General features: G+C 43.6%; 1 protein-coding gene across 3 annotated transcripts; it reads right to left on the bottom strand.

The window, feature by feature from the left end:
- Positions 1-16,715: 16,715 nt before the first annotated feature.
- On the bottom strand, positions 16,716-66,932 carry LOC147617843 (uncharacterized). Of its 3 annotated transcripts, XM_086776101.1 has the most exons (6): positions 66,777-66,932; positions 56,324-56,474; positions 56,135-56,228; positions 29,537-29,626; positions 17,319-17,379; positions 16,716-16,966 (listed from the first exon to the last, which is right to left on the bottom strand). In XM_086776101.1, exons 1-5 carry the CDS (start codon positions 66,832-66,834, stop codon positions 17,359-17,361), a joined length of 414 nt encoding a protein of 137 aa, XP_086632227.1. In that variant the 5' UTR covers positions 66,835-66,932; the 3' UTR covers positions 16,716-16,966; positions 17,319-17,358. The 3 variants fall into 3 exon arrangements, with proteins under 3 accessions (XP_086632227.1, XP_086632226.1, XP_086632225.1); XM_086776100.1 differs by lacking the exons at positions 16,716-16,966; positions 17,319-17,379 and adding an exon at positions 17,381-17,798 and having other exon boundaries at positions 56,135-56,222; positions 66,777-66,931; XM_086776099.1 differs by lacking the exons at positions 16,716-16,966; positions 17,319-17,379 and adding an exon at positions 17,381-17,798 and having other exon boundaries at positions 66,777-66,926.
- Positions 66,933-72,089: the final 5,157 nt, after the last annotated feature.

The following is a 72,089-nucleotide window of genomic DNA, read 5'->3' as shown; positions in this document are numbered from 1 at the left end:
GTGATGACCAAGCAGACATCCCTTCTGGGGTGGCAAAGGATACTAACTAGGGGGTGGACCTTGAGCAACCTGACCAATGGTGCGCCACTAAGAAGATCTAGGCCAATTCATACTAGTGCCTTGTTGATGATTCCTTGGTGGGAGACCTTGTAGACTAAGTGCTGGAGCATTACCTCCTCTCGACCGCCAATTTGGAGAATTGATGCCACCTTGGTTATTTTGGTGCTTTGAGTTGTTGGTGTTAGGGTCTTTACCTCTTCTTTTCCTAGCTTTAATGCCACACTCATCATCAACATGTCTAGACATCTAGTAATGAGTGAAGTATCTATTCTTTTTGGGAATATTCTACTAGTAGGGAGTGGGTGTTGAGGCAGGGTTTTTGGGATCATTCTTGTTGCTTTGGGGTTTGCCTTTGATTACCTAGGTTGTTGTTCCCCTTCCTTTGCTTCCCTTTATGGGGGTAGAGGTGGTATTGGAAACAAGGGTCCCTTCTTGGGTAGAGGAGGAAGAAGATGGCTTCTTGGGGTGAAATTGGTCATGCAATCGAGCAAAGCGCAAGAGTCGACAATCACTGTTAACCAAATCAGCATGCTACCTTGCACAAGAGAGGAAGAGAAGATGAGAAGGAAGACCATGCAAGGGTCAGTTTAGGAACTAGAAAATAGCCAACCCTAATGAGGGTTAACTCCCCTATATGATGCCGCTAGGGGCTCACTCCACCTCCACTTGTGTCACTCAAATGGAGCTTCTACAAGCTAGGTAGGGAGCAAAGAGGAAGGGAGCTATGGAGAGCTTAACCTCTACTCTATGCCTTGGTGTGTGTGCAAGAGAGATCTCAAGAAGAAGACAAGGAGAGGGAGAAGAGGAAGAAAGACAAGAACCATCACCTACATCCACACAACCACACAATCAAGCAAGCAAGCATCAAAAAACACATGCTTACCACCATAGCCACCACAAGAGAGAGAGAGAGAGAGAGAGAGAGAGAGAGAGAGAGAGAGAGAGAGAGAGAGGGCAAAACTCAATTGTGATAATAGGATTGTCCCTTTTCATATTTCATAAATCAGTTATACACATGATCTCACTTTTTACAATGGTTGGCCGTCCATTTTACAATTAGGGGCCCAAAACTGATTTCCTAGCTCTATGTATACCTCGACTTATTCCTAGACCAACATTACACAAGTCGTAAGCTTGGTCATTCCATATATCTTTTACATGAAGCGCTTAGCGTGGTTACATAATAATGAGTTACAAGAAGCGTAACCATGCTTAAAAATGATGTTAGCCAATGTGGTTAACAAACTCCCATCCCTAATTCAGATCAGTCCTCGGAGCTGACAAGAAGACTCAATGGTAAGTAGATGGAGTAGGTGCGGATGGAATCGTACTGCGACTTGGGATATAGGGGGATTAATGGAAGACCTTGTAGCTAGTCCAAAATATAGTCTCCATCATATCTTTAAAAGTTTGTAGGCGCCAAGTGGGCATCCATTGGATGTGCTCGTAGTAGCCGAACAACTGCTTCAAGGTCCGCCTTTGTTGAGATAGAAGCCTTTGTTGTCCTCCTCGTAGTAGTGGTTCCAATCCGGGAAGGCCTCCAAAAGTGTGATAATCAAGTTGAAGAAGCAGATTGTGGCCACAATTGCTGGGTCGGGGACCTAATCATATCTGTCTTTATGAAGGCATGCATCTTGGTCAACATGGCAGCCTATGTGCATCGGCTCTAGGACGTTGGTGGGGCAAACCATGGAAAGTTGTACTAAAATTTGGGGCTCACTGTCTGCTCCTTGTGGATTAGGTCCCAAGCCCATCGTCTGATAGGAAAGTATGCAGGGTTTATCCCCCCCATAGGTGGCAAGGTGCCTTGCAGTACTGCTCCCAGATGTATGGCTTTAGGAGAAATGGCGAGCACCAAACAAGCTACTCGCCCATGAGCTCGAAGGTTATGGGGCGAACAACAGAGGGGAGCTTGGTGTGGGTGTGGGTGTTGGTGCTTCCAAGCCTTGTGTTTGGCGTCCAGATAAGGCCAAAGGACATGGATGTGTAGTTGGTCTATAATCCTATGATTTGGGTGTGTTGGAGTTGTCGATCGAGTAGTATGCTGATTGCCTGCTCTCAAACTCTGTGCAATCCAAGGGTTGTGCCAATTGAGGGGATTAAAGGGTGGGTCAACTCTTCATGCTCTTGCGGTGGCGATGGGGGAATCTCTTCTTTCTCCTCCAGAGGTGTGGGTGGGGGAAGGGAGGTCGGGCAAGGATTGCGGTTGGGAGGGAGGAGCAGTCAATGGAGAGGTTACATTGGCGAGGGTGGCATCAAGGAAGGGGGGGCTGTGCTGATGTCGAGGGTATATCTTTAAGGTTTATGGGGAGGCCCAGATGAAGATGGAGGGTAGGTGGTGAAGGAGGTATTGGTGATGGAGGAGGAGTGGGTATGTGAGGGGATGTAGAGGATTGTGAGGGAAATAGGGAAAGAGTTTTGGTTCCTAGTGTTGGTGGGGGTGGTGGAGGTTGAGAACTGGGGCCTGGTTGGGATGGAAGAGGGGGTGGAGGTTCGTGAGGAGGGGATGATGGTGCGGGTGGATCGTTGGGGGGATGCCCCAAATCAGTGCCCCTATCCATCATTGTTGTCGTCATCTTGTCATCTGAGTTGTTGTCAGGGCACTTCGAGTAGAAGAATGTGTGTTGTCATCGGCTTCCTAGGGGGAGAAGTTGAGGGGGAAGGCCACGTGGGAATCATCAAACTACATGATCCCAGTGGCATGGATAACTTGGAGTTGGCATTGCTGGTGGTAAAGGATGAGAAGGCCCTAGGGGGTGTAGGGTGGGAGCTCATATCAGCATAGAGACTATTAAGTTCAGTAAACGGTCTCCCACCCCTAGTGGTAAAGGATGAGAAGGCCCTAGGGGGTGTAGGGTGGGAGCTCATATCAGCATAGAGACTATTAAGTTCAGTAAACGGTCTCCCACCCCTGGTGTTGGAGGAAATGGAGGGCTTGGGAGGTTTTGGAGGAAGGGTACGGGTACAAGCATAGACCATCGGGACCAGTGAGGCGACCAAGGATGTTGGCGGTGGTGGGATGCCCGTACTTGATGAGGTTAGCCCAATTGATGAGGTTAGCTGAAAGAAGGTAACCAGAAAGGGCAAAGAGGGTGGTGGGTTTGGAGAAGGAGATCTAGGCTTGGAAGAAGAGGGTGATGAGGAAAGCAATGGAGTCAGATGGGAGTTTGATAAGGATGTAGGAAAGGGTGGAGGGGGAGATGAGGTCGTCTCGATGTAAATGTCATGCTGAAGGAGGTTTAGGTGGATGGCGCGGTGGTGGAGGTCAAGGAATTGGGTGGGGTTTTATTGTGGAGGGGGGTGGCAAGGAAGAGGAGCTCTTGTTGAATCCATCAAAGCGTCGACTTTGCATTTGACCATGCTTGGCTCGGAAGGTGTGGGTTGAGGGAGAAGGGAGCGGGCCTTGATGACGGTTTGCAACTCTGCACGTCCTTCTAGCGCAGGCTATTCTCGGCCACTTCCCTGTATTGGCTGAAGGAGAGGCAGATGCGGTTGCCTTCATCCTCCGTGTGAGCATCTCTCTACTAGAGTTTGTTGGTGGTGGCCTTCTGTTTGGGTGAGCGCGCAAGAGCTTGATGGGTGCGCTACCTAGCCTCTTGGACGGGTGTTGGAGCTCACTGAGGGTGGCAAGGGTGGTGTGGCGAGGATTGCCTTGCGGTCTTCCAAAGCCTTCTGGAGGTGTTGGTTGGCGAGCGTAACCTCATGGAGCGTATCCTGGGGCTGCTATGCTAGTTGACCTCCTTGTGGCAATAAGCATATGTTGTTGTGCGGCCATGACCTACTCCTGATGTCTACATGTAGTCTATCATGGATGTCATCAACTCTTGGGCAAGGCTAGAAAATCCCTGCACGAAATCTGGGACCACATTGTGGGTGGAGTGAATGCCCTCGGAGTAGGCTGCTTGGGAACCGAAGTGGCTTGAGTGCACCCAATGAAGTGTGTCCACTGTATTCCATTGGGAGAAGGTGGGGGAGGATGGACCGGATTTGGAAAAGGGAGGGGGCGGAGAGGAAACATGAGGAGGAGGGGTTTTATATAGGTTTTGGGAAAGCCTCTAAACTGCTCCAAAAATCCTAAAACTGCTTTTTGGATATTTTTATCCCTCAAAAACCATTAAAACACGTTTTATATCAGCTTTCTTGCCAGAAAGAGCTTTTCCATGGTTTTCTTCATCGATAAGTCTATAGGAGTTGTGGTTTACTCATGGGATGTGCGAGTGATTCTTGGACTTGGATTTAGATATGGACTTAGATCTCGACTTGAATTTGGATTTGGATCTGGACTTAGATCTCGACTTGGATTTGGATTTGGACTTGGACTTGGATTTGGATATCTGGATTTGGACTTGGACTTAGACTTGGACTTGGACTTGGATTGGAATTTGGAACTAGAACTTGGACTTAGACTATAATTTAGAATTAGAATTTGGACTTGGAACTCGGACTTGGAACTTGAACTTGAACTTAGACTTGGATATGAACTTGGACTTGGATTCATTGGATTTGGTACTAGCCCGGTGAGAGATACTTGTGGGTCATCCTCCTCATGTACTCGACGGCCTAAGAGATCTCATGCCTAGACATCGACATCGACTTAGATATCCCACATCGGCATATCATTTTGTTTTGTATTCATTAATTGTATTCATGGCCAACATGCCCGTGGATTATTGCTAAATAAATTCCTGAAAGGGGTAGGGCCTATTCCCCGCTCAGTGTGGTGTATTGTGCAAGATCTTATTCCCTTCTCTCTCTCTCTCCCCTCTCTCTATATCTCTCCCTTCTCTCTCTCCCCCCTCTCTCTGTCTCTATATCTTTATCTCACGACATGCCTCGTTGGGCTTATAGTGGTATCAGAGTAGGATTTCTCTTGAAGAAACTTCCTTGGGTTGACAAAGCCATGTGGAGAGAAGAGGGAAACCAAGGGCCCAATGAAGGGAACAACTATCAGGCCGATCGAGGACTTTGGGATGGGAATCAGGCCGATCGAGGACTTTGGGATGGGAATCAGGGTCGTGGATCTATTACTCATGAGACTAGTGGCCATGTCAAAAGAGTATCATGACTTTGAGCATCTTAGGTGATTTCTCAAAGACGAAGAATTCCTTTCTTGGAAAACCAAGAGGAAACAGGACCGAAGAAGGGCTCGAACGTTTTGGAGTTCATCAAAGATTGAGCCACCGAAGCCGAAGGAGTTGAAGCTACTAAAGCCTATCTTCGGGCCAAAGGAGGGTTGCGACCAAATGGCCTAGATGACTGTATTGGATTTCGTAGTCGGCGACCAGATGTGGCACAGATAGTCAAGCGGGCAATGCGACCAGATGGCCCAAATAACTATTGATGAATTCTCTAGTGGTCCTAGCCGAGAGTCTAAGCGATTTCATTTGAGAGCCAAATGGCTTAGCACAGTTTTGATGAAACCAGGCACAGGACAATCCATGAACAGGAGGATCATTACTTGTGCATTGCATACTGATGTATGTTTGAATTTCTTTGACTTTGCATGATGTTGTTTTTTATGAGTGGACAATGCTTCGATTTATGGCATGTGATAGTCCAATGGGATCCAGACTACCTGGCCAGTGTCAAGAATACCCAGTAACAAACGCGAATGATGCATACTTGTTTGTTGACTAGCTTCTGTCTAGTTTTTAGAGGAGGTAAGTATGCATTTATTTTATCTAACACATGTGACAGGCCATGAAGATGTACCATCAAGAATAAAGCTATTGGGGTCAAAGAAAAGGCATTGAGATATTGCCAAATAAGCAGATGACACCACAAGTATGGGGAAAGACCAGATGCACAAGCTCACCGGCAGATGGGGCTAATACCTTCTTAAAACATATGGAGGTACATGATGTACTTGGAACACATGGATATACATGGAACATATGGATATGCTTGGAACACTTGCAGTCTGCAGTTGAGGACAGCTGCTACTGCGATATAAGAGGGAGGGAATGTAACTATTTGGCCCTCCTAGCTCTATTTCACATGATGAAACCCATGCTAGGACACCAGATAGGTGAAAGAAGACATGGGGATAGGGTCCATAAGGTTTGATTAAGAAAAAGCACCAATTTTTGTTAAAAAGTAGAAAAAAGCAAAAAAGTCAAACTAGGTTGACCGCGAGCTAAGGACATCATTGGAAAGAGGAGACTGAGCCGGACCAAAAAACTCAAAGCCACTTTTTCAAAAAGCAGCTCTAAGGCCAAAAAGCAAGGCCCTGAAGCTAGAAAAGCAAAACAAGAACTTTTGACTAAAGCTGGGTATATTTTAGTATTAAAAAAACCAAAAGCAAAGTTAAAGGTAAAAGCAAAGCAAAAGCATCACTTTTTGGCAAAAAGCAAGGCTTCCCCAAGTATAAAAGAAGCATGAGTCTCTCTTGAGCATCAAGTTGAAGAAGAACCTCTTCATTGCATTGCCATCTTCAATGAAGCGTGGAGATCATCTTCTCCATCTACTTGATCATGAACCAAATCATGGAATTTTTCATTGTTGCCCGCAACCCATCAACTGCATTGCCACATCATCATATGTCCGTACAATTGTACGGATCTGTACATCCATACACACGGAACTGTACAGACATGTACATGCCTGTACGGATCTGTACATCCGTACGGAACTGTACAGACATGTACATGCCTGTATGGATTGAAAATTTAGAAACCCTAAAACTACTGCAAAAACCCTAAAATTTCTTTTTGGAGTATTAAAATAGGTTTTATATCAGTTTTCTTGCCAGAAGAGCTTTTCCATGGTTTTCTTCCCATCTCGACAAGTTTGTAGTGGTTCTTGGACTTGGATTTGGATCTAGACTTAGATGTCGACTTGGATTTGGATTTAGACTTGGATTTGGATGTCAACTTAGCTATCGACTTGGATTTGGATTTGGACTTGGACTTGGACTTGGACTTGGACTTGGACTTGGATTTGGATCTGGATTTGGACTTAGACTTAGACTGGATTTGGATCTGGACTTGGACTTGGACTTGGATTTGGATCTGGATTTGGACTTGGACTTAGACTTGGATTTGGACTTAGACTTAGATTGGAACTAGAACTTAGACTTGGACTAGAATTTAGAATTTGAATTTGGACTTGGAACTTGAACTTAGACTTGGATATGAACTTGGACTTGGACTTGGATTTGGATTTGGATTTGGTACTAGCCTGGTGAGCGATACTTGTGAGTATTTCCTTTCTCCTTCCTCTTTTTTAAGTTTTTCTTTCCTTCTTTTTCCCTTCTTATTGAAGCTTAACCATTACGAGTATTTTTTCTTCTTCGTTTCTCCGAATTAAGAGCTCTCCATTAAAGCTTCATATAGTGAGAGATTTTGATTTTTCTTAATACTTTTTTTTTCTTAACTTGGTTTAATTTTGTAGATTTTTAACACATACAAGCCTCACAAGAGATCTCTTTTTTGTATGTTTCTTCTTTCATGCTTTTACATGTTTATAGGGATTTATAAGTTTTAGGGATTTTAAGATTAGGGTTTGTTATTAATACTTTTTTTTCTTAATTTGGTTTGATTTTGTAGGGTTTCAACACATACAAGCCTCACAAGGTAAGAGATCTCTTTCTTGTATGTTTCTTCTCTTATGCTTTTACATGTTATAGGGTTTGTAAGTTTAGGGTTTGTTATTTTTTCCATGCTCTATGGATAGCCTTTAGAGAGCTATGCTTCTCTCAAGAGATGATCATATGCCTTAGCCACATGTATGAGACTTGTGTATTAACCATATGCATCAGCTTTATGCATAAGCCTCATGCATGCCGATAGCTTCCAATGCATGCCGATAGCTACCTAGGCATGTTAGTAGCTTCCAATGCATGTCGGTAGCTACCTAGGCATGCCGATAGCTTCCAATGCATGTCGGTAGCTACCTAGGCATGCCGATAGCTTCCAATGTATGCCGGTAGTCACCTAGTCATGCCCGTAGCTTCTAATGCATGCCGGTAGCTACATAGGCATGTTAGTAGCTTCCAAGGCAGGCCGGTAGCTTTGAACGCATGCCAATAGCAACCTAGGCATGTCTATAACTTCCAATGCATAACGATAGCTACCTAAGCATGCTGGTAGCTTCCAATGCATGCCGATATCTATAGCCATAGACCATATGCATTAGAGTATGCATAAATGTTTTAAGTATTTATGTTTTTTCTTGGATAAATGGCAAATAACTTACGGCACGATGTTACACATGAAAGAAGAGTCGATATCCCAACAATATTTGTAAGTATATGTTAGCCTCAAATTGTATCTTATCTTTTAGAAGGTTATCTTAAATAACAACGCAATTATAATGTTCATTTGTTTATATGTCTATAGCTTGAAGCAGTGGACCGCCTCCCTACGCAAGATGAATATGATTTTGCATTACAGCGGGGTTTGGAAGCTCTATTTGAAAGGATGCAAGACTGAGGATATATTGTTATTACTGGAGGACATGCTTGGCAAGTATAGCAAGTAAGTAAATTCCTAAATCCTAAACCTCTTTGTTTTTACAAAACTGATTTTCACTTGTGTTAGTTTTATTGTGTTTTAGGATCATGTTACTAGAAACGGTGGTGCAAATGTCCAAGCAAGAAGCAATGGAAATGTGAAAAGCGAAGGAGGTGGAGTTGCAAGGAATAATAATAATCCTAGTGCATGAGATATAGATCCCCTCAATGTAGCCCCTAGGTCCATATATTTTCATTATACTTTATTTTGTATATGAGCTTTTTGGAATCATACACTTACCTAATTCCGCCAAGTATTGTAATTAAATTTCGACATTCCTAAAACCATGAATTGCATCTGTCCTTTTTTTTGTATTTTTCAAGTTTTACATTACACTTGTCCATGACGATGAGTAGGACATGAAGTTGTGCTAGTTTTATTATGTATATATTAGAAAATAAAGAGCTTAGATAGACTGGGGAGTCATGTGTACACTCCCCAGTCTACTCCAGCTTTTTGTTACTATGCAGTACATTTATTGCTCATTAGTGAAAGTAGCAATGATATTTTGCTGTTGCACAACAAAATATCAATGCTGAGCAACGAACCTGTTGTTGCAGCAGAAATAATTGCTTTTTAAGTAGCAAAATGGATCCGACATCTTCGTACCCTTCTAGTTATAAGCACTGCTATTTTCAGCTAAACTCTCATTCTATTCTAGTGAAAGCCTCTTTCATAAAGCTCATGAAACCTTTATTAATGAAACCTTTAAGCATTATGGATCTATGTATGAAGCCTTTATGAGTAAGCCTTTATGTGAGTAAGCCTTATGGCTTTAAGCTTTGAGGCTTAAGCCTTATGTATAAGGGCTTAATGCATGAAGTCTTATGTAACAAGCATTATGCTTAAGCCTCTATGCATAAGGATTAATGCATAAGGGCTTAATGCATGAAGACATATGTAACATGCATTCTACTTAATCCTTATACATAACGGCTTTAAGCTTTGAGGCTTAAGCCTTATGCATAAGGACTTAATGCATGAAGCCTTATGCATAAGGTCTTAATGCATGAAGCCTTATGTAACATGCATTATGGCTTAATGCATGAAGTCTTTATGCATAAGGCCTTATTACATGATGCCTTATGCATAAGCCTATGCATAAAGGCTTCATACATAGTGCATGTTGCATAAGGCTTCACGGATTAAGTCCTTATGCATAAGGCTTAAGCCTTATACATAAAGCCCTTATGCATAAAGGCTTCATACATAGTGCATGTTGCATAAGGCTTCACGGATTAAGTCCTTATGCATAAGGCTTAAGCCTTATACATAAAGCCCTTATGCATAAAGGCTTTATGTATAAAGCCTCTATGCATAAATCTTTGAGACTTAAGCACTAAGCCTCTATGCATAAGGCATAAGCATCCAAGTTTAAGCCTTATGCAGAGAGGCTTTATGCATAATGATTAAACCTTATGAAAAAGGGCTTGATGTATGAAACCTTATGCAACATGCATTATGGCTTCATGCATAAGAACTTATGCAGAGAGGCTTTATGCATAATGATTAAACCTTATGAAAAAGGGCTTGATGTATGAAGCCTTATGCAACATGCATTATGGCTTCATGCATAAGAACTTATTGTATGAAGCCTTGTTCATAAAGAATTTATGCATAAAGCCTTTACGATCAAGACTTAAGCATAATGTTTAAGCCTTATGCATAAAGCATAATGTTTAAGCCTTATGCATAGAGGCTTAAGCATTAAGTCTCTATGCTCAAGGCTTAAGTATAATTTTTAAGTCTTATGCATAGAGGCTTCGCATAAAGCCTCTATGTATAAAGCTTTAAGGCTTAAGAATTAAGCCTCTATGCATAAGGCTTATCCACCATAATGTCTAAGCCTTATACATAGAGGCTTAAGCATAAGGGCTTTATGCATAAGGCTTATCCACCATAATGTTTAAGCCTTATATATAGAGGCTTAAGCATAAGGGCTTTATGCATAATACATAAGCCATTTGCTTAAAGCTTAATATATAAGCCATATGCATAATGTTTAAGCCTTATGCATAGAGACTTTTAAAGCATAAGGGATTTATGCATAAGGGAATTAAGCTTAATGCATAAGCCATATGCTTAAAACTTAATACATAAGCCATATGCATTTATGCATATGTATATGTATATGTATATGTATATGTATATGTATATGTATATGTATATATATGTATGTAGGTATGTATGTATATATGTGTATGTACACACACACGGGCACACATGTACATACACACACATAAAATAAGAAATTCTCATGGAGCTTGTAACTTAATCGACGGGTATTAGTGAAAAACTAGTAAAATTTTAAAACTTTTTATAAAAAGGCCCTCAATTACGACCATTTAAAAAATATACTTTTTAAGTTCTTTTTGCTCTTGCTATGTTTTTCAACTACTATCTTGTGTTAGTACATCCCCTAGACAGACACTCTTTGAAACTTTATAGTTTAGCATATATGATTTTTATTAAGTCTCTAAAAGCCATAAAAATGGCTCCTTTTCTAAAAAGACTACTATTAACACTAGTTTAGGAAAAAAGCAAACATGGCTTGTATTGGTTTAAGAAGCTTGGGTTTTTCTTGTGGGTTAAATGTGCAAAGAGTAAAGAAATATTGAAGTTCTTGAAAGATAGAGAATTTTGACTTTTCAATTTGTGATAAATGTTGTTATATAGGGGGGAAGTAAGGGTGGGACTCAAGTTAACATTTTAGGAGTAATATGTAAAATTATATTGAAACAAGAAATCATTCTATATCTACATTTATATTTTGGAAAGTAAATAATAAACTACACTGCACAACAAAATGATGGGTTACCAATGCCTATACCGGTTGCCCGTTCACGACATTGCAAATGCCGCGAGTGCTGGTATGCATGCCAGTACTAACATCAGTACATAAGTGTCGTATGAGTTCCGGTATGGTAATAATTTTGAATTGGCCTGTATACCAGCGTTAATACCGATGCCCATATCGGTGCTCCTATCGACTCTCTATGTAGAAATTTCTTAGTTCATGGGCAGGTATATACATGTGTGTGTGTGTGTGTGTGTGTGTGTGTGTGTGTGTGTGAGAGAAAGAGAGAGAGAGAGAGAGAGTATGCAAGTGCATGTGTGTTTATGTGCACGCATGTGCATGTGTATGCGAGACATGAGAGAGAGAGAGAGAGAGAGAGAGAGAGAGAGAGAGAGAATACATGTAAGATGCATTTATCTAAGAGTGATGACATTAAACTCTTGAGCTCCCCCTCTTCAATTTTGTGGCATTAATCAACTTTATTCTTGGCATATGAGTCCCGGTCATCTCATCATTACCATCATGTATCCAAGCTATAAATTTATTGTGAAAGATCTAAGAGTAGCCAACCAATCACATCCCAATACAATGTCAATGGGATCCATGTCTAATACAAGTAAATCACTCTTGTAAGCATAATCACTTGTGAGTATCAAACTCATATCTTTGCATACCAATGTATAATCCATCATTACAAGAGAATCATTGTTTTTCGACGCTTAGTTTCCATGCCTGGTCGCGTCATCGTCGATATGTGAGTCAAAATAGGTGTCGAAATATGCGTCGAAATAGGCGTCGAAATAACAATCGAAAATTTATTTTTAAAAAAATTAAATTTATATATAATATTTGCTAGTTCCCACCCTAGGGTGTGTTTTAGCATTCCCTTTCTACCTCTTTGCAAGCATATGTGTCTATGAGAGAGAGAGAGAGAGAGAGAGAGAGAGAGAGAGAGAGAGAGGGGGGGGACAAGGGAGAGAGGAGGGTAGAACTTCCATCACGCTCTTTGAAGGAGGAGACAAATGCTAGCTCCTCCTCCTCATCACTAAGGCGCAATTAGGAAAGTGCTTTGTTGTTTCACAAATGAAATTAAAGTTCATCATCAACTTGCTCGTCCTCAGCGAGATCCATGGCTCCAAATAAATCTATTTCTAGAAATACTCCATCATTGTTGTCAATTGGTGGAACCGGTTGTCTTGTAGTAGTAGCAGAAGGTAGTTCATCCATGTCATCATCCTCTTCTAGCTCTAGCATGAGAGCTGTCGATGCATCATGATCATACTCAGCTTGAATCTCTTCTTCTTCTCGATTATCTCTAGTGTCTGTATCTCGTTTAAGATGTATTTGCTCAATGAGTACACCTTCATCCGATCCTAATCCAATGTGAGCCTCACCTACTTCCTCAACTATTATGTCTTCTTCTTGTTGTTGTTCAATAGATGCTAGTGGTGTATGCTCAACCATCACATGATCTGGGGAGAGTTCCTTAGCATCTAGCAAACAGTAACCTGCTATTTTTACCTCTTCAAATATTTATTTTTCATGTGAATTTATTTGGATCACAAACAACCATTTATGATCTGTCGGGTCTTCCACAAAGATGACTTGCTCACAGTGCTCTGGTAGCACAAATGTGTCCCTTTGGTCAGTCCATATCTTTGTGCGGTCTACTTGAAGAAATCCACACTTGTCTTTGTGTATAGTTACTTGCGTCCCTTGAGTTACCAACTTGAACCATTGCACATCAAAAATGAACATTGTACTTGAATGACTTTCTTGCATGAAATTAACCTTCACACCACAATCAAATGTTCTTCTCTTTTTACCTATTCCTTCTACTCGAAAGTGACGTCCGCGTAACCAAATTGCCCCAAACTTACGATACTACAAGCACAATAAATAAGTACTTTTATTATATAAATTCACGAAAGCACAACATAAAAGACAATGCGTAGATATCTCAAACTCACATACATGAAAATCACAACCATATGCAAGATGTTATATTCATATCTCGATAAAGAATACAATCATTTGGACAAGCATGGTATCCACTGGCATCTCATTATCTTCTGGCAATATTTGATGTTTCAATAAGCTGTTACACAAAATAGACAGGCTAAGAAAATGCATATAAAGATACATAACTCACTAATTGCATATGATATCATCACTTATGCAAAAAGTTTTAATACGCTCGTATCAGTGAGCATTTACTCATTTTTGGGTATTTTTCTTTTATAAATTGGATTTTTTCCTCCCCACACTTAGATTGATTCCATACCACTTTACAACCACACTCATGGCATGAAAAGTTCAAGGCACATTCTCATTGGCCTCTTCTTCTTGTTGTCAATGTATCCTCACCACATATCTATCTTCAACACTTGTACAAGAAATAGATCAATGCTCTATAGAATGCGATGAGAGTTAAACCACTTTACAAGTTCAAGCATGAACTCATGCTTATAGAGTCTTGAAACGATCCCTAATCATCCAATCAATGAACATGAATTCACAATCATTAAAAGACCATAAGAAACCTATTTCTCAAGTCCCTAGCCAATTTAAATGTGCATTCTTATGTGGGATAAAAGATAGCAATTTCGTCTTCAAGCACAAATCTGAGCTTTCATAAACTAAGGCACACATCATGGACACTCTAATAAACTATTAGAATGCGCACAAATCTCATGCCCCAAGAAAAATATCACCTATTGTACATACACATGATGGTGTAGGACCAAGCACAACACAAGTTCATGCTCCTACCCATACAATGCTTGGTCAAGGAATTATCCATGGTGGAATGTCCATGTCCCATTAAACGAAATTCCATCTATTGTGCATACACAACTGCTTCCCCAATACATTGCTTGGTCAAGAAATTCTAATGAAATCTATAACCCAAACCAAATGGAGCGTCATATAGGATTGGTGGAGATTCAACTGGCACCCAACTAGCACTCCATTAGCACTAGAGCTCGAACTACATGTATTACCTCTCTCTCTCTCTCTCACACACACACACACACACTCTCACATGCGTGCACAATTTTAATGAGAATAACAATTTTGAAATAAAAATAAATCCTTTATGCATCTTTCTATGCATAAAAATCAAATTTAATAAAAATAACACTTTTGAAATAAAAATAATTCTTTTATGCATCTTTCTATGGATAAAAATCAATTTTAATAATTAATATCAGTGATATCCATGCATATTCATAAGTGAATATGTACATGGAGTAATTAGAATATTTCTTTTAGATGCAAAAATGATAAGAATTACACTTTTAGAATAACATAAAAACACTCTTTTTCACAAAATTCTGAAAAATTTTACTATAACCTCCTTTGTATGGCTGACCATTTCTCATTTTTATCATTCTTTATTTAACTTAAATTAACCCAATTTAGATTTATAGAACTCTAATCTATACAAAAAAAATTAATTCAAGAGAACAATAAAAATAGTTTAATTAATCTATGTATTTATGAATAAATTTTAATTTAGCTTTTTTTAAATCGTAGAGATGCATGATAAGATCTGCTCACTCTTAAATAAATGCATCTTATATATAATGTCTTTTATCTTTTCTCTTACAATGGGAGAGAAAGAGAGACCTACACATTGAAGTTTTCATCTCATGAAGCTCACCTTTTAAGAGGGAGACCCCTACTTTTTCTCTCAAGAAAATCATTAAGTAAGAAAGGATAGCTCTCCTTTCAAAAAATTGAAATACAAGAGATGAGAAAATTGAAATTTGAGAAAGATACACCGTGAATCTCTCCCCTTCCTCCTTTAGCCCTATCCCTCCTCTCCTTTGGTCATGTGGAAAGAGAGTAGCTTATATATGTATGTATGCGTGTATAATATATGCGAGTTTTTGAAAGGAAAGGAAACACGTGGTGATTGGATAAGAGCCAAGTGTTGGGATTGGAAAAAGAGAGGAGGTGGTGTAATGGGACACGCGAGAAGCCACGTATTGAGAGAGAGAGAGAGAGAGAGGAAAGTGGAGGTCACATATTGAGGAGAGGAGAAAGAGAGGAATAGGAGAAGAGAGAGAAGAGTGTAGGAGTATGTTAAAAGAAGAAAATGTAAATAAATAATATAATACAAAAATATATAATAAATAAATATAAAAAGTATATAATAACAAATTGTAAACATATAATAAACAAAGATATTAAATAAATATATATTAAATTTATACTAATATACCGTAGTATAATGTTATATATATACATACATATACATATACATATACATATACATATACATATACATATACATATATACATATAAATATATACATATATATATATATATATATTTACATATACATATATGTATATATATACATATACATATATGTATGTATATATACATATATGTATGTATATATAACAATACATAAGTATAAATAAAAAATTAAAGATAGATATAGTAATATAGTATAAATATAAAAATTTAATATAAATATATAAATATATAATTAATAAATAAAAAATATATATAGTAGATATAAAAAATAAAATATTATTTTATATTATAATATTATAATAATATAAAAAATTAAAAATATACATAATAAATATATAATAATATAGTATAGTAATGATATATAAATCAATACATATAGTAAATATTTAATAATATTATATTAACACTATTATATATAAACACATTCACATGTGCGTGTGGAGGGTGTGCACGTGTGTGCATGCAGAGAGGTGTGTATGTATGAGAGATGGGGAGAGTTTCTACGTATGCCAGACGGGTGACAGAGTGCATCTGCACATGTATGTGTGAGAGGGTTATGTCTGTGCACATGACAAAGACAGAGAGTATGCATGTAGAGAGAGACAGATATGTGTATGTGAGAGTCACACATAAACACATGTACACATGCACCAAATACACATGCATATACACTCACACACTCGACAAACATACACAAGCATAGATGCATGCACGCTTGACTTGCATACACATATATGTGTATCCACATATGCATACAAGCAAAAACTTCATGCAGCAGGGTCACCTACTTGCTAAGGTCATTGGCCTTAGTCTTGTAAAAGAAAGCATGGCAGCTTCACCATCAAAGGCGCCTATCTACAGAAATCCATACACTGTTCAACACTACCCTGGTCGCTAACGTCATCGCCTGCACCTGGACATATACAGCGGTGTGTGGACCTGAACCTGTGCGTACACGTGAGGCCTGTTCTATGTTACTGGCTGTACTTGTACAACCTGCGTACTTTGATACCTGCAGCTGCTGGCTTCCACGTCCAACATACGATTGCTTAAGCACTTTCTACATCACCTGGCGGCCATACTTACATCGTACTTGCTTTTGAGGCCTTTGGTGATACTTGGATCGTGGAGAACTTCTGAGAGCTTCCATCTCTTCTCGCTGCCACAGCTACCTGCTCCATGATAGAGATTGAAGACAGGATCCTATGTTCTGTGGATTCTCTGGGGTTCAGAGGAAATCCGTGGACTTGTGATGTCTTTTAGGACTTTGTATTTGGTATTATGGATAACTGGAACTGTTCCATGTGTGGGAACAATAGGGGCCCCCAAAGCTTGTATTATGGATAACTGGGACTGTTCCATGTTTTGGGGGGGGGGGGGGGGGGGGGGGGGGGGGGGGGGGGTGGGCGCTTTCTCAATGTGGTGTCCAGTATTTAAAATGTGCCTATGGTTTTAAGTGGATAAATTGTGCGCTTGAGCCCCCGGATTAGTTTCAAGTCCTCATAAAAATTCAATGTGTATAATTTTCAACACTTCTTGAAAATTATATATATATATATATATATATACCACCTCTCACCTTTGCAACCCTGCCAAAGAGAGAAAAACCAACCACACATGATAACAACTTGGAACTTCACACAGCAACCTCATATAGCGCTTCAATTGAAGACCATCTACACACATACGAAGATAAACTTGCACTTGGCTCCCGATCTTTAGCATTTCACCATCTTTGGCTGTGAGAAAATACACCATTTTATTTGTCTCATGGGAAGTTCTGAAAGAAGCACATATATGGAGCAAATAGACAAGAAACCTTATTGATACAAAGCTTAAGCATCTAAACTACAACACCCCTTGATGTTTATCCAGTTTAACTCTTCCGGATTTTGAGAAACCATTGCCATTCCCCAAAATATTCCAAGCCAGCTTTGGATTGAAAGGAACCCAAGAGCTTTGGATTCACAGTAATGCCCAAAAACCGAACAAAACTAGTATTTTCTTCTTGCCATGTCAGACATCATGCAGCAGATTCTAACTCAGCAGTGCTTCCAGCTTGGCCACCAATTCCATCATCTGCTCTCAGCTGAGCAGACACGTCATCAATTGCAGCATTCAATTGTGCAATTTTCTCATTCAAATTTCTTCGAGTTTTCTACCAAAAAAAACATGGATGGCAACCTTCAAAACGCTGTCAAAGTACACCACCTACCAGACTACATGAAATAAAAAACAATACAAAGCCCATAACATAAAAATGATACAGAACACAACAGTGTCACACTCACACTGAATATCCAAAATTGGTAGGGCAAAAGATCATGGGGGCCTACGATCAGGCTTATTCACTCACAGTAGTAAAACACACAATGAGTCCATTGACCAGTGCTCACACCCCAAAACTTAACAAGGAACATTAGCCTGGGACTAAATGAATCCACGGAACTACTAAATCCTCCTGGTTGACCATCTCATGGCCAAGATATTTGGATCAGCTGTAGAGGCATAGTTCTGTGATTGGCAAAGCAAAAAGGGGTTCCAGCCATGGGCCACACACTTTTGACAACAGCTTTCTACATGAGACCATACCTTCACACTCGGGCCAATCATTACACAGGACATAAGCTTCACTGTTTCACTTATTTTTGTTAAGGCCTTTGACAGTCTAGGCAGATAGGAGTGGAAGATGTGGTCATATGTGCCACAATCATACTCTATGAGTGTGTCATTGACTGACTACGCAAAGAGCAGGGGCTTGTAGAGCAATATACAGAACAACTAGGGAGAAAAAAAGGTCCCCCCTCTCCCACACCCTTCAGGCTCTTTACAGAGAGCTGGCAGATTTCTTTGACAAATTGGGCAGTGAGGAATCCACCCTAGCTGAGACGGTAGTCTCCATTCTCTTCTATATAGGCATGTAGCACAATTAGAAGATATTTGGATGCATGACACTAAGAATCTAAAGGGCACTACAATCTGGATTTCAGAAAAGCTCTCTCACCCCCTCTCATAGTTGCATTCCGTACCCGTACTCATCCGATGTGTACCTTCAGTACTTTCTGTTCCACTCCATACGTACCATACCTCATACGGATAAGGTCTTCATTTCAAATATGAGGTTCAATGTACAACACTTATTTGGCCCGTTTTTTAATTATTTTGGTTAGTGGTCATTGCTCAGTAGTTAATAGATTAGTTTTCATTTCAGTATTACCATTCTCTTTCATGCCACACACCCCCGTAGGCATATGCTCACTTATGGTAGTGCTATGTGTGAACAGGGCTTAACCAAGGGCACTTTTTCCCATGTGGTTTTTCCCCTTGGACATCAAGTGTGAAAGGACACTAACATATAATATTTTGTACTTCTATATTATATGGATGTGGCACACATGCAAGGGTTGACTTGCATTTTGTGGATACCACACTTTTGGCTCTCTCTCTCTCTCTCTCTCTCTCTCTCTCTCTCTCTCATTTCTGTTTGTGAGCTATTCTACCCTGCACCTAATCCTAATGTGCACGTTAGTGTGTGAGTGTGTGAGTCCAACACCCAACATTGGTATCAGAGCTGGGAGCTGGGAGCTGCCTGTGGATTTCTGCCCCAGGAAAAACTGCCGCTGACTGTGGAATTCTGTTGCTGAGATTCCGTCGAAAACTGCCATTCCGTTCGTCGCCTGCGTTTTTCCATCGCCGGACTGCCTGCTTCCGTCGGCGCTCCACCGTCCGGCCACCGGAAACGGGCGGCACTAGTGGGGAGCCCACCGCCGCCGCTTCCCTCTCCAACCGACGCCCAGCACCACCGCCGCCCAGCTCCGTCTCGCGGTTCCGTTCAGCGCTTTCGTCCGGCGTCGCCCCTTCCGTTCCGGCCTTCGTCATCGTCATCGTCGCCGTCGCCCAGCATCGACCCCCCATGCTGCTCCGGCCCGTTGCACCCGCTCCGTATACAGCCAGCCACGCCTCAAAGGGGAGGTGCTCAAAGAGCTCCTGATGTAGAACCTGCTCCCACACAAGAGCAGAAGAGATGGGACTCTAGAGATGCACAGGCCATGTCATTGATAGCCCTTTCAGTGAAAAGGACTATTATTCCGCACATTCGTTCCTGCAAGACATCGAAGCTTGCATGGGACACATTGGAAGCAATGTATCAGGTACGCAACGAGGCAAGAGTTGCCTACTTGAAGAGGCAATTGGATCTTCTTTCTATGGAGGAGGATGACTCCATGGCAGATCATCTCACCAAAGTGAAAGATTTGCAGGAACAATTGCTCAACATTGATGAGGTTATCCCAGACAGACAGATGGTCACCAACACTCTTCATTCTTTACCGCCTTCCTACTTGGGTTTTCACACCTCTCTCAACCTCTCAATGAGAGGAGGTGGTGATCCCGTCACTTTTGAAGAGCTCGTGGGTTTACTCTTGCAGGAAGAGCTCGTGGGTTTACTCTTGCAGGAAGAGCAAACAAGAGCAAACTTATCGAGCAACCGTTTGGTGGAGAAAAGGCATTTACAGCCAAGGATAAGGGTAAAGCAAAGAGCTTTAGGCATGGGGGACAACATTCTAGCAAGGCTGGTCATGGACAGCCCTCTTCTAGTGGTGAAAAGTCTGACAAAGGGGATGCAAACAAGCCCAAAAAGAAGGGCAAATGTCACTACTGCCATAAGCCTGGACACGACATCAGTGAATGTAGGAAGCCGATTGCAAAAGAGAAAAGGAAACAAGCAGGCAATGCAGTAGCAGACTCTTCTGATGACAAAGCACAACAATCAGCTAATGTAATCCAGGAAGAGTACACTTTTTTTGGTCACATGCACTAGTGACACACCAAGTGCTTCAGACACTGATATGTCTTGCATTGCATCTGACAGACAGAATGCATCATGGTATTTTGATGGTGGTGCTTCGAGCCACATCACTTCATGCAAAGATGTATTTCAGCACTTGGTTTATGCTTCAAATGGCCGCATTGTATCATGTGCAGATCATACCACATATCCAGTAAAGGGAATTCGTAATGTCATACTTATTGCAGCCAATGGTGCCAATATATGTATGAAAAATGTATTGTATGTTCCAGGGATAAAGAAAAAATCTGCTCTCCGTCTCAGCCATAAACAACCAAGGTTTAAAGGTTGAATTTGAAGACGGGAAGTGTTTGGTAAAAGACCCATCAAAGGGTTATGAAATAGTCACTTCTGGAACACGATACAAAGGCTTGTATAGGCTGGACAGCTATGACAAGCGCACTTATGATGCAAATACAGTGGCTGCCCACACTCCTGCTATGCATGATGTAGAGCTATGGCATGCTCGTTTTGGGCATGTAAATTTTCAGAGTTTGATGCTTTTGCAGAAGCATCATATGGTTAATAATATGCCGCCTCTTGAGTCTCCACCAAGACATGTATGTGAGGGGTGTATTTTGGGAAAGATGCAACGAAAACCATTCCCCAAAGATGGAGCTGTTAGAGCTGAAAGTAAATTACAGCTCATACATAGTGATGTATGTGGTCCAATGCGGACACCATCCATAGGGGGGCATCTTTACTTCGTCACATTCATTGATGACTACTCCAGGTTTGCTTGGGCTTACCCCTTGAAAGTAAAAGCAGATGTGTTTACATGCTTTCGACACTTTGTAGCAATGGCTGAAAATATGTGTGGATGTAAAATCCAAACACTCCGCTCAGATAGAGGTGGAGAATACATGTCAAATGCATTCAAGGATTATATGCTTCAAAAGGGCATCAAACACCAATATACTGTGCCTTATACACCGCAACAGAATGGTGTAGCAGAAAGGAAAAATAGATCTCTCATGGAGATGGCAAGATGCATGGTGAAAGCACAAAAGTTGCCTCACAAATTTTGGATGGAAGCTATAATATGTGCAGCTCATGTGTTGAACAGGTGTCCAACAAAAGCTTTGAAAACCATAACACCATTTGAGGCTTGGTATAGCCGAAAGCCAACAGTGGATTATATGCGTACATTTGGGTGTTTGGCATATGCACATGTGCCAAAACAACTCCGAACAAAGCTAGATGACAAAGCAATTAAATGCATTTTTGTGGGCTACAGCAATGAGAGCAAAGGATACCGTCTTTATAATCCAACTACACAAAGGATTTTTGTCAGTAGAGATGTGGTATTTGCTGAAAATTCAGAACAGCCCATGTACAACTTGTATAAAAGCAATGATACAGGCATACAGGACATGTTTGATGGACTTTTACCCATTGCAATTAGGGGGGATTCAGATCAGCCAGCCCCAACACAAGAAAATCCTCATGTAGAACATGTGGAACAGCCAGCCATTCAGCCCCCTTCTATGGAAGAAGTGGAAGATCACAGCCAAGTCAGTGCCAAGATGGTTGTTGAAAACTTTGCAAGAAAGCAAACTTGCAGCTCCACTCACAGGTAGAACAAGGGCTAGTTCTAGCCATGCTTTGAATATACATCGTGGGGAGTCTGCATTAGCAATGGGTGGTCTCTTTGATTCAGAAGAGCCTTCTTCTTATGAAGAAGCACATGAGAATGAGCATTGGTTGCAAGCTATGCAAGCTGAAATTTCTTCTATCATGAAGAACAATACATGGGATCTTGTGGAATTGCCTAAAGGCAAGCATGTCATTGGAACAAAGTGGGTGTACAAAGTCAAAAGAAAGTCTGATGGTACTATTGACAGGTACAAAGCAAGACTTGTGGCTAAAGGCTACTCCCAGAAAAAGGGAATAGATTATGAAGAGACTTTTGCTCCTACTTCGATAATGACCACAATAAGATCAGTGATTGCATTGGCTGCACATAAAGGATGGATAGTGCATCAATTGGACATCAAAACTGCATTCTTAAATGGGGATTTACAGGAGGAAGTATATGTAAATCAGCCCATTGGTTTTGTAGTTCCTGGTGAGGAACATAAAGTATGCAGGTTACACAAAGCATTGTATGGGTTAAAGCAAGCTCCAAGAGCTTGGTATGATAAGATACATGCTCATCTAACCAGCCAAGGTTATGAGAATAGTCCAGCTGAAAGCACATTGTATGTGAAGAAAACCGATGCCGATATTCTCATAGTCATCTTGTATGTAGATGACATGCTCATTACAGGTACTAGCAAAGCACAAATTTCAGATTTCAAAGCTGATTTGAAAGCTGAATTTGATATGTCAGATTTGGAGCCTTTACACTACTATCTCGGCATACAGTTTATGCATACAGATGATGGCATTGTTATGCAGCAAACTAAGTACATAAAAAGTTTGCAAAGGTTTCACATGGATGAATGTAAGCCCATTTCTACTCCGGTAGAACCAGGTGTACGGCTTACTATGCATGATATTGGAGAGCCTTTTGAGGCCGGCATTTACAGCCAGGCAGTGGGATGCCTCATTAACTTGTGTAACACGAGGCCAGACATATCTTTTGGGGTGTCTTTGTTGAGCAAATTCATGCACAGCCCAAGCACAAAGCATTGGCAAGCAGTCAAACGCATTTTTCGTTATCTTAAGGGTACCCTGGATCTTGGTTTGTTCTATCCCAGGGGGGGCAGCTTGCAGCTTTATGCATACTGTGATTCAGATTGGGCTGGAGATTATGATACCAGGCAATCCACCAGTGGGAATTGTTTTTTTCTTGGCAGTTCATGCAGATCTTGGTTGAGTAAAAAGCAACCCACTGTTGCTACATCTACTTGTGAGGCTGAGTACAGGGCAGTCTTTACAGCTACAGTAGATTGTGTATGGTTGAGGAGACTATTGGCTGATCTTCGTGAGTGTCAACAGACACCCACCACCATTCTCACTAATAGCCAGAGTGCTATGGCCGTGGCACGAAATCCAGTATTTCATGCACGTACCAAGCACATTGAGATTCATTATCACTATGTCAGAGAGAGGCTACATGCAGGGGAGATCAGTTTATCTTACTACCCTACACAGGATAATGTTGCAGATCTATTCACAAAGACTTTACCTCGAGAAAAGTTTGAAGCTTTCCGCAAAGCTTTGGGCTTACTCTCATACAGAGAGTGATCTGCTACCTTGTTCAGGTTCACACTTCCACTACAGGGGGGATTTGTAGGCATATGCTCACTTATGGTAGTGCTATGTGTGAACAGGGCTTAACCAAGGGCACTTTTTCCCATGTAGTTTTTCCCCTTGGACATCAAGTGTGAAAGGACACTCTACCATATAATAGTTTGTACTTCTATATTATATGGATGTGGCACACATGCAAGGGTTGACTTGCATTTTGTGGATACCACACTTTTGGCTCTCTCTCTCTCTCTCTCATTTCTGTGTGTGAGCTATTCTACCCTGCACCTAACCCTAATGTGCAGGTTAGTGTGTGTGAGTGTGAGTCCAACACCCAACACCACCCACACACACACACATATATATATAGTAACATCCCTGGCTCTCTGCAAATGAACTGGGTCTACCTCTGGGATTTCCTTGATTTTGGCAGATAGAACCGTGATTACTCTGGACGGAAGAGGTTGGAGGAGGCATACCTCCAGGGGACAGGATTTGTCAGATTTGTTGGATAGAGCCAGAGACGGATGAGCACTACATCTATCGCTGCACAGCATATTATGAGATTCGAGGGCGCTACCATTGCCTTTTCAGAGAGGGATTTGGACCACTCGCTAGAGTCATGGACTATTGTGATCCGAGATGCTTGGGTTTTTATCTCCTGGAGATCCACAAGCTCAGAGAGTCCATTATCAGGAGCAGACGCCCGACTGGCAGGGAGTCCACACAGAGATAGATTACTGACTTCTTTAGAGGGACTAACCGGGAGGACACACAGCCGACAGCCCAGCAGCAAGCACCCCGTGGGACTCTAGTTGAGAGAGCTATCCAATTGGGCAGATCCAGACGCCCGAGGGTTTGTGGATCCTCACATCGGAGACGGTGCCTACATCTGAGGATTCAGAGCATCATTGCTGAACGAGGAAGAGGAAGGGAGTGCTAAAGAGGAAGAGACAAGAAGTAAAAGTGAAGAAGAGTGATGAATCTAAGGTAGAAAATGGACAAGTGTCTTTCAGACTTGGAGAAGAAGATCCACAAGAAGTTCAACTCACGACCATGCATGAAGCAGAAGAGGAGGGAAGGTTTGAAACCATGGAGAATCTAATGCAGCCAAAGGCCTCTACACCTCAACTGCAAGAGCTAACAGAGAAGCTGCTGAGTACCAGTCTTACGTCAAAGGAGAGACAAGAGTATCTTGCTATGTTTGCCAAATTTCCTAATCTTTTTATCACTTCTTATGAAGAGATAAGAGGATTTACAGGTGAACCACTCAAGATTGAACTAAAGGAAGGTGTAAAACCAGTATTCCAAAAGTTGAGAAGGTTAGGACAAGAACAAATTCAAGTACTCAAGGAAGAGGTACATAAACTTCTTAAAGCTAGTTTTATTTATCGAATTGAAATTCAAATTGGGATAAGCCAGTTGTGATCAGACCAAAAAAAAGATGGAAGATGGCGGGTGTGTGTAGATTACAAACCATTGAACACAGCCACAAAAAGGAATATATATACCTAGATGAATCCAGGAGCATGCCCAAATTCACCTTATAAGAAAGTGCAATTTATAACTTCATGGTAGTCATCCACAAGACAATAAACCATCAACTCCATCATGCATAGTATGGACTAAATACTACGACATCCCCACTAACATCATCAATGCCCAATAGTGGGTATAGAACTTGGTATCAATATATGCTCCCACACACACACACCCGTGACCCTACACACACACACACACACACACACACACACACACACACATAAGAGCATACATTCATACAAAGGTCTATGTACTGTGTTTCTGTCAGAGCTCCGGAGATACAAGACAGACTTAGCCATAATGAAGCCTAGCATTAAGGATCATAACAAATAGAAAGAATTATTACAACAAAAAGGTAGTTGATAGGACATATGCACCACGAAAGATAGAAAGAATTAACACAATATCAACTGGCTGCAACTTAGACAAAAACTTCACAATGTGAAATTTGTATGTCCGCTAATACAGCATAAAGATATACCTAGATATACAGCTACAAAAAGGAATCATTATCCTTTTCCTTTCCTTGATATTTTGGATAAAGTTACAGGACGTGAGAGAGAGAGCATTTATGATGGATATTTTGGGTATTTCTAGATAGCCATTGCACCTGAAGATGAAGAGAAGACAACTTTCATCATACCCTGGGGTTGTTTTTGTTATAGGGTCATGCCATTTGGTTTTGACAAATGCCCACCCCTTGAATCCAACCTGTGAAATACTTGCTCCAGCTTGCTACAATGTTCATGCCTTGAACTAAAAATACAAATGTCATCCAAAAATACTTTAACACGGGTAACTTCTATAGCATTGTCTTTTTCCTCGTAGTTGTATGTTTATAGAACTTAAAACACCCTTTGTTTGAGTTAGTTGGAACCCAATTGATTGCAAGATACACCACATGTAGAACACTATGGTATTGAGGGGAAAAGAAGACATCACTCTCATTAAATAGATGTACTATGACTGGATGATTACAATGATAATTATTCAAAAGATAGCTTCCTCATCACAAATTTCTATATGGTATACATCCTCAGGTAAGTGGGATTCAACTTGGGTGATTTGTAGTGAGTCGGATACTTGCAACAGAATGAACCATTCGTAATCAGTTTGAAAGGATAGTATCACGGAGAATGGGAACGTAAGGCACACAACTTGAAATTCAGAAATCCTAAAACTGCTCCAAAAACCCTTAAAAACTGCTTTTTGAAGGTTTTTGTCACACGAAAATCAGTTTTCTTGCTAGAAAGAGCTGTTCCATGGTTTTCTTCATCGACAAGGTTGTAAGAGTTGTGGAGATTACTCATGGGATGAGCGAGTGATTCTTGGACTTGAACTTGGACTCGAATCTGGACTTTGATTTGGATTTGGACCTAGAACTTGAACTTGAACTTGGATCTGGACTTGGACTTGGATTTGGATTTGGATTTGAATTTGGATCTGGACTTGGACGGACTTGGAACTTGGACTCAGGATTTGGACTTGGACTTGGAACTTGGAGCTTCGAACTTGGACTTGGAACTTGGACTTGGGATTTGGGATTTGGACTTGGACTTGGACTTGGACTTGGACTTGGACTTGGACTTGGAGCCCGGGCTTGGAGCCCGGGCTTCGGGGCGGGGCTTCGGGCCGGGCTTCAGGCCGGGCTTCGGCTTCGGGCCGGGCTTCGGCTTCGGGCCGGGCTTCGGCTTCGGGCCGGGCTTCGGCTTCGGGATTTGGACTTGGACTTGGAACTTGGAGCTTCGAACTTGGACTTGGAACTTGGACTTGGGATTTGGGATTTGGGATTTGGACTTGGACTTGGACTTGGACTTGGACTTGGACTTGGAGCCCGGGCTTCGGGCCCGGGCTTCGGGCGGGCTTGGGCTTGGGCTTGGGATTTGGATTTGGATTCATTGGACTTGGATTCATTGGATTTGGATTTGGATATTAGATCTGGTACTAGCTTGGTGAGAGATACTTATGGGTCGTGTGCTCGGCATCAGAGATCTTGTGCCTCGACATCGACTTGGATATCCTACATCGGCATATCTGTTTGTTTTGGTGAGAGATACTTATGGGTCAACCTCATGGTGTGCTCGGCATCAGAGATCTTGTGCCTCGACATCGACTTGGATATCCTACATCGGCATATCCTGGCCAGCCTGCCCATGGATTGTTCCTGAATAAATTCCTAAAAGGGGACCGGGCCTGTTCGCCGCTCGGTGTGGTGTTCTATGCAAAGTTCCCTAACCCCTTTTCTGTCTCCCCCTCTCTCTCTCTCTCTATCCTTATCTCTTGGACACATTGTTGAATCTGTCACGGCACGACCCGCTGGGCTTACAGAAGCACCAGGCAACAAACACAGAAGCATAAACGCAGCCCTACAGCAGTGTTGAGGAAAACAGAAGGACCATAAGTGCTGTCCAGCGGTACAGCACAAGGCAGCCAGTACTGCTACCTTCACAGGTGCTGTACACACAAAGTCAAGGTCAGTCTTTAAGGACTGGAAAACAGCCCACAGGTCAATCCATTCCCATTCAACAATGAAGCAGATACACCTTCATGGTGGGGGCCCTTCAGAGGGTTAATTGGTACCCAATAGCTACTCAGGAGCCCCGCACGAAGGGGTGGCTATTTGACACATTAGTCACACCGGCACTGATGTATGGAGCAGCGGTATGGGCGCCAGGACTTGCTACCCATTGGTGGACACAGATAGAGAGACCACAAGCCCTCATGATGGCATGCATGATACGCAACAAACCGTCAGTACCTCATGACATTATCTGAGCAGAGTTTGATGCGCCTCCTATGATGGTAGAGGCCATATTCCAGACTATATGCCTGCTAGACAGATTCAGAGAGATGCCACAGGACAGATTGTCATACAGAGCTTTTGAGGCATCTAGACAGCTGGCTAAGGCAGGAAATGAAGGATCATGGTATGCACAGGTCACACATTGGTTCTCACAGCATGGCCTAGACATGGATCATCTACCACCATTCCAGTATGACAGGGATGCACCACATATCCATCTCTCTCATAGTGAGAGAAACAGAGTATTGAGACAGGACCTATGGCAGCTCTATACACGAGAGACATGGATATCACCTACACAACCTCTTCCACCGAAGATGCTATACTACAGAGATCACTTCATGAGTATCACTGATGATGGATTTATAGAGGCCTAGATACATGGAGGGCTTTTTACCACACGGCTCCCAAGTAGCTATTGGTTAGCTTAGAGTCTCATCACATCGATCGGAGATCGAGACTGGCAGAGCAGCACGGATCCCCCAAGAGGAGAGGGTATGCAGATTGTGCAGAGAGGAGGTGGAGAGTGAGGAGCATTATGTATGCAAATGCAGAGCATATACAGCCATCAGAGAGAGATATCCCATTTTATTCACAGAGCCACATTCCCTACGCCAGATCTTTGAGGCAGCAGACCAGCATATACTGGGGAGATTCATTCTAGACATACAGCATCACAGAGAGACATCATTACAGGCTCAGACAGCTCCAGAGGGGGGACGACAGACACAGATTACTACATTTTTTCAGAGATCCACCCCACTCCCAGCCCCTACACAGTAGGGAATTACTCTCCAGAGAGCAGAGACACTCAGAGCCCGCAGGAGACAGAGGACACCTGGCTTTCGGTCACCACGCCTATACCAGAGAGAGATGACAGAGATCAGAGCTCAGTTTGAGAGAGAGGGTGCGGAGCGACTGACTCGCTTCAGAGCAGACCCAGGCATGTTCTTTAGGGAGCTGTGGACACCCCCTTCATTGATGTATACCATTCTATACCCCCAGTATGGTACAGGATGGAGCTAGCTAGGTTGCATATCATGATTGTATACTCCATGCATATAGCTTTGCATTCTCCTAGTAGTAGAGCTCCATCACCTCCCCCACTCATTGTACTTATTGCACACCCAGATTCAGCTTTTTTGTTCAGTACTTTTTCATTTTGTTGGGATGACAGAGGATACCCCACACAGGTACACTGATTTGTCTCAGGCCGAGTTCGGTCTTTTGGAAGACGTTAATAAAATCTCTCTCTCTCTCTCTCTCTCTCTCTCTCTCTCTCTCTCTCTCTCTCCAGACAGTGTATCAAATGTCACATGGTTGTAACTTTGGTCTCATAGGTCACTTTGGCCTTTTGAAGACGTTAATATAACATTTCATTTCATTTCTCTCCTGCAAATTCTGGTTTATAAAATGCTGAATTACCTCTCTAACCAAGTTAAAGAATCCTATTCTAAGCTTCCGCATGTAAAAAAATGTCAACAAGTAAGAAAGCTCATGTAAGACTAACCTCGAGTCCTTCATCATCATCCAAACCCTTAGGCAGCTTTTTTGATGGTTCATCAAGTTCTTTGCCAACAACAGAAAGAAGCTTGTTTACCTGTTTCAAATAGTTCAAACTGTTGTGGTTAATTGGGCAAGTCAACATGCTCTCTCTCTCTCTCTCTCTCACACAGGTAAGGACAACACGTGTGCCTGCCCACTACTACTCAAATTCAAGGACACAAGCAGCCGGCAAGCATTCTCGGATCATATAGCAGCTCTCAAAGGTGAGAAAATTCATCTTGGTGATGACCTCACTCCCACACATGTGGGGCATAGGAAAATGAGCATGCCGCAGGTGGTTGAAGCCTGTAAGGCGGGAAAGTGGGCAGTTTATAGAGATGGCAAGGTCATCATCCCAAACAGACGTCCCAAATAGGGACACGGGGTCTTTGGGACCACACATCTTAGGATGGCAGTCTGGAACTACAACGGGAGTTTCTGGTCAAACATTGGGGGATTCAAGAGACTTTCACAGGATGGGACATCATCTTCTACACAGAGACGCACCAGAGCCAAGAGAGGACCACATGTATCACGATACCAGGGGGAGTCAGCTTACCGGGGGAAGACCCAAACAACATGAGGGGATTAGGAGGAGTAGGGGTTTTATTCATGACACACTTACACCTCATGGTTGGCATAGTCAGGAAGGATGAGGAGGCCCGGTACATGTGGGTTTGGTTACAAATTACAGCCTCGAGATGCATCTGTGTGGCGGTATGCTATTTCGTCCCGGATTCTTCACGATATGCCCCACATGACCAGAGGGAGTCTCCATACACAGCTCTCGCTAAGGATATCACTGACTTCTTGGGACTAGGCACGGTTCTCTTACTTGGGGACTTCAACAGCCTGGCAGAGTCATCTTTGATGATGATGGACATCATGGACAACAACAAAGGGCTGTAAATCAGCCATTAAAGCAGGAAAACCAGCCCTTAAATGGTGCTGAAAATGGTCCAAATGGACAGCCAGAGATGGCAGAAGATATCCCTATGGATATACCACAGTTAGAGGATATACCGGGCATGATTTTTCAGCCTTATGGCATGGAACAGGAGCCACCAATGGGTGATATGCAGGCTGGACAGCAACCTGCAAATGATGGTCATTGGGTACGGAGGTCCACAAGACCCTCCAGAGCTCCTGACAGGTTTGTTCCAGGGGTTGACTACTTGATGCTCACTGACTGTGGGGAGCCCTCATGTTACAAGGAGGCTTTACAGAGGGCAGACGAGGCTCTTTGGGAGCGTGCCATGAAGTCAGAGATGGATTCTCTGCATAAAAATGAAACATGGAAGTTAGTGCCTTTGCCTGCAGGCAAGAAGGTTTTGCCATGCAAGTGGGTATACAGGCTCAAAGTTGCACCAGATGCAAAGCCAAGATACAAAGCCAGGTTAGTGGCTAAGGGCTTCAAGCAGGAATATGGTGTGGACCTTGAGGAGATCTTCTCTCCAGTGGTCAAAATGACCACACTTAGAGCTGTGTTAGCTTTGGTTGCACATGATGATCTGGACTTGATTCAGATGGATGTGAAGACTGCTTTTCTTCACGGTGATCTCCATGAGGAGATATATATGCAGCAGCCAGAGGGTTATGCAGTGAGTGGAAAGGAGAAGCTTGTATGCAAGCTGAAAAAGAGTCTTTATGGGCTCAAACAGGCACCAAGAGAATGGTATCATAAATTTGATACATTCATGAAATCACAGAAATTCAGGAGAAGTGACATAGATCACTGCTTGTACACCAAGAATGCTTTGGATGGCAGTCTATTGATTCTCATTTTGTATGTTGATGATATGTTGATTGCCGGGAAATCTCGTAAAGAGATGGATGCCTTGAAGCAGAGGCTGCATCAAACCTTTGATATGAAGGATTTGGGTGATGCAAATCACATCTTGGGTATGCGGATACTTCGGGACAGAAATCAGCATGTGTTGTATTTGTCTCAGAAGGAATACATTGGCAAAGTCTTGCAGAGGTTCAATATGGATGAGGGGAAGAAAGCTAGTACTCCTTTGCCTCCATATGTGAAACTCAGTGCTATGGACAGCCCACAGTCAGATACAGACAGGGCTGATATGGCCAAGATTCCGTATGCTTCAGCTTGTGGCAGTCTCATGTATGCCATGGTTGCTACTAGGCCGGACATTGCATTTGCAGTGGGAGTGGTTTCTAGATACATGGCCAACCCTGGCAAGAAGCATTGGGAAGCAGTGAAAGGTGTCATGAGATACCTGAAGGGCACACAGGATTTGTGCATTTGCTTTGGCAAACAGGATGCATTAGTGCATGGTTACACGGATTCGGATTATGCCGGTCATCCAGATAACCAGAAGTCTACTACCGGTTATGTATTTACATTCACAGGAGGTGCTGTGTCATGGATATCCAGGATGCAGAAGTGCACAGCCTTATCTACTACAGAGGCCGAGTATATTGCAGCCACAGAGGCTTGCAAGGAGGCATTATGGCTATCTCGGTTAGTGGTTGATTTGGGCTATACAGGGGATATTCCATTGTTGCATTGTGACAGTCAGAGTGCCATTCAGTTGGCAAAGAACCCTGTTTTTCATGCAAAGACGAAGCATGTGGATGTGAAGTATCACTTCATCAGAGAGGTGATAGAGAACAAACAAATTCAGCTTGTTAAGATTCATACGGATGACAACCCGGCTGATCTGTTGACGAAGAGTTTGCCTCCGGAGCGGTTTGCTCATTGCAGACACTTGATGGGCATTGGATGAGGCCATTTTCAGCCTTGATATGGCCTTGTATATTATCATGTACATGCTGATTTTTCTTTTCCTTCATTTAAGGGCACTTTGCCTTTAAGTGGGAGGTTGTTGGGGTAAAGGCGTTATGCCCACCCTTATAGTGTGTACAAGCCCATAAGTTATAGTACATAGTACACTTAGTACTTTTAATGTACTAAGTGCACTATGTGTACTAGTGCAATATACATGTGTGATAGGGGAGTCACACACTCATGCCTCATGAGTTGACTTATCCCCACAACTTTCTCTCTCTCTCTCTCCCTTGCTTCTCTGTGTATGTCTCCCATGAATGAACTCTAAACCCTAATTGCTGTTTTCTCCCCATCACCCCAGGGTGTCCAGCAGAAGGAGCATCGTGACACTCCTTAAGAATCTTGGACCGAATGTCCAGGATCTGTGGTACACAAATTTTGTCGTTACGGAATAGTAAACCATTCCGAATCATCCACTAGCCTCCTGCAGTCTGAATGGTAGGCTGCTCAGTCATCGAGTCTTGGTCAAACAATGAGCTCCCATCCTGGATCTTCTGCCAAAATGGACCAAAATAACTATCAGTCTTGCAAAGCCCTCTCAATGACTGAAATAAGTCAGTAGAAATCTCGGTGAACGACAAAGTATTCACCTCTCTAATTCGACTAAGCGCATCTGCAACACTATTCATGGACCCTTTTCTATAACGAATCTCAAAATCAAAATCTTGCATTGATTCAGCCCATCGGGCTTTCCTTCCTCTCAAATTGTCCGCATCAGTCAATACCACAAACTTGGAGCCATATAAATAATGTCTCCAAACCTTGAGAGCGTGAATCACAGCATAAAGCTCCTTCTCAAGGGTTGGCCAACGAGATTGAGTGTCGTCTAGCTTTTTACTTTCAAAAGCAACAGGTCTACCATCTTGAAATAGAGCAGCCCTGATGGCATAGTCACTGGCATAAGTTTCAAGAACATAAGGCCGACTAGGATCGGGTAATGCTAAGATAGGTGCTTCCTTGACTTTATCTTTCAAAAGTCTGAAGGCCATATCCAGATCCTTATTCCAAGTGATAGGCTGATTTGACTTACGTCCACGACCTTTCAACAAGTCAGTCATCGGTAGTGTGAGCTGAGAGTACTCTCGCACAGATTTCCGAAGAAAAACAACAAAACCAAGAAAAGAACGAAGTTGTTTCACTGTTCACGGTATAGGCCAGTCCAGAACCTTCTAAACTCAGTCATAGTCAATGCTCAATCCATCTCTAGTGATCTTGTGTCCCAAGTAAATGATGTCTATCATGAAAAACTCACATTTACTTAATTTAGCATATAGTCGATTTTGTCTTAAAATAGTTAAGACAATCGTGAAGTGTCTAACATGATCCTCAACAGTACGACTATATATCATCCAGAAACACAACCACAAATTTTCCCAAATGTTCACGAAAAAGATCGTTCATCATTAGATGGAAAGTGACTCGAGCATTGGTTAACCCAAAAGGTAATACAAGAAACTCGTAATGGCCATACCTAGTCCGAAAGGCGGTTCGTTGGACATGCCTTTCATGAATACGTATCTGGTGATAGCCAGTGCGTAAATCTATCTTCGTGAAATATTTCGCTCCTGCTAACCGGTCAATCAAGTCATCTGATCCAGGGAGAGGATAACGGTTCTTAATTGTCAACTTGTTCAATCTCTTGTAATCTATATACATTCTCCAGGTGTTGTCCTTCTTTCTTCTAAGCAACACAGGTGCACCCCAAGGTGATTTACTTGGACGGATCTGGCCCATCCTCAAATAATCTTCGAGTTGTTTAGCCAACTCATCTTCCTCAGCTTGGCTCATCCTGTAAGGTGGATTACTAACAAGGTGAGCACCAGGGACCAGGTCAACACGATGATCTACTGCCCTTTCAGGTGGTAAGCCCGATGGCAGTTCCTTAGAAAATACATCTTGAAATGAATCAAGTATCTTTTGTAGTTCTTTGCTTTCAAATACACTTAATTCATTGACATCCATAGAAGGTATGAGAAATGAAGAAAGTGGAATCAATACACAATGGAAAGCAGTATACAAAGAAGAATCCATTATATTACCAAAATCAACTGTATTTACAAGAGGTCCTTGAGAGGGATGTATACCATCACCTAAGATACTATACTGGGTGTTCCTATGTTTAAAAGAAAAAATATGACTAGACCAATCTATCTGAACTTAAAGAGTCTTAAACCACTCAATCCCTAATAACAAGTCTACATGTTCTAGGTGCATAATATAGCATTCCAGAGTATCTTTGTAGTCCTGAATCCGGATTGGTAGCATCTCCACCTTTCGATCCCATACTTGCTGACCCGCAGGTAGGCGTACCTCATAGGTATGATCGTTGGGTGTCGTATCAAGACCCAATTTCTGCACAAGTTTGTAGTTAACAAAGTTGTGTGAGCTGCCAGGATCTAGAAGAATGTGGATTCTATGGCCATTCACTTCTCCCAAAAACTTTAGAGTTGAACAGACAATCAGAACATGTACTAGGACGAGAAAGTACAGTAACTGACGTTGTCAAAGACAACTAGTTAGCTGCCTTTGGCTTGGGTCCTGCGTTGGTCTTTGCACCCTTTTGCTTCGGGCACTCGTTACGTATGTGTCCTTTTTCTTCGCAGATGAAACAGCGTTCCTCCTTCTTGAGCTTCAAAGCTTTAAGGAGACGTTTCTTCTTCGCTGGTGTCGAAGTTGAATTCTTCGAAGACTTTCTGTCAGTCGTGCTAGCCATTGGTGCGGAGAACTTCCTGTTGTGCTTGTTCCCCTACTCGGTAACGGGTTTAGACTTGGAAGAGACCATTCTATCGTCATAGATGCGAGCGGAATGAATGGCCTTGTCCAAGGTTTTGCATTTGTTATTTTTAACCTGTAACGGTATGAGTCGGGTAAACCGTCTATGAAGAATTCCAAAAGAGTTGTGGGATCCATCTTCGTAGCTTTCATCTGCAAGTCCCTAAATTTCTGGAGGTATACCTCATAAGTGAGGTTCTGCGAGGTCATGGTCAAAGTAGTAAACCGGGCAACAACATCATAGTCATCCTCTTTCTTGAGGAATTCTTTCTTGAAGACGTCTTCGAACTGTGCCCAAGTCGTTGGTTTAGGGTTGAGTTCCTTCCACCAAAGCAAAGCTTTTCCTGAGAGAAAACCTGTTGCTAATTGGATCTTTTTCCCATCATCATATGGATGGAACTGAAAATGAACTTGCCACTTATGTAGCCAAGTGTCCACTATCTCCTTGGTACGCTGCTTTTGCTCGCCCCCGAACTGTTCCGGAGTAATGTTGGGGCCTAAAGCAGATGCCAAGGTATCCATACCCGAAAGAGTAGATAGGGTAGTGGTCAACAAAGAGATGGAGTTCTCCAAAGCCTGCATCTGCGCAGCGATTTGTACTTGACGTTCCGAGGAAGAAGCTTCGAGAGCAACTTTAAATTCTTGGAAATCTGATTTTGACACATAATCGTCGAAAAGATCGGCATCGGTATCTTCTGTAGCCGGCAGGTCTTCACGTTCGATAAGGGGCTCCAACTCGGATTCTTGGGTCGACATTGAAGAGGGCAAGGTGAGAGAAAAATTGATCTTGCACAATAAGAGTGGTAGGGAACTTGAGAGCTTGAGAGCTTGAGAACTTGAGAGATGTGTGACTAGAAGCCCGCTTAAGGAGAATATATAGGTTTCCCCAAAAGCTATCTTTAGCTTTTGCTTTTGTGTTTTATATATATATATATATATATATATATATATATATATATATATATATATATATTCTGTTTTCTTAAAAAAAAGAAAAAAGAAAAAAAACAATTATAAAGCAAACTTGGGTTTCTTTTTTTTCTTTTTTTCTTTTACCCTTTTTCAAAGCGTGGGTTTATAAAAACCTTAGGCGCATATGAAAGTACCAAAAGCAGTCGATTGTTTTTTTTTTCTTAAAAAACAAAAGCTTTTTTTTTAAAAAAAAAAACTCGTCAACTGCTGCTTTTTTTTTTTTTTGGCTAATTTCTACGCCCCTGTTCTTCGCCTGCCAACATGCGCCGCCTAGCCGCTTGCAATCGTACCTGGCCGCCTACTGAAGTGCGCCTGTGACCGGCTGTCCTCTGCGCAGGCCTACACGTAACAATCCGACTGCTTGCGTGCGCTTGATATTGCCGCCTGCGCACTTACGTGCCCGCCTGGCTGCACACACTTGGCCGACTGCACTTGCCTACGTTTACAGCTTGCTTGCGAATAACATAAAGGCTGCGGGAGTCATACTTGCCTGCCTACCTTCATCGCCTACGTGGACTGTGCAGCCACTTCAGGTGCCACATAGTGGCAGGCACACATGCGATGCAACCAACGCTACCTCTCTCTCTCTCGCATACTAATATACAGCCGACATGCTTTTTCTTTTTTCTCTCTCTTCAAACTGTTCAAACAGTTGAAATATCTAAGCCCTACTTCTTGCAAAGTAAACCAACCCAACTAGACCACAATCTCTACCATCACGGGCTCCTACGATGAAAAAGCAACATACTTAATCTGAAAAACAGCAGTATGCACAGAAAAAACAGCAAGCTTCTCAAACTCATACCTTTTCTTCGACCTCTTTTCTCTACCTACCGACTTGCTTGTTCACGAGGCTTGCTCTAATACCACTGTCAAATCCCCATAGGATCTCCTCGTGGAATGCTCCTGGTACAAGACTTGAAGCCTACAAACAAACAAAACAAACAAGACGGGGGTGCAGGCCTGACTCACCTCCCAACCTCGACAGCCGTGGGTAAGCCCACAAGACTTGGCTGTCCCCACCGAGCCACGAGCTGAGCTAACTAGATGGACGTACCGACCAATCTCTACCTCGTGACGTCCCATACCGCCACGAAGCTACCCTCGCGGGCCTCAAGACTGCTCCCGGCCCTCGGCTGCATGAAGCAGGTGCATGTCTGCACTAGATCCATGCTCCTGACCATAGAGCTCTGACAAAGTCATGCGAGACTCTATATCCCTAATGACTAACCTTGGCCACCCTTTTATAGGTTCTTGGCCGGTCATCGAGCGTCCACACTTGGGCGCCTGCCCGTCCATACTTGGGTGCCCGCCCGTTAGTCTATCCCTAACTCAGCTCGTCAATCAGCCTGCCTAGCTCCAAGCTTCCCCAAACCTCGAAGCTAGTCTTGTGTGCATGTAGCACACGGTAGATACACACTGTGCACATGACATGCAACAACCTCTTCATATGAAGAGGAGCAACTGCTACCTTTAGCCCCCCTACCCAGAGAGCCGATTAATCCTAACCAGCTGCCCAAGAAGTTAGCCGAATATCCTAACCCCATTGAAGAAAAGGAAAGGCTAAAAGCAGCTCAAGAGTTGGTCAAGGATTGTCGAGCTCAACTGGAGGATGAGCCTCAAACGGCATATCTCAAACCATGTCCCTCAATTTCCCACATAAGACCGACTTAGGAAGCTCAGAAACAGAACAAAGAATTCCAAGACCGAGCATCTCCTCAGAGACCCCCTCGAGTGGTAGCAACAACTGTTGTAGAATACCCCCCACCAGGGAAACCCGGTAACAGAGTATCTCAAAAACCTAGGGGATGACCACCCGAAAAGGACAGACACAGTCCAGATCCCAATACCCTACACCTGCAAGAGCCTAAAAATGGACAAGGGTGATCCAACTCAAGAAACTACATCCGTTCTTAGAGACATTGCAGGTCTCTCCTCCTTCCTCTCTTCTGAAATCCAAATCCCCATTGGCACCTTACTCCAAAGTAGCCTGAGCTTATGGTTGCTTTTCTTGGCTTGATGCCCAAGTTTCAGCCCAAAATATCAACTTTTTGTGCTTTTCCTAGCTTATAGCCCAAGTTTTCCCTAGGTGCCTCTTTCCGTCCACATACATGCCAAAATAATAATATATCCAACCCTTCATTAATGATGTGTGAAAACACTGACTTATAAACATTAGCCCTGTTGGGTGTTGGACTCACACACTCACACACACAAACCTGCACATTAGGGTTAGGTGCAGGGTAGAGAAGCTCACACACAGAAATGAGAGAGAGAGAGAGAGAGCCAAAAGTGTGGTATCCACAAAATGCAAGTCGACCCTTGCATGTGTGCCACATCCATATAATATAGAAGTACAAAATATTATATGTTAAGAGTGTCCTTTCACACTTGATGTCCAAGGGGAAAAACCACATGGGAAAAAGTGCCCTTGGTTAAGCCCTGTTCACACATAGCACTACCATAAGTGAGCATATGCCTACAAATCCCCCCTGTAGTGGAAGTGTGAACCTGTACAAGGTAGCAGATCACTCTCTGTATGAGAGTAAGCCCAAAGCTTTGCGGAAAGCTTCAAACTTTTCTCGAGGTAAAGCCTTTGTGAATAGATCTGCAACATTATCCTGTGTAGGGCAATAAGATAAACTGATCTCCCCTGCATGTAGCCTCTCTCTGACATAGTGATAATGAATCTCTATGTGCTTGGTACGTGCATGAAATACTGGATTTCGTGCCACGGCCATAGTACTCTGGCTATCAGTGAGAATGGTGGTGGGTGTCTGCTGACACTCACGAAGATCAGCCAATAGTCTCCTCAACCATACACAATCTACTGTAGCTGTAAAGACTGCCCTGTACTCAGCCTCACAAGTAGATGTAGCAACAGTGGGTTGCTTTTTACTCAACCAAGATATGCATGAGCTGCCAAGAAAAAAACAATTCCCACTGGTGGATTGCCTGGTATCATAATCACCAGCCCAATCTGAATCACTGTATGCATAAAGCTGCAAGCTGCCCCCCCTGGGATAGAACAAACCAAGATCCAAGGTACCCTTAAGATATCGAAAAATGCGTTTGACTGCTTGCCAATGCTTTGTGCCTGGGCTGTGCATGAATTTGCTCAACAAAGACACCCCAAAAGATATGTCTGGCCTCGTGTTACACAAGTAAATGAGGCATCCCACTGCCTGGCTATAAAGGCCGGCCTCAAAAGGCTCTCCAATATCATGCATAGTAAGCCGTACACCTGATTCTACCGGAGTAGAAATGGGCTTACATTCATCCATGTGAAACCTTTTTAGCAAACTTTTTATGTACTTAGTTTGCTGCATAACAATGCCATCATCTGTATGCATAAACTGTATGCCGAGATAGTAGTGTAAAGGCCCCAAATCTAACATATCAAATTCAGCTTTCAAATCAGCTTTGAAATCTGAAATTTGTGCTTTGCTTGTACCTGTAATGAGCATGTCATCTACATACAAGATGACTATGAGAATATCGGCATCGGTTTTCTTCACATATAATGTGCTTTCAGCTGGACTATTCTCATAACCTTGGCTGGTTAGATGAGCATGTATCTTATCATACCAAGCTCTTGGAGCTTGTTTTAACCCATACAATGCTTTGTGCAACCTGCATACTTTATGTTCCTCACCAGGAACTACAAAACCAATGGGCTGATTTACATATACTTCCTCCTATAAATCCCCATTCAAGAATGCAGTTTTGATATCCAACTGATGCACTTTCCATCCTTTATGGGCAGCCAATGCAATCACTGATCTTATTGTGGTCATTCTCGAAGTAGGAGCAAAAGTCTCTTCGTAATCTATTCCCTTTTTCTGGGAGTAGCCTTTAGCCACAAGTCTTGCTTTGTACCTGTCAATAGTACCATCAGACTTTCTTTTGACTTTGTACACCCACTTTGTGCCAATTACATGCTTGCCTTTAGGCAATTCCACAAGATCCCATGTATTATTCTTCATGATAGAAGAAATTTCAGCTTGCATAGCTTGCAACCAATGCTCATTCTCATGTGCTTCTTCATAAGAAGAAGGCTCTTCTGAATCAAAGAGACCACCCATTGCGAATGCAGACTCCCCACGATGTACATTCAAAGCATGGCTGGAACTAGCCCTTGTTCTACCTGTGAGTGGAGCTGCAAGTTTGCTTTCTTGCAAAGTTTTTAGCAACCATCTTGGCACTGACTTGGCTGTGTCTATGGCTGTTTGCTCTTCCCTGACAAGATCTTCCACTTCTTCCACAGAAGGGGGCTGAATGGCTGGCTGGTCCACATGTTCTACATGTGGATTTTCTTGTGTAGGGGCTGGCTGATCTGAATCCCCCGTAATTGCAATGGGTAAAAGTCCATCAAACATGTCCTGTATGCCTGTATCATTGCTTTTATATAAGCTGACCATGGGCTGTTTTGAATTTTCAGCAAATACCACATCTCTACTTACAAAAATCCTTCGTGTAGTTGGATTATAAAGACGGTATCCTTTGCTTTCATTGCTGTAGCCCACAAAAATGCATTTAATTGCTTTGTCATCAAGCTTTGTTCGGAGTTGTTCTGGCACATGTGCATATGCCAAACACCCAAATGTACGCATATAATCCACTGTTGGCTTTCGGCTATACCAAGCCTCAAATGGTGTTATGGTTTTCAAAGCTTTTGTTGGACACCTGTTCAACACATGAGTTGCACACATGATAGCTTCCATATAAAATTTGTGAGGCAACTTTTGTGCTTTCACCATGCATCTTGCCATCTCCATGAGAGATCTATTTTTCCTTTCAGCTACACCATTCCGCTGCGGTGTATAAGGCACAGTACATTGGTGTTTGATGCCCTTTTGAAGCATATAATCTTTGAATGCATTTGACATGTATTCTCCACCTCTATCTGAGCGAAGTGTTTGGACTTTACATGCACACATATTTTCAGCCATTGCTACAAAGTGTCGAAAGCATGTAAACACACCTTCTTTCGCTTTCAAAGGGTAAGCCCAAGCAAACCTGGAGTAGTCATCAATGAATGTGACGAAGTAAAGATGCCTCCCTATGGATGGTGTCCGCATTGGACCACATACATCACTATGTATGAGCTGTAATTTACTTTCAACTCTAACAGCTCCATCTTTGGGGAATGGTTTCCGATGCATCTTTCCCAAAATACACCCCTCACATACATGTCTTGGCGGAGACTCAAGAGGCGGCATATTATCAACCATATGATGCTTCTGCAAAAGCATCAAACTCTGAAAATTTACATGCCCAAAACGAGCATGCCATAGCTCTGCATCATGCATAGCAGGAGTGTGGGCAGCCACTGTATTTGCATCATAAGTGCGCTTGTCATAGCTATCCAGCTTATACAAGCCTTTGTATTGTGTTCCAGAAGTGACTATTTCATAACCCTTTGATGGGTCTTTTACCAAACACTTCCCATCTTCAAATTCAACCTTTAAACCTTGGTCGTTTATGGCTGAGACGGAGAGCAGATTTTTCTTTATCCCTGGAACATACAATACATTTTTCATACATATATTGGCACCATTGGCTGCAATAAGTATGACATTACCAATTCCCTTTACTGGATATGTGGTATGATCTGCACATGATACAGTGCGGCCATTTGAAGCATAAACCAAGTGCTGAAATACATCTTTGCATGAAGTGATGTGGCTCGAAGCACCACTATCAAAATACCATGATGCATTCTGTCTGTCAGATGCAATGCAAGACATATCAGTGTTCGAAGCTTTTGGTGTGTCACTAGTGCATGTGACCAAAAAAGTGTACTCTTCCTGGATTACATTAGCTGATTGCTTTGCTTTGTCATCCGAAGAGTCTGCTACTCCATTGCCTGCTTCTTTCTTTTTCTCTTTTGCAATCCGCTTCCTACATTCACTGATGTAGTGTCCAGGCTTATGGCAGTAGTGACATTTGCCCTTCTTTTTGGGCTTGTTTGCATCCCCTTTGTCAGACTTTTCACCACTAGAAGAGGGCTGTCCATGACCAGCCTTGCTAGACTGTTGTCCCCCATGCTTAAAGCTCTTTGCTTTACCCTTATCCTTGGCTGTAAATGCCTTTTCTCCTCCACGGTTGCTCGATATGTTTGCTCTTGTTTGCTCTTCCTGCAAGAGTAAACCCACGAGCTCTTCAAAAGTGACGGGATCACCACCTCCTCTCATCGAGAGGTTGAGAGAGGTGTGAAAGCCCAAGTAGGAAGGTGGTAAAGAATGAAGAGTGTTGGTGACCATCTGTCTGTCTAGGATAACCTCATCAATGTTGAGCAATTGTTCCTGCAAATCTTTCACTTTGGTGAGATGATCTGCCATGGAGTCACCCTCATCCATAGAAAGAAGATCCAATTGCCTCTTCAAGTAGGCAACTCTTGCCTCGTTGCGTACCTGATACATTGCTTCCAATGTGTCCCATGCAAGCTTCGATGTCTTGCATGAACGAATATGCGGAATAATAGTCCTTTTCACTGAAAGGGCTATCAATGACATGGCATGTGCATCTCTAGAGTCCCATCTCTTCTGCTCTTGTGTGGGAGCAGGATCTACATCAGGAGCTCTTTGAGCACCTCCCCTTTGAGGCGTGGCTGGCTGAATGGTATGTGGGCGTGTGTCATCACCACACACGATGCCCCAAAGCCCTTTGGCTACCAGCAAATTACGGATCATAAAACTCCAGAGGGAGTAGTTAGATCCATCCAGCTTGTCCTCCTGGGTGAGCACACCAAATACATCTGTAGCATTCTGTGCCATGTCAACAAAATATATCTGCAAGCAAACCAAGCACCAATGTGCACTGCCAGGCAACCAAATGTCCTGTGCAAATGTATGCCTGCAAACCAAAGCAAGTGTAAACCTGCACCAAATTGTCCAATTACACACAGTGTGTATACATACGCGACAAATCGCAGCTGTAATGCCCAATTACATGCTCCAATCAGAAAATCCCCAATTTGTATGCACTCCAATCGCTTCATTGTGCATCTAATTGGCCAATTTTCACAAAAGCCCCAAATTTCTGCAAATGTAAGAGCTTTAATTTGCCAATTTTGACCTCAATTTTGAAAACCCCCAAATTTCTGCAAATGAGAGAGGTTCAATTTGCTGATTTTGACCTCAATTTTGAAAACCCCCAAATTTCTGTAAATTAGAGAGGTTCAATTTGCTGATTTTGACCTCAATTTAAAAAACCCCCAAATTTCATCTGCAATTTTCCTTTCAATCTGACTTGCACAGCATTCATTGTCTGCAAAATCGGCATATGACCTACACTGCAATAGCTACAGATTTTGTATTTGGGTTTGATAAAAAAATTTGACAGAGAAATACCTTCAGGGAAGGGCAGCAGGCTTGGAGCAGACAAATTGAAAAGGAACTTGGGCAATGGACCAAGTCGTTGCAGGTGGAGAAAGCGGATGGGCAGCCGACGGGGAGCTTGGGTTGAAGCGTACGGAGCTGATGGCAGAGGCGAAGGCGAGCTGCACCAGGCAGGTAACGAGCTAGTCGCTGGAGTTGGGCGGGCGTTGAAGACGGAGTCACTTGCGATGAGCTAGGCGAAGGCGGCGAACAAAAGACCACGAGGCAGTCTTGGGTAGCGCTGGGAGCGAACAGAGGGCGCGAGTCGGGCAGGAGGTGCGCCGGCGGCCTTGGACCAGTGCGGGCGCCTGGAGTGTGACGCCAGTCGAGACGGAGCATAGACGGTGGCCTTGGACTAGCGTCGGGCGAGCGGTGGAGCATACGGCGAACACTGCATAGACGGACGGAACAGCGACTTCGACGGAGGCCGAACGGGTGCTGGGCACTGCTAAGCACGGTTAGTCTGCAGGCGTCGACGGAACGGGACGACGCCGCGTCCGTTGGAGTAGCACCGGCCGAAAAGGGGCGGCTGTAGCGCTGACAGAGCTGGTCGGCGCCGGCTGCAGAGGAAGCGCCGCCTGGGAGGCTGGGCGGAGGTGGTGGGCTCCCCACTAGTGCCGCCCGTCTCTGGCGGCCGGACGGTGGAGCAACTGGACGGAACAAGCGGACGGACGTCCGTCAACGGAAAAACACAGTGTCGACGGAAATTCGCAGTCGACGGAATTTTGCAGTAATTTTTCCAAGAGCAGATTTCCAAGGCCAGCTCCCAGCTCCCAGCTCTGATACCAAATGTTGGGTGTTGGACTCACACACTCACACACACAAACCTGCACATTAGGGTTAGGTGCAGGGTAGAGAAGCTCACACACAGAAATGAGAGAGAGAGAGAGAGAGAGAGAGAGAGAGAGCCAAAAGTGTGGTATCCACAAAATGCAAGTCGACCCTTGCATGTGTGCCACATCCATATAATATAGAAGTACAAAATATTATATGTTAAGAGTGTCCTTTCACACTTGATGTCCAAGGGGAAAAACCACATGGGAAAAAGTGCCCTTGGTTAAGTTCTGTTCACACATAGCACTACCATAAGTGAGCATATGCCTACAAGCCCTTCATTAATGATGTGTGAAAACACTGACTTATAAACATTATAAGTCACTTTAATGATAAAAATCCCATGGTGCTCATGCTATGTAGCCATCTTTCAAGCCAAACTTTGCCGATAAATGCTCCAACTTTCTTCTGTGGAGAATCCCCATTCACGCCTTGGTTTCGCTCACTGTGTGAAACACTGGTTGAGACTGGTGTAGGGACCAAATGGTGACAGGCCGATATGTCAGTGAACATGCCCACATGAGACTAATATGCCTGGCAAAGTCCCAATAAGGAACGAACATCAAACGCCATGACTGGCACCTCCTAATCGAGGTTACAAACAAGATGGGAGCCGCAAAAGGGAAAAGGGAAAACACTAGGTCTAATGAGCCCCGAAAGCAAAAGCTCCTAAAGTTGTCGATCAAGATCTTCGTCCATCGACTTGCTAAGATGATAAGGAAACATGATCGATGGCTCTGAGCCTGGGAGGAGATCAATACAATGATCCTCCAGTCTAGATGGTGGTAACTGCGTAGGTAAGCTATCCTGAAGGAAAAGCTTGTGGAACTTGGCATAGAGAACATAGTACCTTTCCAAGGTGCTTGCTCAATCCTTTATGGTCTGGACAAAGATAACAACGCTGTCGGCACCCTTCCTAATCTCCCGTTTTGCCTGCAGATGGGAAATGAGAGAAAAGTTAGGAATCCTTGGTTCCCCTTTCAAGCATATTGGCTTGGAAACATTGGTATAGACCTAGCACAAATGATGCCCCCAATCAGGGATGGGTCTAAACTTATGGAGCCATTTCATGCCAAGGATAATGTCAACCTACGAGAGGGGCAACGATCAAATCCTTGACGAATTCAACTTGATGTATGAGGAGCTTCATCCACCAGCCCTTGAACTTTACATGGATACTCATGCCTTCCCCAAACCCATCTATCTCATGGTCAATGGGAGTTAACCCACAATGGGCACACTGAGCGGCTTGTTCCCATGATAACATCCTCTGTTCTACCGGTATCAAACAAGATCGACATGCTGCACACCAACCGACCCATAACATTTGAAAAGCTCACCGGGCTCATAGTTGGGCAGAACACCCTCCTACTTATCTTGAAACTCCCTACTAATAATGGTGTGAACCGTAGGTCCACATGTTGATGGGGTAGATGGAGGAGCAGATGGAGCGGCAATGGCTACAACCGAAGCCGTGGAGGCTTGAGAGATGCCACCGTCTTCTTGGGACATTGGACCTTGGTATGTCCCTTACCATGGCACAAAAAACAACGGTTACCCTTGCTATACTGGCCGCAATAGGGGACAATTTACCACCCATGATGCCTTGAGCATGCTCCTGATCAAGCATCAAATTAGACTAAGCCTCCTTGGGTTTGGAGTCTGGACTTGGCACCCTAAGTGGTGGATGATTGGGCTTGCATCTGGGAGGACCCTTTCCCCTGGGACTTGGTCTTTCTTACCTTCAGGTTGATGTTTAGACTAGCTAGTAGTGCCCAAGGACTGCTTAGGTTTCCCACAATTGTATTTCATCTTCTTCTTTTTTTTCGAGAAAAGATCCTTTCATTAGTTATATAAAAACGCCCGAAGGGCTACAAAAGGCTCTCTCCTGCTCATAAGAAAACAGAGCAGAGATCAAAGCAAGGCAGCCAGGGAGACTCTCCCTAGGTGCTAAAAAGTACAAGTATCAGTACAAAGAACTGAGGGGCTATATCATACAATAGGAGGGGGGAAAAGCCAAACAGGTGGCCTGTAGTGCCAGGGGGGGGACCCCGCGTGAAGGGTATAGAAGAGGCCGCTGCGCCAAGTGGTGTGAAAGGCCTGGCGCCGCAAGATCGCCTCATCCGAGTCGCCCCGGATGCGGTCATACTGTCCTCGCAGGGTGTGGATCAACTCCTGCCAAATCCCCCGAACAGTCTCTGCTGGTGGCTCCAGTCTCCCCTCAAAGGCCCTGAAACACCGGGCCCTCCAGATGGTGAGGCTGCTGAGGAGCTCCCATCGTAGATCCCTCTCCTGTGTCCAGCTCCCATCGTAGATCCCTCTCCTGTGTCCAGCTGGCAGACGAGAAATCCGGTGAAAGAACCAGGCGAGGCTCGCCCCTAATGAATCTGATGGCCTGGCTGTCCTGCTCCGTCTCATGCTCCGTCTCATAGCCCATAGCAGGCCCTGACGAAGTCGACCAAGCAACGGCACCCCACGTATACATACCCTCTAGAGAGAGGGAGGCCAGAATACACAGCATCCGCAGCCAAATCTGCTGCGCCTGAGGACAGTCCCATAGGCAATGTCTCTGAGTCTCCCTAGGGTGGCCGCATCGGACGCAGGCCGCCAGAAGACCGCTGTAGACAAGCCAGGTGCCAACTGCAGAGCCCCTGTGGGCGACCAGTCACTGGAAAGTCGAGATCCTGCGTGCCTGTCGACTAGCCCAGAGCCTGGTCCAAAAATCCTCCAGGAACTCCTGTGAGAGTCCTTGTAGCCGCCAATGCCCCGATGCAGCTGGAGAGACTATCCTCCGCGCCGTCAAAATCTGCCGCCCCAACCGAACAGTATACTGGAAAAAGGTGATCTCTGTGTCCTCCATGGATGCATAAGGATCATACCACTCGTACTCGCCAGGGTCCCACTGGAGCCGGGCCAAGGGGTGCGCTGCATATGCCCATATGCGCCAATCGGAGTCCACATCTGCAGGGTCTGGGTCAATATGCCACCTCCGAGAAGCGGCGGCCACTACCCGTATCCTCTGAACGATGCACTCTGCAACCAAAGGCGACTCCACCTCCACTCTCTGTAGTCTGCCCTCATCCTGGATCTCATAGTAGAGGCATCTGCCATCCTCAGTGCAAGCTCTAACAGCAATCAGGATCTCCAACTGTGTAAAGGCTCCCATCCACCGTGGGGCCGCTGGCTCGAGAGGCGTGAACCACTCCTCTGTGAGTGCCTCCTGAATGTCATCCCTCATAATCAGCCCCCCTCTGAAGTGACTCAGCCTCTCCACCTGGATCTCCTCTGGAAGACTGCAGAAGGCCTGCCAATCTCCAAAACTACGTGCTGGGCCTGCCGCCAATGGTCCCGAGGCTAGACGAGGCCGAGAACCCAGCATATGACCCTGCTCTGTGCGAACCGTTGGGTTCCAGATGAGCGGCTGTCTGGCCCGCTCCTCATCACAAGAAGGAGGTCTCTGAGAGAGTCCCGGTCTCAGCAACTCCAAAGCTCTCAGGATGCTCAAGGCAAATCTATCCTCCCAACCTCTACTGAGGCCTGTCCTCCTCATCTCTATGAAGATCCATCGTATCTCTGGTGCCCAAGTGCCCCCTGCTGGGGGAGCCCGAGCCTGCAACCGCTGCAAAGGGAGCTCTTTCCAAGGCTCAGCGCCTGGAAGCAGCCCCCGAACAATAAGCTTCCCCAATAAGGCTCTGCTTTGATCAACTGGATCTATAATGCCCAAGCCTCCCTGGGCCAACGGAAGTGTAATAACTGCCCAAGCAACCTTAGCCCGGGCTGGCTGACCATCCCGCCCAGACCAAAGAAAGTTCCTGATCAGCCTCTGTACCTGGCTGATGCAAGCGCTCGAGAAGATCCAGCAAGACGTGATGTACCACATGGTCGCTAAAAGCACCTGATTTGCCACCACACCCTCCCAGCCAAGGAGAGCCGAGCTGTACTCCAATACAAAAGCTTCTTCCGAATGCTCAGAAGAAGCGGGGCAATCTGCTGCTCATGTGACAAATCTAGACCAATCTGGCATCCCAAATACCTCACTGTTGTGCCAAGAGGAATCCATCTAAAACCGGGGTCTGGGCTCCATGCCGGAGTGGGAGCGCTAGTGATCCAAAAGGCCACGGTCTTGCGCCAATTGATCAATGCTCCCGAAGCTGCACTAAAAACCTCGAGCGACTTCTCTGCCCGCTGAAGATTGGCCTCATGGCCATGCAAAAACAAACCCGTGTCATCAGCAAACTCAGCATCGAGCAGGTCCTCCCCCCGAACTGGGAGCTCGAGTCCTCTCAAACCAACCTCCTCTGCCGTTAGATACATGCTCATAGCCTCAGCAAAGAAGAGAAAAAGAAACGGGGCGAGAGGACACCCCTGACGGACTAATCTGGTCAACTCAAAACTCGGCCCCCGTCCTCCTGCAATCAGCACCTGGCTACGAGCTATGGAGTATAGAGCCGCCACCCCTCGAATCCAAACTGGCTCAAAGCCCAGGCGAAGCATAGTGCCCTCTAAGAAACCCCAATCGACTCTATCGTATGCCTTCTCAAAATCGAGAAGCATCACGACCAAGTCCTCACCAAGAAATCTAGCTCGGGCCGTCGCCTCCCAGAATGTGAAAATGTTGTCAAGGATACTACGCTCCTTGACGAATCCTGTCTGGGTAGCATGAATCAACTCCCCCAGAAAGGGCTCGATCCTCAAACTCAAGGCCTTTGCTAAGACCTTGTAGACAGTGTTGAGGATCGTAATAGGTCTCCAATCTCGAATATCATCTGATACTCCCTCCCCCTTGGGGATAAGAAAGATCAAGCCCTCTGAAAAGCTCTGTGGCATCACCCGAGTGTCCAAAACATACTGAAAGCCCCTGCGGAGGCCTGGCCCCAAAAGGTCCCAATAGCGCATAAAAAAGACAGGCGTTAGTCCGTCCTCCCCTGGGCAACTATGGCGCGAAAGGACCCTCAAGGCCTCAGCAAGCTCTACCTCTGAAAGAGGCTCACCCAGAACTGTACGCATACGATCTATGACCCTCCTCTGCACATGGGCCCACACAGTCTGTCTGCAAGCATCTCGAGCCTCAGTGGCTGGCTCCTCTGAAAGCACGTCCCTTTAGAACTCAATGGCAACGGCTCTGATCTCCCCGGGCTCAGTGGCTACCGATCTGTCTGGCCTCCCAAGCTGACGGACTCCTGCTCGAGCATAGCGGGGTCCAATAATCTCAAAAAACTCCCCAGTCACTCTGTCACCAAGCTGCGTCCACTGAGAGGCCTGGCGACGATAGTAAAACTCATGTCTCTGCTCCTCTGCCTCTCTAACCTCCTGGCGTGCCTGGCTCAGCTGGGACGCCACCCACTCACATGTAGGCTGCTGCTCCTGAAGGCGCTGAAGCGAAGCAAGGCTGCGTCTCAGCTGCTGCTCCCGCTCGCGAGTCTCTCCCAGCCGTGTCAAGGCTGCAGCGTGCAAAAAAGAGTTGAGCTCGATGAGTCCCTAGGCACACTGGCCTGTTGCATCCTGGTCAGAGCTCTGACTGTCATGCCATATCCTCTCAATGTCCTCAGCGAGACTAGGATCTGTAAGTACCCTCTCTGGGATCCTCAACTGCAAGCTGGTCTCCCGTGTCCTCTCCTCAAGTGTCAAAATAACTGGCGCGTGGACTGAAAAAGAGGTGCCAGCGAGAATGCCAACGGAGCCCCCTCGCACTAGCATGGTTGGGCACGTAGACATTGAGCACGCCAAAGAGCTCATCATGCGTCCTCAGAATGACATACTGTGCTCTACCAGGCACAATGATCCCTCGATCCACAATGGCCTGCTGCCATACATCTGCAATGACCATGCATACTCCTCCCTGCCCACCCAAGGGGCCAAACCCTACAGACCAAAAGGTGTCCCATCTACCAGGCATCACCGAACCATATCTCCGGATCCTGCTCTCACCCAAATGGTGCTCCTGCAACATCAAAATATCAATATTGCCCCCAACCAGGCATCTCTGAAGCTCCTGCCTCAAGCAGCCACGATACCGTATATAATGTGCGCCGCCAAGGCCGTGTACATTCCATGAGATGATCCTCATGGATGACCTGCTGAGGTGGATGCTGTCTCAGCCGTGCGGCAGGCCTTCGCAAGCGGCTTGGATGGAGAATAGTCCCCATCCGAGCGGCTACGAGTTTGCCCACCCGGTGTGCTGCAAGAATCTCGGATCAGGCGCCAGTGGCTGTGCCCCATGGCGACTGCCTCTCGCTCAGACATAGCTGCCTCGTGTATGCATACATATCCAGGGTCGCGTGCTAAGTCTGCCACTATACGAATGACCAAATGTCGAATCCCTGAGGCATCCACACTCCCTGGATCAAAGAAAAAATGAGCCAACTCCCATAGTCGGCCTATCACATCTGTCACCTCCAGATCACTCACATGATGAGAAAACTCAACTGCCTGAGTCTTCAAAGTGCTAAGAGCGAGATCCATGGTCCACTCCCAGTCGCAAGGGCCACAGAGAGGGAATGAGAAGGCCACCGCTGAGTCAAGTGCCTCCTCCCCACGGGCCGGAGGTATCACTACATGCACTCTGATGGGTGCTGGCTCATGGGGGCCCTCTACTCCAAAAAGCCGTGTGAAGGAGTAACCAAAAGCCTCTGAGCGTTGTCTAGTGTCGAGACGACTCAGCCGATTGCGTATAGAGGATAGCCGTGAAGCCCGAATCGGCATGGTGAGTCTCCTCTGCGGTGCTCGAGCAAGGTCGGTGCTCAATGTCCTTCGGACTACAGGTGAACGCCAGGGGACTGCCAGGGCCTCCCGGGGAACTGAGGCGAGCAGGGGGGAGGAGGGGGGGCAGAAGGAGCCGCTGCCAAAACCGGAGCGGGGACGGGAGGAGGCGAAGGTGAAAGCGAGGCGGGAGGGTGGGACGGGGGAGGGGGCGAAAGAGGGAGTGCTGGCATCTCCTGGTCCTCAGTCGGCGCTGGGGTCTCCTCCTGGAGGGGAGCAAAGCTGTTCCTCACGGGAACCCAGTGATGCTGAGACTGAGGCTGCTGCTGCATCGGTCTCTGGGCGTGCTGCTGTGGCTGTCTCCCCCTGTCCACGCTGCCACTCCGAGGTCTCTGTGGGCTGGGCAGGTGTCCCGAAGGCTGCCTGCCGAGCCGCATCTGTGGGCGGGCCACCAGGGACCTGCTGCTGCGGTCTCCTGCGCGGGCAGGCCTTGGCACACCAAGGTGCTCTTTATTGAACTTATAAAGCTGAGTCCCAAGCTGGGTTACCTTATTGATTGGTGTATTCAAGGACTAGCTAGTTCTTGCAAAGACCCCAAAACTCATCCTCCAACCTATCCAAATACTCGGGAGGTAAAAATCTGGTCTTGAAATCCTCCATAAGGCTTCCCACGTTGCCATGAGTACGCCCCCTTGGTATGTTGGCCCTGCCAGTCATTCCATTTGGCATTGAGGCGCATCAATGCTAAAACAATTTTATGATGGTCATCCTTAGGAACATCAAAAATATACGAGGTAAACTGATGCAACCATGAATGAACAACATTGGCATCCATCTTACCATCATACTTATTGAATTCGATCCGCTCGTGAATGCCGGTTGTCTTTGGAGTCATTGCTGGTTCGGGTTGTATGGTGAGAAGCAAGGTTTTGAACTCCTATTGCCGAGTTTCTTCCATCTGTTGAAAACGATCCTGAACGATGGCTTACTCTGGAGCCCATTCAGCTGCGAGGGAAGCCCGCAACCTCTAAAGCTCAACCTCTCGGTGAAGGGCATCGGCCTCTGCGGCCACCTCACGCATTTCCTCCGCCTCACGGGCTTCGGCCAAGCATCTGGCCTCCGCTCCATGGACCTCCTCCTAGAGTGTATGGCAGAACTGCTCCAACTCCATGGCTCTTTGCTCACAATCTTGGCCTCCGGATCTCAATGTAGCAGGGATACTTGGGCAAAAGGCTGGAGGATGGCAAGAAGATGAATCAAGGGGAGTAGTGAGCAGCTCCTGTGGTGCAGCTGAGTCTTCCAGATTAATCATGGTGGGAGTGCTCGTTTCCAAGACCGAGTGCAAGTAAACCATCCACCGCGGGTGTGGGAGGCTCTTTCAAGGGCTTTCCCAGTAGGCTAGTAAACCAACCACCTATGAGAGATGGCAGCGACAGCCCGGAACTTGGGTGTGCCCCCTGGAGCCTGAAAACCAACCACACAAGGAAGAAAAATTTTAGCACACTCTCTTTTACCAAAGTCGAAGCTCTATTACCACTAGAGACATAGAGAGATAGAGAGAGCACACAGCACACGAGGAAATAAAATTTTAGCACTCTCTTTTACCAAAGTTGAAGCTCTAATACCATTTTTGGGGCTACAGGCTTTCTGGACAGCCTTCTATGCTTTCCTTCAGATGACGAAGGTATGGTTGATCTATATGCTCCCCTTATGCAACCTATTCAAGGGTTAATTGCCTCTTCATGCTTGGGCTGACCCTTGAGCTCACAGGTTGCAAGATGATTTATGCCCTTGGCTGGCTAATCATATATAGGCATCAAGAGCTAGGGCTGGCCCTACGATTTCTCTCAAAAGATGGGCCCTTAAAGTCTCTTTACATATGCACCCTCCATTGGTCCACCTTTGCCCCTTTTTGGTCCACACCCCATGGCCCCCAAAGACTAAGGCTTTTCACCATATAATTGGCTGCCTTTTGACACTTTGACACGACACATTTGCCCGAGACTTGGACAAAGACTTGACACACACGCGGGCTTCCCCAAGCACCCCAAGTGCCCGGTTGGCTAGTACAACATTATACAACTTGCAAAGAGGGTTACTTAGCCTTGTTCCAAGGGCACGACGGACACTGACCGTAAACCTAGATGGTGCCTAGAGACTTTCCCCTTAGACCAAGGCTCACAACATGCTCTTGGCCCATTAGAAAAGGTGATTGACTATCCTAGAAGCTCCAAAATGTCCACATGGCACCCTAGGACAATGGTGCAAGTGACACCTGACATGCACACAAAGATGTATCTCGTCTTAATGCGAGATGGTGTCTAGAATGTGGTCAATGGCAAAGACAAGAAGCTCAGAGACGACCAAAGTGCTAAGAAGATTCGCACATGGGAGGACCAAAATGACAAGGCCATGGCCCTCAGATTATCCGACAATCTTAGCCATCATATAGACTTCAACAAAAGCTCAAAAGAGGTGTGGGATATGCTAGAAAATCATTTCGGCAACAAAATTATCAATTCCAAAGTCTTTCTCAAGCAGAAAATTTTTGGTCTAGAAATGAACGAGTCTGATGCTTTGGGAGTACACTTAAGTAATCTTGGTTTTATTCTACAAAAAGTCTCTGCTTTGAGAGTCAATGTGGATGAAGAAGATAAGAAGGCAGTCCTTCTATCGAGCATAGAAAATGTCTCCAAGTACTTTGAGATTATGGCCTAAGTGACTGAGGAGATAGCTTTTGAAGACATGACTACGGTACTTATACAAGACAGTAAAGCTGATGTAGACTATCATTTGGTCAAGCTCTTAAGTTAGGCCTGACATGAGAGTTCAAATGTTGGTGTTGTTGTGTCTCCTTTGAGCACGTGGTGCAGTCTATTGAAGGTTTTCTCAAGTATCTCCACCTTTGCTACGAAGGGGCTTTGTTGGGATTCAGAGCCTTGTGTGTGTGAACATTCCCTATGTGTGTATGCGTGTGTGAAGCCACCCTTAGGTGTGGATAGGATAAGTGTGCCATGTGTCAGTTATCTAGTGTGTATGTGTGATTTCTATGGGTCAAAAGATAAGGCTGCATGGCTATAAAAGCATTGTAGTTAGTGAAAGTTTACACATCAATAGAAGCAATCATTGAGTCATGAAATAACCTCTCTTGAGCTTTGTCATGTCTTCCTCTTCTTCTCTACACACACTTTTTTAGTGAAACCACGGTCTCGGTACAAGAAACAATGTTCATTCATAGTTGTCCTAGAGTGGGGCAGCTACTACTTAGTTCAGAAACAGTGGGAAACACTTCTAATTGCTGAAAGGAAAGATCTCCGAGTTCATGAGAATCTCAAACGGATTGTAAAAGGGTTCTCCGGAAGTAAGCAAAGAGCTGAAATGAATCTCCACAGAAGAGCAGTTGATTCCGAGCATGGTAGATAGTCGACAATGCCCAAAATCTAGTCCAATCAAGGAAGTTTGTATAAGTTGGTAGTGGAGGAAAAAGACAACCAAAAAGCCAAAACATTCACTCGAAGCGCCTCCCAGGAAAACAAGCCTGGAGGTGTCTGGACAAGTCATCAAGAAAACCCCGAGAGTTCAAGAAACACCAAAGAAGGTGAGGCATTGTCTCCCTAGGATGGGAGCATTGCCTACAAGATGCAGTCCTAACATGCCTCCGTACCAAAAGAGTTCCCACTGGGCATACCCCAACCACACATCTCCATAAAAGCACTCGTTGCTTGAGGGGCAATCCGCTCTTCCAAATTTTTTTCAATGCAACTCTCCACCAAGCAAGAGATTTCGACATATGCCAAAGGCGATTTGCATGATCCTCAATCCATGGGGGCGGTAAAAGCAACTTGTAAGCCTTGGCCACAGACAATTGGTAAAAAGACACAGGAGTATATCTTGGAAGATACCTATCAAAACACCAATCTCGGAGTCTCCCTGCATCCTCAAGCATTGAGACTGGCTAAAAAGATTGCATCATTTCTAAAATGACTCTCCAAATTAGCTTGTAATGCATCCCCAAATTACATTGCCTGATGGCTTGTGGAAAAGTGAAAACATAACCATTTTCATCGATGTCACATATGTGATGAATCCCCAATGTGGACAGATTGTAGGTCTTTCTTGGATGAGACAAAGCAAGTGGTCCATCAAATATCCTGCTCCAATGAGTACTCTGCAACAGTAACATTGAGTTACCCCGATTCGGAGGCCTACAGGACCATTGTAGATGGCATGGGATAGCTTGGCAATCTTGAATAAGAGCAATCGCATATGGAGAGCCCGGAATATGGCCAATGGAATGCCCAAAGACTATATCATCATAATTGATAATCCAATGCCCATATGCATGTTAGTGCACATAGCTCCCAACATACATACCCATGGCTTCACCTGCTCTATAAAATCAAGTAGAAGAGTGGCCTTCCTTGCCAATATATGATCATGAATATTGAGGACATTGAGCCCATCGTGCATTTTGGATGAACATACGAGCTCTCGCCTCAACAAACATAGCCCTTCTCCATCCGCTTTGGTTCCATAGGCATTCCACTACTTTAGACATAAAATTGTCAATTTTTCTATGCGACCAAGGTAGTAGCGGAAGATAAAACTGCACATATGCCATTATAATTGACTGCACTATCCGCAATCACACATGTACAGGCCACATAGATAATGGGTGATGGGCAAATCGCACTGTAATATTGGAAATTCTCTATACACACACAGACCATGAATATCCTCCATCCACCATAGCCTTTCAGCAAACCCTAATACCATCAGTTCGCAGTACGCCCAGCCTGTTTGGACCAGACAACTTTTTGAGACACCCCATCCATGACTAATCAAGGATAATCATTGATGGGCCTTTTCTTCACCTGTCTACACTCTATGGGAAGATAAAAAGTGGGGGACATCATATATGAATAAATAGTATTTTGCAACGCAAGCAAAGGATCATGTCCATGTGAATCCACATCAAGTAATTTGTTTGTGTATGATAGACTTAAAATTTGAAGAGATGGTCATGCGACTTTTACACTTCTGCAATAAACAAAGCATACTTCACAAAATATTTACCCAGTCACACATGCCTTACTTGCGGTGCAAACAAGTAACCGAGTGCACCAAAAACTGCTCCTCCAAGTACAAAACCAGCAACAAAATCACCTGCACCACCTCCTTTCCTGCCACTAAAAGCCATGAAAAGAGTGAGCTCAACAACATCTAGAAAACAATCAGAAAAAATCCTAAACATGACTTTATCAAAAAGCTTATAATAATTTACTTATATTCTGCATGAACATTGACTCTCCGGTTTTGACTTGTGGCTTGTTTTTTGAGCAACTTGTTTGTATTAACTGCCGGCAGCAGGTATGGGTTTTGCACAATACTCCACCTTGCTTGCCCATGTAACAAGGAATTTCCAGTACAAGTACCTATAAGGGGTAAGAAAGTTAGTACTTGTAAGAAGGTAGCAATGGTATATCTAGCTTGATGACAGTTGTGAACTAAGAGTAGACATGACAATTTGTTATTGTGAGAAGACAAAATATTATAAAAAAGACAGAAGTAAAATAAAAATTACTAGCTTCATCCCCTGTAATCGTGTCATAACATGCTTGCAGTAAAAGGTTGGTGGTCCCAAAGCCCACTTAGCAAAAAGCTTAGCCCTCAACTAGTTCTATTGCAAAGAGTCACTTCCTTAATCCCATGGGATGCAAGAAATTTGAACAAGGCCAAACACTTTTCTATCCATAGAGCAGCTTAAACCACGAACATGCATTCGTAAATACACAAATGTGTTGCAGAATGGAGCTCCAGTTCAAACTAACCCTGCTAACTAAGTCTACACTTTTACCTTGCATGGAAAGAAAGTTTGCCACAATCAAGTAATACAACAATTGCGATTGAAAACCGCCTACCACTTTTGAAACAATTGGCATCACCCAAACACAGATATGCAGACAATTCAGCTTTGTGCAATCTAATTTAGTAGATAAGGTAATAAACAGCAAAACCCTAAACACAAGAAAGGGCGGCTTCTCCATTTTCTACCCAACCATAAAATGATCTCTTTCCTCAAAACCCCAATTGGGTATTGTAACAATTCATGGCTTGTACACGAGCTAGACCATTCTACTCCTTGCAAGCACTTGCCATGTGGCCAATAAATTCCCCTGTTGGACCTTTCACCTTGACACTTGGCCTTGCCACTTCAATTAATGCCTTTGGGCATCCCCTAGGCCTTTCCTAGCCACCTCAGTTGCCTCTGGACAGATGGATGGGTTATTGATGCATGCCTAAGGGGAAAACCCTAAGGATGGCCTGCAAGATCTTGAGAACTGGGTTTAACTAAGCGGAAGCGACTAACATGCTGACTTACTGAATGACTGATGGAATGAACATGAACTAAGGCTGCTTACCCTGTAAAGCTCTAATACCAATGTGACATGCGGGAGATTGATCGTAGTAAAACAACCTTAGGCTAATACTAAACTTCACTTAATGATGCTTTAAGAGATAGACAATGGTGTCAATGCAAGCAATGCAGCTATATTAAATGGATGAGTTACAATGAAGATCTGTAAATAGATCTATGCTGTCCCTAGATGAGTATCTATCTCGAGAGAGAAAGATATGCTGAATGCTGCCGATGAATGGCTGATTCCTTCTCCAATGCTGAGGTCCACCCTTGAAATGCTGAAACCACCTCTATGTAGGACGTAGGAAATGACTGCATGCTGAATACTTAACTGTATGCTGAATATGCTGATCATGCTGATGATCCCTCTTGCTTCATAGGCTGGAAATGCTGAAGAGAAGGAAGATGATTGATGCTTGAATGATGCACCTCTATTTATATGAGAGCTAGGCCGCTGGTCGGGCAGTATACTGCTGTCGGCCAGCCTTCTGTGCCTTCACGACATGCAATAAATGCCTACTTATGCTGTCGGCTGGTTATAACAGCCCCGACCTGATGCTATTAAATGCCTTAAATGCTTATGATGCCTAATGTACCTGTTGTAGGTGCTGTAACAGCCCCTTACTCATGCTGTAAATGCTGGGAATGACTGCCTAAATGCCTGATGCTCATGAATGTTATCTGCTTGATGCTTATGAATGCTCTGATATGCCATGTCACTTGTACACCTTCTGGGTGTGCACGTGACACCTATTTACATACCCGTTCCTAGAGGAATCCCATCAATATCTGACATGTAGCATGTTTCAACCTCTTTCTCAAAGCGGCATAAGCAACACATGAAACACCAATTTCTTAAATGGCACTAAGTACTGAACTTGGAAAGCAAACAAGCAATGTTGGCTTACATGGAATGAAGCCGAGCATCAAAGCCTTGGCCGAAAAAGATTGAATACAGGAGAAACATACTGCCAAAGAACACCGAATACAAGAAGAATAGCCTGCCCAAAAACACCAAATACAAGAACAGGCTGCTGAAGAACATCAAGTATGAGGAGAAAATGCTGCCAAGGAATGGCAAGTTCGAGAAGAGCAAGTGCAATCAAGAGGAATTCGTCATGACTCATGATTGAGAGGCAAAGACTAGAATGGAGAAGAACGACTCAACAAAGAAGCTGTAAAAGCCCTTGTCTGCAATGGGAGCAAGCTGAGAAAGCCCATCGGTTGCAACACCCAAAAGATGAGAAGGCCGTTTACAGCTCAAGGGAGCTCACATGGGTGACGCTATTCAGAAAGCTGATTGGCATGGGTGGCAATCGGAGAAAGACCGACTCGAACTGAAATACCACATCAATTTCCAGTAAAGCCACTCTAGAATGCTCCAAGCCTCTACACAATTATGCGGACACTTGGTGGAAGAAATATGAGGCAGATCACACTACAAAAGCAGGGAAACTACACATGGGATGACTTTCTGCATGGGGTGAAATAGCATTATCTACCATCAGTCTACATCCAAAAGTTCACGAAAGTGTACAAGAGCTTGAAGCAACATGAAAAAGAGAGTAGAACAGGGATCAGCAACTTGAAGTTCAACTTCAAGGTGAACAAAGCCAAAAGGAGACTTTCATATTGCTGGCGTACATCAGCCAAGTTATTACATACCTGATGCTAACCATAGGGTTAGTTGGTCTAATCTTGGTTTAGAGGACCCAAAAGATTAGAGAAGCAGGCTCATTATAGTGGCCTAAAATTATAAACACTTCATAAGTTTTTAATCCCATAATTGACTGTTTTATGCTTTTATGGGAGATTACTATATAAGTGGGATGAGTGGATCTGTTGTGTGTGTTATTGTCTCGAGGATAAGCTTGGTCTAGAGATTGATCCACTTATGGATCTGTCATCCAAGATGCAGATATCTTGCCAAAGGCCTTAGTGAGCAAGACCTGGTGGTATGGGACGCTAGGGCTGACATGCATGAATCTGTGATAGACAGGAACCTTAGCCCTATGCTCAGGTGTGATCCTATTGGTGGGATATATGGTGGGTGGTAAGCCTGAGCTTGCAAATCCGAATTTGGACTACTAACCTGTGTGCCTCATATTTAGGAGATCTTGGAAGGATTCTGCCGTGAGAAACTCGGTTTCCATCGTGAGAATTCCTTACCAAGTCAGAGTGCCCTAACCAGCAAGAGGCACACGGGTGAAGCACGGAGCAAGATTCCTGTAAGATTCTTCATCGCTTTTACGAGGGTTTTGCAAAAAGCAGGTATTACTCTCAATTGCTTTTGCTCAGGTTTTCATTCATGCTCCAAGGATGCAAGTTTAATGCTTGTAGAGAAAAGGTAGGGTTTGATTTTTTAATGAGGTCACATGGTGAAGGTTTGGTCCCAAAGGAGGAGAAGAGAGACGATTTGTGTGCAGGTGCAAAATTTTGAGTCTAGGTCGCTTGTTTTTGCACATGGTTGATGTGTTTTGAGTGTGCACTGTGCATGTAGGGTCTACAAGCCATACAGGGTTGTCCAGCCCAGTTTCAGGGCTGTAAAATGGTTCAAACAGCCAATCAGCATGCTGCATGTGGTAAAATTTTGAGTCTAGGTCGCTTGTTTTTGCACATGGTTGATGTATTTTGAGTGTGCATGTAGGGTCTACAAGCCATACAGGGTGTCCAGCCCAGTTTCAGGGCTGTAAAATGGTTCAAACAGCCAATCAGCATGCTGCATGTGGTAAGGGGGTACAAGGACCTGTCCATACAGGTACGTAAAAAATCCATATAGTCCATACTAACGATGACGCGGCAGCCATACAGATCCATACAGTCCGTATAGGAAGTCCACAGGGCCATACAGCACCTGGGACATGCGTGCATGGCAAAAACGACAAGCGGAAAAGCAGTTTTTGGGTTTGTTTAAGGATAAAACTAGCACCGAAGATCATGTGCGCAAAGTCCTGGAGATCCTAAGGAAACACCAACTCTTTGCAAAAAAGAGCAAGTGCACTTTCTCTGCTGACCCGCTTTCAATGTGGGAGCACCCTAGTTTGTACTCTTTCCTCTTTGATAACCACACTCCCGTTTGGTCAGAATGACAACGTTGATGACCAACACAAGAGTATGAAAGGGAAGCGGAGTACGTGGAAAAGGCTCAATTGGATTCCCAACTAGGGAAATTTGTGAGGAGATGCAACTTTTGAAGCATCAGCTCACGTTCTTGCAATAAGCTATGGAAAATCCGCCTCCTCCAACGATTCCTAGATTGATAGCACCTTCTTTTACCCTAGATATGTTTAGGGGCGATAAGAAGGAGAAGTCCCAGGACTATGTTGACTCTTGGCTGAACCACCAATGGAATACCTAGTTTGAATTCAACCCTTTTTCTGGATAAACGGGCTGAGCATAGATCGAGAACGAATACAAAAGGTGTTAGACTAGCATGTTCCTTGAACCGTGAGACATTTCGTTCTTCTTTATGATTCATTGTCTTTCTTAGGAAGTTAGTGAGAGACTATTCTGATATGACCATTCCTTTTACAAAGATGTAAGTCCGAGAGACTGGACGAGGCTTTTCACACTCTCAAGTTGAAGGTGAAGGGTACTCCTATGGAGATTGACATGAACTTATCTAGTGAAAACACTTCATATCTTGTGAATGAGACCTTATACATAAATTTGATTGGGAGCCTAATATTTGTATGTTGAATCAAGCTATGCCACCACGAAGGGTAATCAAGGGGTTCCACACCAATGGTTGATGAAGTCTCTCCTCGTCCAAGGCTGGGGGAGTCTGGCAAAGAGAAGAAGAATGTGGTGCCAAGCTCGGAAGAGGTTGGCACCAAATCGGTCCTTAAAGGCTAGGCTCAAGCTGGGGGAGTCTGGCAAAGAGAAGAAGAATGTGGTGCCAAGCTCGGAAGAGGTTGGCCGCAAATCGGTCCTTGAAGGCTAGGCTCAAGCTACGGGTCCTTATCTCTATGAAGATCCATCTCTGGCTTGGGGCCAAGGGCCACCAAGAACTAGAGTGCAGGCGGAGAGAGAAAGTCCTTCCAAGGCTCACCACCTGAGAGGAGGCCTCTGATGATTAGCTTGACCAGAAGGGCTCTGCTCTGCATAGAAGGGTCAATAATGCTCAGGCCGCCTCTATGGCCAGGCTGAATAATGACTCTCCAAGCCACCTTGGCCCGTATCGGCGTTCCATCGTTGCCTGCCTGCTGGGTTTCGTAGTCCGACTTGTGTTCGCCCTTTGTGTGTGTGTGTTCCTCCTAAATAACCCTCATATAGCCCTACTCTTATGAGTAAGTGTGTATACATGGGAACACTCTCTTAAGCCTTCTAGATAAGCAGTGATGTCAGCACCTTTTAGGTAGATATTATCTCCTTTTAGGTAGATATTATCTCCTTTGAGTTAGCCAAAGATAAGACTCAACCAAGCCTATAAAAAGGCCCGTGTACTTTTATTTCATACCAATCAAGTGAAGTGCTTGTGTCAATCATTCTCACACTTTTACTAACACACACACTCACTTTGAGTCACTATCATACTCTGCAGTCTCCTACTCCTGCACACCATGTGAGCTCCAAGGCTCCAACAGTGATATTAGAGTGCTGGTCTGGTCCTCACGCCGCCACTATGGAGTTCACCTTCTACTCGCTTGCCTCTCTTCGCTATGCTGCTCTGCCACACGGAGAAGGAGCACCTCTAGGAAAAAACGCTGATGTGAAGAGGCAGAAAATGCAGGTTCAGCAAAAAACACAGCCACCTACTGAAGCCAGAAATGCAAGAGAGAAGGGGATGAAAACGCAGATGGGCAGCCAGGACCTAGTCATCTCATACCATGTTGGACTATGCACATGGCAGAAGCATAGACAAGGAAAGACAGAGAGAAAAGGACAGAGTAATTGTTGACAAGATCACCTTTATTAAAGCAAGAGGCTTTTACAATGGCAATAGCCAGCAAATATGCAATACAATGTGCAAGGATTGGATACGAGTGTGACAAGGGAGGCCCTTTATTAAAGCAAGAGGCTTTTACAATGGCAATAGCCAGCAAATATGCAATACAATGTGCAAGAGGCTTTTACAATGGCAATAGCCAGCAAATATGCAATACAATGTGCAAGGATTGGATACGAGTATGACGAGAAAAGGAGAGAGTAATTGTTGACAAGATCACCTTTATTAAAGCAAGAGACTTTTACAATGGCAATAGCCAGCAAATATGCAATACAATGTGCACAGATTGGATACGAGTGTGACGAGGGAGGCCCTTTATATAGGGACGCAAGGAAGCTAGCCGACTGCAAATGAAGAGAAAAATACATAAAATCCCAATAAAGGCAGAGTCCCTAAAACATTGAGATGCACAATATTCTAACAATAACACCTCGCTGACTTTGAAGGGGGGTTTGTTGGGTTTCGTAGTCTTGTGTCCGCCCTTTATGTGTGTGTATAGGTGTTCCTCCTAAATAACACTCGTATAGCCCTACTCTTATAAGTGTATAGATGGGAACACTCTTTTAAGCCTTTTAGTTGCGCGGTGATGTCAACACCTTTTAGGTAGATAGTATCTCCTTTGATTTACTTTAATTTAGCCAAAGATAATGCTCAACCAAGCCCATAAAAAGGCCCGTGTACTTTCATTTCATACCAATCAAGTGAAGTGCTTGTGCCAATCATTCTCGCATTTTTACTCACACATACACACTCACTTTGAGTTGCTATCATACTTTGCACAGTCTCCTACTCTTGCACACCATGTGCGCTCCAGGGCTCCAACGCTACCCAAAGAAAGTTGTGGATCAACTGCTATACCTTGCCAATACACGACCTGGAAAAGGTCCAGCAAGAGGTGATGTACCACATGGTAGCAAGAAGGACCTAGTTCGCTACCACTACTCGACTAGTGAGTGAGAGCCTGGTCATGCTCAAGTATAGAAGCTTCTTCTAAAAGCTCAAGAGGAAGGCAAACTGCTACTCTAAGGTGACGTCGGAACTTGGCAGCCAAGATAACACTAGGGTACCCCTTGGAATCCACTAGGAGGACTCAGCTGGGCGCCAAACCAAGGTAGGGGATGAGCTAACCCAAAATCCGCACGATTTGTGCCAATTGATCTGAGCTCCTGAGGCTCGGCAAAAGATCTCAACTGCATCTGTAAACCTCTGGACAGGTAGGCCGATGTGTCATCTACAAACTCTAATAGGAAGCCTGAGGCCCTATAGTCCGGTCTTGTCATGTGCACACTCTTCTAAGGTGTGACGTGGACATGCTTATTTCTTACAGCCACCTAAAGGGCAAAGTTAGAGGAAGATTATGCGCAGATTGGAGCCATTTTAGCAGCCTTATAGGTGCCCAGGACATGCACCAACGGTTGGGACATATTATGGGCACAATATGAACACATTTTATGACATTTTTGATGACTTTTTATGGCCTAAAAGGTGAAAACCGACCTAATTACGACTTGCTACAAAAATCCCTATATAAAGGCAAGTCATGGGTCATTCTTAGCATTCAAAGACAAAGATTGTCGAGCCAAGACCAAGGACATGCAATCTAACAATTTGGATCAGCCAAGTACATCTCCAAATCAGCGTTTTCCATTAACGCACAGAGGAGGACAGTAAGCATTAGTTCAAGCATAGTATTCATAGTCTAGATCTACATTGAATCTATGACAATCATTGTAATTACTCATTCATTCAATAATATATGGTAGGAGTTGGTTAGGTTCATTAAGCACGCTTCCTCAGAGTTGTCATGCTACATGGGTATCAAAGCATGTCTAGGTTCTTCCTAAGGAAAAGATTTGCATCGACGATAGGGTTTGCATGTAAATCAGCAAATTAGAGTTTGCATTTTTGCATTAAATCAACCTTTTTGCATCAGTTTTTTACCCATTGTCAGCATAGTATAGTGCTAGAAAGTCTAGATTTCAGTCTAGCATGGTTCTAGAGTGTCTAGGATGCATGTAGAATCATCCATCCGCAAAGTGCTACCAAAGAGATCAAAAGCTAGCAAAGGCACATGTGGTTGAAGAAGTCAATCAACAGGAAGAAACAAATCTTTGTTCTAGTCTTAGTATAAAAGATGTAGATGATGATTATGCTTTTTAAATTATGTCATGTATGTGGTTAAGTCAAGACTTATGTTGTTCCAACTTGACGAGTTGTAGAGGAGAGTACAGCACCCTATGTTGTTGTTAAAGGGGGACTCTTACTCATTGTGTCAAGGAGGTCTGTTAGACTTGTTCATGTTCTTGTAAGAAGTTGGTCTTAAGGGGGGATTGTTGGATAAATGTAATCCCAACTCCTTAGTCCAATTTAATGTGTGGTGGTTAGGCTAGTGGTCAGTGGTTGGTGTAAAGCCTACAAATGGTTGGTTCATATGGTTCATGCAACTCATGCAACTAAAAATAGGATAGAGAAGTCTCTAAATAAGGTACAAGTCGTGATCAAGTGATTATGTAAGTTTGGTTCATGCCTAATCATAATTAGTGTCTTTTTGTGTTAATCTCAGTACAATTTTTTGCATATACTAGTTTTTGTCCCTCATGTTCATGATGTTTTGTACAAGCTTTGATCCACCTTGAGTATGTTTTGATCAATATTCATAGTTGAGTTATCATATCCAACATGAGGCTCTACAGTAAGGAGGGAACTGAAGAAAGTAGTGGCTATGGCTTGAACCTGGGGCAGTGCGAAACAATGGTGCTGTCCAATCCTCTAAACCTCCATATGCCATCCCTCTGGTGGTGAGGCCCTATCTGCTCGAAGAAGTCCCCTATGCCTGTGTCTCCAGCCTGAGTCCAGAACAAGCACGGGCATGGAATCTGTAGTCCACTCTCCTCTCCTCTATGGAGCTGATCTCAGTGCCGGCTATGGCCATCTGAGCCTCAATCCAAGGGCTGTCCGGGGTGAGCTCCTGCAGGCGCTGAAGGGAGGCTAGGCTCCCATGCCCACGGTTCACACCAGCCAGCCAGGTTTAGCAGCCCAAATAGGGCCTAGATAATAGCCTGTCAGCTATTCTGGCTGGTTGTGGGCTGGCTCACAGCACCAGCTGACCAGCAATGGGGGATTCCCCCATAAAAGGGGCCCATTGACCAGTCATTCAGCCGCAGCTCCAACACTCAACTAAGTTCGCCTATTCAGCCCCAGAACTCAACCTGAAACGCGAAGCCTCCAGAGCAAAGATAAAAACATTGATTTAAAAATCTACACTCAAATTCTTCTCTCAGTAGAACCAAGATTTTGAAAGCTGGAGATAACATGTGCCTTTAACATTGATCCTTAGTCTAGGAGCTACATGCATGAGCATTGTGTGCATGTGATTGTAGCCGTCACATGCACATCATAATTGGGTGCCACATGGAAATGCTGATCAGTTTTGGGCAAGGTTTGGGGCTGCTGACCAGCCACACGCACCCAAAAGTACGCAGGGCAGGTACCCAAAGGTTGAACACCTTTTCAGCCCAATAAGATCACGTTTAATGAATTTTATGACAACTTTTGGGCTTGCAAAAGCCTGGCCGACTGGAGTAGTTATGAGCCTACTACTAGCAAGATTTGAGTCCTTATTGAACATTAAGCATTGATTAATCAATGCCTCAATCATGGATCAATAGTTCACAAGTCCAAGTTGGCAAAAGGCAGCCCGGAGACAGCAGTTTGCAGCATGTAACAGTATTTAGTGTGTATGGGTGTGCAATGTGCATGTAACAGCATTTGGCGTGTATGGGTGAGCAATGTGCATGCATGTGTAACTTCTTTGTCTGATGGATAAAAATCTGAGCCAAAGGGTGTTTATGGATCAAGGAATTCTAAGTAACAATGGAGAGTCTAATGCAGAGTATTCAGACGTATTTGCTACCTAGCAAGCAAACAGTGCTTCATACATATCTAGATGTGGCTTAGTGTGTGTACAAGTCCACGTATATGCATGCATGGAATCATGTAAGTCCATATGAAAGAACCAGAGGCAACAAAACCAAGGTAATTCGAGTGAGGTGCTTACTATGTTATAAGAATAACTACATCATGATTGGCCTAGCAAAGACTGCTTGATTTGACAAAGATGTGGACACATTATGTGAACAAGATTGATATACATACGCGATTATATACATATGCATTGATGCATGCATACATACACACGTGTATGCCTATACAGATATAAGTCTGTCAATTGAGAATTGTACAGTTTTATACATAATTTTGATTACGGTTGGATAATCTGCTCTAAGTCACTTCCCATGCCCATAAGGCACTGCAAGATTAACGATTGATTTCCTGCGCGATTAAAGAAAAACAGGAACGGGGTAGTACCTGGCAGGGGGGAAGGGCAGAGCGAGGAAGCTTGGCAGCAGGGAGCTGAGGCGGCCATTGTAATGGTGGATGATGAAGATACTGTTGGTGATGCACATGAATATATTTACATGCAATACAAACTAGATGGATCCAAACTTGGCCGCTACTTCCAAGGCATGTTTGCGGGGCTGCTTCACACCCACACGCGAGTCCCAAGTTCCAAACAACAACCAAAGGGTGAATAATTATTAGGATGTTCACGGGCGTATAGGTGAGTTGGTAGAACTATCGGGTTCCAATGAGAGGACCTGGGTCCAATACCATCGAGTTACGCGACGGGGGGTGGATGTTCACACAATATGAATTTATGGGTAATGGGTAATGCCAATGACACAGAGAACGAGAGAATTGCCTCACAACACCATTCCCACGCTTTTGAGTTCGCGTAGTGTTTCAAGTGATAGTATCCCCTTGGACTAGCTCGGCCCTCTATGCCGCCATAGCATCGCTAGGCATCAGACCATGAGGATCTTCTTCATACATTGTCAACTTTTGGGGAGAGTCTGACCAAAACCTAAGCCCACAAGTTTTATGTTCTCATTGGAGAATGTCTCCCCTTCCAATTCACTCACACACTTTGAATGGAATCTCCTTGCACTCAAACGATGGCAATTCCTTGGCATGCTAGTGTGTGTTAGCAAAGATGTATGCCTAATTGGTCAAAGCTTAGCACTACCAAATTATCTTCATACAAGACCAAAGATCTAGATAATGTTAAAGAATGAGAGCTTATGTCCTCCAAATAGCTCACTCCTAAGAAAACCCCCATATCACCTGCGTGTGCAAAGGGTGGGACGTCTCTTTTACGCTCAAAACAAAAAATTATAGTGACTCTTGTGATGATATAATGGCTTAAGTTACTCAAATATCTTTATTTAAATATGTGGGAGAGAAACCTTAAAAAGCTATAAATAATTGATATTATATATTTAAAAAAAGCAAGTGTGCCCAAAAAGCAAATCAACTTTTATATACGACACTATTTTTAAAAACGGCCCACATAAAGTTACTGATAGAGGCTACTCTAAAAGAAGTACCAATATGCCTATATTCTATTGCATAACCTAAGAGATATGGCCATCACAAGTAACCATACCAAATTGTGTACTAAGTTAGCCATACAAGAAGCAAGCAAACAACAAAACATTTAAGGGAAGTATTAGCTCATGCATATTTTGAAGGTTATCAAGTGTCTGGCTGAGATTATGCATGTAACCTTTTTAGCTTATTAGATATATGATTCTTTGGTGTTTATAGATCTAAGCAATAGAGAGATAGATAAAGGTGTTTATAGATCTAAGCAATAAAGAGATAGATAAAGGTGTGTGTGTGTGTGTGTGTGTGTGTGTGTGTGTGTGTGAGAGAGAGAGAGAGAGAGAGAGAGAGAGAGAGAGAGGAAAATCAAATATATTTTTGATGAGTTACATTTTAAGATAAAGATGGAGATTGAGATTGTGAACCTTCTTGAAGATGTGAGTGTGACAAGTCCTAAGCCCTCTCTGGAGGTAGACTTGATATTATTTCTTTATAAAGATTGTGATTATGATAAATCCTTTATAGAGGTTGAAAGAGTCTTTGCGAAGATGCGAGTGTGAGTGCGAATGTGAGCATGAGGGTGAATGTGATAGCTCAGGGGGGTGGTCGGGCAGATCAAGCTCCTTCTGGAGTGCCGTTCTTGTTCTTATGTAAACTTCTTTATATTTTAGGATATTATCTTTTTGGATAATATAACACTCTTTAAAGGCTATAATTTTTATTATTCTTGATTCTTATGGATGCTTGATTTATGTGATTATGAATGAGATTCTATCTTTTTATTCAAAAGTATTAATGAGTTTATAATTTGTTGTGAATGAGGAAATGTCGTAAAATGGAGTATTGCAGAGAGGGTGCTAAAAATGTGTTGGACATACTCCACCCTCATATTGTATTGTGCTAGCTCATGTTTGTATAGCCCCCATAATCAGTAGTAGCCACAATGGTTGAGCAACACCACCATCCCTATATTCACACGGGATGGTGGCCTAGGATGCCAGACAGCTTAGACATAGCTTGGATTAGATTTTCCATATTACCAAATCATAATGGTTCACACATGGAGTAGGTAGAGTTAACTCTTAAGCATATGTCCTAATGTTTATGGGGCCCAAGATGAGCTAAGAGCATATGGGGGTAGAGATTTAAGATCTATTGAATATAGTAAGTACTCTTCTCTATCTCTCTTATTGTGCAACTTGAGTTTAAAAGATTTGTGATGTGAAAGATCCTACTTCTTGTGAGTGTTTGTTGTATACACCACACATTGTATCCTCTTACAAAAATAGGCATGTATACATGGTTTTTGGGAATATACATATCATTTCCTGTATAAATACATTGGCAAACTAATAAATAGTACACATCTGATACATGTAGAACTGTAAATGGCTTGGTTAAAAATAGGTCTCATGTTTCTTGTTTCACGTGAACCTCCAGAGAAAGCTAATGAGTGAGGAGAAGTGGAGCTTATGTGAGTAAAACTTCACTAAAGATATCAAGTGGAAAAATCCCTCTTCCTTGAGTAAGAAAAAGAAAAAAGTAAGTTAATATTTCACCACAAGCATTGCCTTTGCTATTCTATAAATATGCGTATACATGCATGCATATACACAAAGTTATAATTTAGTAGTGATGGATAATGGAGAGAAATGTCAAAAGACTATGTGTGTGCACATGTGTTTACATGTATGTGCATATGTCTAATTCAGCCTTAACAAGTAGGATGATAAACACCCTTAAGCAGATGATTCACTATAAACCATTTTAGCTAAATTACATTAAAAAGGTCTATTCTCAAATTATTCACTATGAACCATTTTAGTTAAACTACAAAGGATCATGAACTCACAAAGATACCTCAATCAGCGAGTCTTCTTCCCATAGCACGTGTTGCTTCAATCAGCGAGTCTGCACACGAGTCTGCACATAATAGACCTGATAGAGTGCTGCCCCACAAATCAAAGAGTCTGTACATTATGAACGTTATAGTGTGTTGTCTACAATCGGCGAGTTTGCACACAAGAGTGGATAAATGTACACTACCTCACTTGGTGAATATGTGTACATAGTGTACTACCATAATCGACAAGTTTATGCACTTGAAAGTGAAATCAAGGAAACTGTGAATGATAAGTAATCAGGGCACACTAGGCAGACAATGATGATTTGGGAGCCACTGTGCCTCCTCAATAGAGTGATTTTTGTACTTAATTAAGTAGTACCAGTACGGGTTGTGGTGTGGTCATGGTCAATGATGACTGATTTGGAGACTAAGATTTTGGAGTGATGATACTTAATCATCATTACTTAATCAAGTAGCGATGGTAAATACTATTAGTACAGGCTATGGTGTGGTCATGGTCAATGTGACTGATTTGAGGACTAAGATTTTGTAGCCTTCTTGTAGAAGTGGCAGGTCATCTAGAACAAGGTAAACTGGAAGAGTTCCCTTAAATGGGCGTAGTAAGCTGATATGAAAGGAGTTGTATACACGCCAATGAGAGAGGGAATATCTAATCGGAAGGCATTGTCATTAACTTTCTTCAAAATCTTAAATAGCTTATAAAAGCTTCAAAGTATATCTTTTCTGAGCCTTTTGAATAGATTTAGTGAAGATCTAGATATGGTTAGGATAGGCAACTTTTTACAATAGAAGACTTCAAAAAAGGGGGATTTTTCTATGGTGGCAGAATTGTAAGATTCCTCCCTCCAACTTTTGAGGTGTGCAGGTATAAGAACCTCCCCTTCTGATCTTATAATTATTCCCCTCTCTGAAATAAAAGAAAGATCATGTTTTACCCTATTTTGGCCTGTAGAGAGAAAATGTCTAAAGGGAGGTAATTCAAAATTGAGATATTTTTGGATATAAAAATCCTCCTAGTGTCTAAAATGGTTTCCCCTGAAACAGAAATTCAAAAAGAACTTTCCAATGTGCAATTGGAATTAATTGAAAATAGGTAAAAAGGACCTTAGCCTAAGGGTCTAGATTTTCAAAAAAATTAGAATTATGGTCCAATTAAGGTTCCTATGGATCAATAAGATTAATCCAAATGTAGGGAGGAGATAAATTAAAGAATAAAAAAAAAACCCCCCAAAAATGAGTAAATGCTCACATAAGATGAAGAGTTGACTGAGTACTAGGTTTATTAGTTAAAAATTAAAAGATATTTAGAGGAAATGATGCATTTTTGACACCTCAGTGTGGGGATCTCCCCTCATGAAGGAGGCGCCTATTTCACATGTGTGGAGGAGTTTTAAACTAAAAAATAATGAGATATCCTCTCTCCTGTTTCAACTAGATCCAAAAAGTAAGCTAAACTGACCCAAAAATGGTCAAAAATTGACCAAACTGATCTGAAAAATTCTAGAATCAGTTTGCTTGGTTAGAGGCTCACTTTTTCCTATAAATAGAAGCCTCTCCCTTTGTAAAAGCTTATCGGTGTTTATGCACTGTTATTCTGCTCCTGTCTTGAGCCATTTACATTGAATTTTTTTAATAATTCAATTGTTTTTGGCCTAATCCTCTCCAAAGTGAATTGGTGGCCACTCTTGCTTTAAACAAGAGTAGAACCCTCAATCCCTCAAGCCAAAGGAGAGCTTACAAGCTCTATGTAAGTTAATTTTCTTGCTTGTTTAATTTTAAATCTATGGTTTTCTTGATTTTTATGTTTTGCAGTAAATTGAATTAAATTCAAATGCTATGCCTTGATGAAAAGGCCACCCCCTTCTCTTCTTTACATTCCAGCCTTTCTTAATCCTAGAAAGATTAACTAAAGGATTAAAATCTTCTTATTGTTTACTCTCTTGAATTTAGAAAATTGTGTAGATTAGAGTTCTATGAATCTAATTTGGATTAATTTATGAATCTAATTTAGATTATGAATCTAATTTAAAATAATTTAAGTTAAAAATAGAATGATAAAAATGAGAAGTGGTCAGCCATACAAAGGAGGTTATAGTAAAATTTTCCAGAATTTTGTGGAAAAGAAAGTTGTTTTTATGTTATTCCAAAAGAGTAATTCCCACCATTTTTGCATCTAAAAGAAATATTCTAATTACTCCATGTACATGTTCATCTATGAATATGCATGGATATCACTGATATTAATTATTAAATTTGATTTTTATGCATAGAAAGATGCATAAAGGAATAAATTTTATTTCAAAAGTGTTATTCCCATTAAATTTGATTTTTATGCATAGAAAGATGCATAAAGGAATAATTTTTATTTC

The sequence above is a fragment of the Cibotium barometz genome, chromosome 36 (genome assembly GCF_041138505.1).
Source record: "Cibotium barometz isolate CiBa-2024 chromosome 36, ASM4113850v1, whole genome shotgun sequence".
NCBI classification, from domain to species: Eukaryota; Viridiplantae; Streptophyta; class Polypodiopsida; order Cyatheales; family Cibotiaceae; genus Cibotium; species Cibotium barometz.
This window is presented reverse-complemented; position numbering and strand designations above follow the sequence as displayed.

Bases quoted from the DNA above. Each gene is read 5' to 3' on its own strand.
- LOC147617843 (XM_086776099.1), bottom strand. From the start codon at position 66,834: ATGGCCGCCTCAGCTCCCTGCTGCCAAGCTTCCTCGCTCTGCCCTTCC. The intron at 56,475-66,776 runs GTACTACCCCGT...TACCCCTTATAG, and splicing joins CTGCCCTTCCCCCCTGCCAG to GTACTTGTACTGGAAATTCC. The intron at 17,799-29,536 runs GTTAGTCTTACA...TTTTTTTGGTAG, and splicing joins ATGATGATGAAGGACTCGAG to AAAACTCGAAGAAATTTGAA.